This window comes from Antennarius striatus, chromosome 4 (genome assembly GCF_040054535.1).
Source record: "Antennarius striatus isolate MH-2024 chromosome 4, ASM4005453v1, whole genome shotgun sequence".
Lineage (NCBI taxonomy): Eukaryota > Metazoa > Chordata > Actinopteri > Lophiiformes > Antennariidae > Antennarius > Antennarius striatus.
In genome coordinates, this window is record NC_090779.1 from 2,597,076 (window position 1) to 2,669,164 (window position 72,089).

The 72,089-nt window shown below is 40.9% G+C and overlaps 1 protein-coding gene across 1 annotated transcript; it reads right to left on the bottom strand.

The window, feature by feature from the left end:
* Positions 1–10,026: 10,026 nt before the first annotated feature.
* cbln1 (cerebellin 1 precursor) lies at positions 10,027–35,283 on the bottom strand. Its single transcript, XM_068313643.1, has 3 exons — positions 34,684–35,283; positions 33,549–33,668; positions 10,027–11,125 (listed from the first exon to the last, which is right to left on the bottom strand). The coding sequence occupies exons 1-3, from the start codon at positions 34,939–34,941 to the stop codon at positions 10,928–10,930; spliced, it is 576 nt and encodes a 191-aa protein (XP_068169744.1). The 5' UTR covers positions 34,942–35,283; the 3' UTR covers positions 10,027–10,927.
* Positions 35,284–72,089: the final 36,806 nt, after the last annotated feature.

Sequence of the window (72,089 nt, forward strand, 5' to 3'; positions counted from 1 at the left end):
ATGTCAGTAGGGTGAACAGGAGGGGGCTGAGCACACAAACCTGTGGGGAGCCGCTGCTGAGGGCGATGGGGGAGGAAACCGTGTTGTTGACCCTGACAGTCTGTGATCTGTCTGCCAGGAAGTCCAGGACCCAGTTCCCTGTGGTGGCAGACAGTCCCAGCTCTAACAGTTTCTGCACCAGGTCTGGGGGATGATGGTGTTGAATGCGGAGGTGAAATACCTCTGAAGTACCTCTGCTAGCTGGTGGTAACATGACCATGACCATGACCAAGTCTAAACAATCTGTCTGTCTGGCGCTAGTTTATAGAAAACATAAACAGTAGGAGATCACATAGAAATCTATTATTTCAATCAGGCAGTGGTGGTGTTTGTGTTCGTAGGAAGAGAGAGAAGAGGAACGCCAAGAGTGTAGGACTAAGAGTAGGGATGTTGAATGTTGGAACTATGACAGGAAAAGGTAGAGAGTTGGTTGACATGATGCAGAGGAGGAAGGTAGACATACTGTGTGTCCAGGAGACCAGGTGGAAAGGTAGCAAGGCTAGAAGTTTAGGAGCATGGTTCAAGTTGTTCTATCATGGTGTAGATGGGAAGAGAAATGGAGTAGGAGTTATCTTGAAGGAAGAGTTTGTTAGGAATGTCCTGGAGGAAAAAAGAGTGTCGGATAGAGTGATGAGTCTGAAGCTAGAAATAGAAGGTGTGATGTTCAATGTTGTTAGCGGGTATGCTCCACAGGTAGGATGTGAGCTGGAGGAGAAGGAGAAATTCTGGTTGGACTTTGATGAAGTGATGCAGAGCATACCTAGAAGTGAGAGAGTTGTCATTGGAGCAGACTTCAATGGACATGTTGGTGCAGGAAACAGAGGTGATGAGGAGTGTGCAAATGTGAGACCAAATGACACACAGGTGCACTCGGTTTGTCATTGTTGTCATTTTGGTCAACATTGGATCATTCAGAAGTCATCAGGGACTTCTGGAGTTGGTTAGCTGAGCTGAGAGAACAGGGGGCCAGTATTTTTGTACATCCTACTTTTCAGATTTTTATTTGTAAACACAATATAAAATGTTGAATAAATTTGGTTCCACTTCACGATTGTGTGTCACATGTTGTTGATTCATGAAAAAGTTTTCAGTCTGTTATTTATTTATTTTTATTTATTTATTCAGTTCATCTGTCTTCTTTCCAGACATGTTATTACAACATATTTCACTTTCATCAGTGTTGAAACATCATCAGCAACATCCGATAAGAAAAAAAAAAGGTTAACGGGTTGAAGCCATTGGCTTGTAAAATTCCCGTCCCCTAAATTATCAACAAAACATCTCTCTCCTTAGAATATGTAATCAACAAACTCTGAGATTAAAAGTCTTCAACCAGCTCATACATTGAATTTTGACAGATGTGCATACCCTTATCCACTTCTAGATATTAGCCTGTTATCCTGGGGTATAACCATGGTTACATTCTTCCTAGGAACACAAGGTTTGTTAACATCATGGATAGTCACAACAAGAAGTTGGCCTTGCCAATGTTCTCCACAAGAGTCTAATGATCATATTAACCTCTTTCAGCAGACAGTGTTTATACAATAATTAACCAGTTTGTTGCAGACACTTTAACAGTTTCACGTGGTATTATATTGTCAAAAGTTATCAACATGCTGTTTAAAGTCTCAAGTTAATGATATCCCATGTTATCAAAAATACATGTTTTTTTGTTTTGTTTTGTTTTGTTTTTTGTTATCTTTAAGTTTGAAGCCTGAAATGTGGCAAAATTCCAAAAAGTTCTTGTGGGGGGCCAATACTTTTGCAAGGCACTGTACCTGCAGAGGTTTGGAAGTGTCTAGGAGAGGTGGCAGTAGAGTTTCTGACTGGGTTGTTCAACAGGATCTTAGATAGTGAGAAGATGCCTGAGGAATGGAGGAGAAGGGTGCTGGTGCCCATTTTTAAGAACAAGGGAGATGTGCAGAGTTGTGGCAACTACAGAGGAATAAAGCTGATGAGCCATACAATGAAGTTATGGGAGAGAGTAGTGGAAGCTAGACTAAGGGCAGAAGTGAACATTTGTGAGCAGCAGTATGGTTTCCAACCAAAAAAGAGTACTACAGATGCAGTATTTGCTTTGAGGATGTTGATAGAGAAGTACAGAGAAGGCCAGAGGGAGCTGCATTGTGTTTTTGTAGATCTGGAGAAAGCTGATGACAGGGTGTCCAGAGAGGAACTGTGGTATTGTATGAGGAAGTCTGGAGTGGCAGAGAAGTATGTTAGAGCGGTGCAGGACATGTATGAGGACTGTAAGACAGTGGTGAGGTGTGTGTAGGTGTGACAGAGGAGTTCAAGGTGGAGGTGGGACTGCATCAGGGATCAGCTCTGAGCCCCTTCTTGTTGCCATGGTGATGGACAGGCTGGCAGACAAGGTTAGACAGGAATTTCCATGGACTATGATGTTTGTAGATGACATTGTGATCTGTAGTGAGAGCAGGGAACAGGTGGAGGAGAAGCTAGAGAGGTGGAGGTTTGTCCTGGAAAGGAGATGAATGAAGGTTAGCCGCAGTAAGACAGAGTACATGTGTGTGAATGAGAGGGACCCAAGTGGAAGAGTGAGGTTACAGGGAGAAGAGATCAAGAAGGTGGAGGATTTGAAGTACTTAGGGTCAACAGTCCAGAGCAATGGAGAGTGTGGAAAAGAGGTGTGATGTGTGATAGAAGAGTTTCAGCTAAAATGAAAGGAAAGGTGTACAAAACTGTGGTGAGACCAGCGATGTTGTTTGGTCTAGAGACAGTGTCACTGAAGAAAAGACAGGAGACAGAGCTGGAGGTAGCAGAGATGAAGATGCTGAGGTTCTCTCTGGGAGTGACCAGGAAGGATAGGATCAGGAATGAGTACATCAGAGGGACAGCACATGTTAGAGGTTCTGGAGATAAAGTCAGAGAGGCCAGACTGAGATGGTTTGGACATGTCCAGAGGAGAGATAGTGAATATATTGGTAGAAGGATGCTGAGTTTTGAACTGCCAGGCAGGAGGCCTAGAGGAAGACCAAAGAGGAGGTTTATGGATGTAGTGAAAGAGGACATGAAGGTAGTTGGTGTGAGAGAAGAGGATGCAGAAGACAGGGTTAGATGGAGACGACTGATTCGCTGTGGCGACCCCTGAAGGGAAAAGCCGAAAGGAAAAGAAGAAGTGGTGGGGTTGGTGTTCTGTTTTTACCTAACTGGTCAACTGGACACAAATGGACACCCACCTTGAATCAAGATCAGCTGAAGGTGGTTTTTCTCACTACCATCACCAAATGTTTAGTCATGGGAGAATTGAAGGACTGCTGCAGCCTACATAACTTTTGCTGTCATTTGTTATCATACAGCAGCTACATAAAGAACATCTGGACTCATATCTATTATCATCTATAAGATATGGATTCTTATATTATTATTATTATACTTACTGCATCAGACCAGACATGACTTCAAATATGTGGGATTTTTATATGACAGTTGCACTTCCTGTGAAAGTAGACAAAATGTCAAAAAAACACAAGTATAAGTACAAGTATCTTCAGGTGTTATTCTTGAGTGACGGAAAAATTGAACGGGAAATAGAAAGGCAGGTCTGTGCAGCATCCCCAGCGATGTGGTTGCTCTTTTGGTCTGTGGTGATGAAGAGAAAAGTGAGCCACAAGGCAAATGAGCCACAAGGCAAAGCTCTTGATTTACCTTACTCATGGTCATGAGCTCTGGACACTGACTAAGGATAAGATCATGAGTACAGGTAGTCGTCGACTTACGACCGCGATTGGGCCCGACAGATCGGTCGTAATTCGACTTGGTCGTAAATCGACTCTTAAGTAAAAATTCAATCCAGCATCGCTGGTCCTTGGCTGGGGGTCGTCCGGATCGTCAGCTGGGGCAGCGCGTGGGTTGGTGGGAGCGGGAGACGATCTTTTCATAATCTTTGTGAGCTTTGTCTGAATTGTTCGTTTCTTTTTCTCCTCATAAATTTCACGATATGGACGGAAAGCATTGTTTGCCATCCGTTCAATCCTTGCAAATGTTTCTATGTTCTATGTCCATTTCTTCAAAGTGTGCACGGAGTTTATTTAACAGGGAAAAGCCTTCTGACAAGCCTTTGGTGGTGAACATTTTTCCTGTTTCCTCCTCTTCTTTCTCTGCTTCTCTTCTCTCTTCTTCTTCCACTCTTTCTTCTTCCAGCGCGATCAGTTCTTCATACAGCGCGATCATTCGTGAGTTCTCCAAGGAGAGGTTTTTTGCCAGTTTCACTATTTTCTCCCGAATCTGATCAAGTTCTTCGTCACTTTCAAATCCAGCAGAAGAGTTCACGTAACTCTTGACAGTTTTTCCATACGCCATTCATACATTTCTCCGTCACAGCCTCCTAAGCAGCCCAGCCCATCAGTAGTGGGCTGGGCTGTTGATCTCAGTGTGACTGAACAGCGTGTGTGCGGCGTGGGGACTGGAGAGAGCGCGGGAGCCTCAGAGCGTGAGTACTGTGGCTGGAGGGAATGCCCGCGTTACCAAGACATTGTGGTCGTAAAGTCGGTCGGTCGTAAGTTGCATAGGTCGTAAGTCGACGACTACCTGTACAAGTAGCTGAAATTTGTTTTCTCCGCAGGGTGTCTGGGCTGAGCTTTAGAAACAGGGTGAGGATCTCAGACATTTGGGAGAGGCTCAACATAGAGTTGCTGCTCCTCCGTATCAAGCTGAGCCAGCTGCGGTGGTTTGAGCATCTGCTCAGAATGGCTCCTGGACGCCTTCCTAAGGAGGTGTTCCAGGTATATTCACCTTGGAGGAGACAGAGAGGCTGACCCAGAGATTGCATCTCTCGGATTTCCTTGGAATCCCCCCACCGGAGTTGTTGGAAGTGGCTGGAGTAAGGAGTGCCTGAGCTTGCCTGGTCAAACTGCTATCCCCCCAACCTGGATCTGGATAAGCAGTTGAGAATGAACCTTTGCTATGTCAGATAAGCCTCAAAATATAACCCCTTGCTCTCCTCTCCAGCGTCAACCTTTCCACAAAATACTGAAATCCATTCAACAACGTATCTTGCCAATATATAGACAAAGACGCACACCCACACACCCCCACACACACAGCACCAATCACATTACCTCCTCCAACTCTCATTGGCAGAAGTAAAAGAGAAGAAATGAAGTCAGATGGAGAGAAAGAAGGGGAACTGGAGGATGGAGGGATCTGGAGGAACTGGGGGAGATGATGTGATGATGCTTTATTAACCTAGCTCTAATTTTCCCCCTGGAACTCATTACGAGTCTGGAGAGAAATGAACCACGAAATCTTAAAAACAAACAGAGTGGCAAAAAGGAGAGAGGGGAGGATGTGTGGGGGTTGTGTCCAAGGAAAAAAAACAGATAAAACTGGAAAAACAGGAATGAAATAGACCATTTATGGGATCCAGAACACCGACAGGCATAGAGATAAAGCAGACAAGGCATCCTTAGGTGTAAGAAAAGAGAAGGAAAAAGAGAGGGGAATTCCATGATATGGTGCACGATAAACAGAAAGAAAGGAAGAAAGACACACATCAATACAAATGAGGTTGTATATCTGACTGCTTAAAGAGGATTAGTAGGTTCAACACAATAAACTGCAAGACCGCACTTAAAGGAAGTTTAAGAAAAATAAAAGTACGCTTTCAACTTTATTGATTTCATCAGAGCAAATAAATAAGAAAACAGTAGATAAATCTTTTGATTGTTTGATCATAATTATTAAAATAAATAAAAGTCTTGATAGCTGTAGGTTTTTTCAAATAAGTAGTATCCTCAGCATTATAACCACATCTTGGTTTGACCCTTAACAAAAACAAGAAGCATGTTTTAAATCAGAAGAGCAGAACAGCAGCCTCAGATTTCAACACACAATCACTACTAAAATTACTTATTAATTATTTTCTTTCATATTACATTGAAATACAGAAATACAGATCTCATGGTCACCAACCAGATTCAGTTTTTGGTATTTGTATTCTAATTATTATCATAATCATACAAGTAGAATAGAAATAGTGACTTAGATTCCAATATATGTGTATGTATATATGTATTGTATATCTGTGATATAATCTTGCAAACACAAACTGCTTTGTTATGTAATCCACTTTGTGTCTGGGTTTGTTGGCTTCAGTGTCCAAAGTCCAAGAAAAGCAAGAAAGGACATGTGGTGGGAGGCAAACAAGTGCTGCAGCAGATAACAGATATTGATTAAGAATAGAGAGGAAGATGGACCAGAGGACAGACCACGGGGAGAACAGGAAGATTAGGAAGAGAGAGTATTTGCACTTGTGCGTAAATGGCACAGTTGAAAGGGAGAATGGAAAAAGACAAAAAAGATGAGGAGATGGTGCATGGAGTTGATGGGATGATACTGGATGATGTTAATGTGGCACTAGAGAGCAGATACCAAAACAAACAAACAAACAAAATCGATCTTTAATTTCTTCATGACATATTCCATTGTAATTGGTTATATAGTATATAGACAGTTACAAGGCAGTCACTTGTAGTACGTATTTGTTCATATTGGGTACATGACCATGGAGTGAAAAAAGTTTTCATTACATCAACATTAAAATCCTATTTTTAAGTTCACTTGTTGCCTTTGATATTTCCAGTTCAGTGAAATTTCCATTTAACAGCTGGTTGACAGGAGTGTCTGTACCTCCTCACTACATTCTACCTGAGGTATGACTGCTAAAGTAGCTCTGCTGTTTAAATGTGAGTGCAATAGTTTTGGTTAATGCTCTGTGTATTACTGGGATCTGTTAAATTCCATGTGACCTTCTAATACCTGCTCAGCTCACTTAATAGAACAGGTACTAAAATAGAAATGACAGGTACCCGACAGGAGATACTTTTTTTGCAAATGGAAACAAAATAGCTGATTAGAGCTATGAAGTGGAAATGGGGTTAAGAGAATGCTGGTAAATACTTATTTGTTTTTCAAATTGCATTTTAGACAGAAACAAAATTGCTGCATGTTAAGTGTGTCATTCACGTAATAATAGTGTAGTAGGGGTAACAAAACATTTCCATGCTGGCAAAGCATGAGGAAGTATCGCCCGTGAAGAATCTGCATGTATTTATCCCTTAAAGGTGAAGTTGTTAACTGATCATTCAACTGTTAAGGACATAAATTATTTTGTTTTTAAATAAGATAAATAACCCATTTTACACCACTTGCTAAACACCAAACAAAAACTTGAAAACGATTAGCTTGTGAACCCAGAAGTGGCATGTAACAGGCAATCCGAGCTCACACCAGTGGAAATACACAATACACTAGAGTTGGGCTTCATCTGGATGTTACTACATATTGTTTCAGAGTGGATTCTGCCTTACAGTCCTCAGTTGAATTTATTTTTGTTTTGTGAGCACTTCTTCAAAATATTCAAAAAGAACTTCGTAACAACAAATTATCTGCATAAAGAATCAGTCATTCATTGTGTGTTTAGATTGGTATTGTATGTTTGTGTCCAAAAAAAATCATAATTATCATCATGATTGTACATAGATGAGTACATAAATAAAGAAAAGTTTATGAATTTTATGAAGTGTTACAATTACGAATACAATTTTATGTACAGATGAACATTAATTCATTTGTGATGGTTAAAATGTAATAAAGAGCACATTTATCTCTTTTGTTAGATGGACACAAGTCTTCTGGTCAAAGCCTTACTATAAGATATTTAAGTTGTTAATGTCAATGTCTCAGGCTGAAGAAGACCAAGAAAATGAACATTTTCAAAAGATTTTCAAGTATTTTTGATTATCTTATTTTAGATTTTATACTTTTATACTTGTTACCTTTTTTTATACCATTACCATTTATCTCAAGCATACCTACCAGATTTTTTTTTCTATTTGTTTTCATGTCATTTATTGATTTATATGTACTATATTTGTTCAGAAATTAGTTTTTATAGCATTACTCAGTTGCCAATGCATACAAGAAGTTATTGTTCAAGCAAAAAATGCCAGTTGTCAAGGTTGACCTGTGTCTATTTTGTGTGGAGCGATAAATTCAGTCATTCATTGGAGTCTCATTGTGGGTCACTGCTAGCTTGGTGGTAGTAAACTGGTTATTAGTTTAAACAATCTGTGGAATTTCATCCAATGAAAAAGCATATTTTGGTGTTACATTTGACACAGCTTGCAGTTTCAACCAGCGACAACTTGTTTGCTGTCTTGCTGTTGGCTCAGAGTTGAGGAGGAGGTTGACGCAGGCGAAGGAGATCGACGCAGCACATCAGACCACGGTGCACTTGCTGATTTGCACACTGTAGGCGAAGGTGTTAAGTTGTGCATCTTTCCTTGCAAGAAATATGTTTGATACATTTTGCATTGTGCTGACTGCAATAATCAGAAGATAATAGAGTCACACTATTTGTGCGAGGTGGACACCAGGAATGACCCATGCTAGTACCACAGAAACTGAATTTAACTAGGATTTAAGAACTGGTAAAGATGGAATTGCTGTTGAAGAACGAGTTCTAATTTAGAACTGGTTCTCAATGCCAAACCCTAAAATATAGAAAATCAATAATTAGCTGTGGGGTAATAATGAAAATCACCCTAACCCTAACCACAAAATCAGATTATTTGCTCTGATAAAACTGATGGCAATCACCTATTTTTGAATTTTACTCTATTGTTAAGCCAGATCCCCACCGGGGGATGAATGATCAATTATTATAATAATCTGCAATGGGAAAATCATAACAATAAATATGAATTCAATTATGTAATTTATATTTTCATCCATCTACTTTGCAATGAACCACATACTTCTGTTATTTATGTTATGCCGAAAAATTGTAAAGAACCAAGTTGCAAAGGGTTCATATTTAGATTTCTGAGAAATTAAACAAATTAATACCATAATTGGGGTAAATACATCATTTACCCCAATTAGTTGGGGTAAATTACGAGGTTGCTAGAGTTTAGAATACAGCAAGCAGTATTTGCAAGCATGAAATTCTCCAATTACAGAAGTCTATCAGTTGCATTGGCCGTGTTATTTATCTTTCAAACACTGGCACAAAGTCTATAAATGGAGACACAACACACTGCTCACGCCAGCTGAAATGTCACCCAGGCTGGGTAACAGGAGCTCTGCCTTACTCACCTTCACATCAGCGAGAGCGCCAAGAAGCTGTAAGGACAATAGGTCACCATCAGCTGACTGGCTTCTGCACTGTTTCCCTGCCAGTGTGGACTCAGGTTATTGCAAGCATTTTTTTTTTTTTCGTTAGAGGTTAAACTGTCACATAGGTGGGTTGCTCAGCTGTAGCTGTAAGCTTCAAGCTTAAGATAAGCTTTTGAGATGAACATGACTGGGGGGCGAGGGGGGGGTCCCACAAGGGTTCATTTTGTTACCCTCAACCATTAAAATGACTTACTAAAGAGTGGTCAACTTCTCCAAACCATGCCTATCTTAAACAAACCATTACATATCAGTCATTTTATAAAATTGCATCTGGTGATAATTTGAAGTTTTGAAAGGTTTTATTGATTTTATTTTATTTTTTTGTGTTGTTTCCGTTGAAATATGTTGGTTTAAGTGACTCCAAATTTTTCCAAAGTAAAGGTTTAAAACTGTTGTTTGTTGTTTCACCAATATTCACAAATAAATTAAGCTAAGAAGCTGCGCCTTTTGGTATTTTGTTGTCTGCAAATTTCATTTTGAAGACAAATGGTAATAATTGTTCTGTTATGTGTGTCAGCAGCACAAAACTGTTCAAAAAAGGTGACGGTGTCTCCTGTTCTCAAGAAAACCCCAAAAGTATTATAGCTGGTTTAGCCATGCTCTTATACCAGGTGTGTGGCTGCTTAAAACTAACCACAAAAAGGTGGAATAATCCTACAGTTACTCGGGTGACCTAAATAATCTACATTTGGTGTTTTGTTGTGCTGCTCTGTTTATAACTTGTTTTGCATAGCATTCTTTTTTAAAAATGTTGTCGTTGCACATTGGTAGGAGACATGTTGCATCCAAATACCTTGTTTTACATTTTGTACCTCATGATTTATTTGTTGTGCCTATATGAGCTAACCATTTGTCATGTGATGGTTATGTACCGTTATTGGAAAACCAGAAATAGTTACAGGAAGCAGATGAGTCTTTCATGAACAAAGTTTAAAATCCAAAATTTGCAATGAGACCTATAGCACACAGTTGACACGAAATGTAAAAGTGGGTGGAGCACCTGATTTTGTGAACATAGTTTAGTATCTTTCTCAATAAAAATTGTAGAATGTGTTTACCGGAGAGACTAATCCAAAACCAATACCATTTATCTCAAGCATTAAAGAAAAATAAAAAAAAATTGCCACAGTAAATGGAAGATGTGTTGAACAGTTGTTGGTAAAACATTCTTTAAAGCTTATGTTGATAGAAATGGATGGATTAATGACTGAATGAATGTTCGGGGGGGGGGGGGTTACAGTGACGATTTAGAATACTCTATAACATATAAATGATCAATTGCGTCTTTCAGCAGAGAATAAAAAAATGTTTTGGCTGTCCAAAGCTGCATCAAGCAACAGAGAAAACAGAGAGGAGAGAATGGTGAAAGGAGGGCATTAATACTGTGAACTGCCATCATACTACTCATTTACCCCCATATCATCTGGGGTCATGATCTTTCATCTCTAACGTCTCTCATCTTCCTTCTTCTTTCTTCTCACTTCAGTGTCCCAAACATAGTTGGTTGTCCTCTTCTCTCTTTTTCATATTATTCACACCGTGTTCTCTTCCCACGCCGTTCTTCCTTCTCCAAACGCTTTTCCACCATCAACTTCATTCTCATCACACTTTCATACTTTCTGTCTTCCACCAGCTCCCCCTTCTTCCATTTCCGCTCCCAGCTCCTCCTCCTTCTCTGCCTCTTCTCCTACATAGGGAACACCAGGAAGCCGGAGAAGGTGGAGTATTTCCATCCTCCCATTAGGTTTCCTCTCTCCAGTTTGAGGTAGGCCCGGTCACCCTTCTCCATCTGGATCAAAACACCATTACTGGCCGCCTCACGTGTTACGTCCTGGTCTCCGGCAAAAGCTGAAATCACTGGCCAGCCGTTGTGCATCAGGCTCACCTTGATGGAAGAGAAGAGGAGAAAATGTTGACAAACCAGGAAGAAAAAGCAGGAGAATACTCTCATATGCCTGAAGCACACTGCTGGTTTACCAGAAGTAGTAATTGCTAGAATGAGTAGAACTGGCCTACTACTACAGTGGTGCATGAATTAGTTGGATGCACCAACACATGTCAATCAATCAATCAATCAATCAATCAATCAATCAATCAATCAATCAATCAATCAACTTTTATTTATATAGTGCTTAATCACATCGGAAGACATTTCAAAGTGCTTTACAGATAGAAAGCCAACAATGTCCTCCAGAGCAAGCATAAGCGACGGTGGCGGGGAAGAACTCCCTCATTGAGGAAGAAACTCCGGTCAGGACCCAGACTCTGGAGGGCGGTCATCCGCCTTGACCTGTTGAAATCACTGCAACAACATGTGCATGTTGTTGCTTGTTAAACTCTTTTTTACATGTATAGCATCATATCACAGTAAGTTATCTCAAGGCACTTTCCAAAAAGACCGAGGGCTTCATGTACAAAGAGTGTGTGTGCATCACAACGTTGTGCTCAGTCTCTCTAAGGGAAAGTTCAGTTGTATCAAGAGAGAAGTGATCGTGTACATGTACAGGCCTCATGTCAACTTCATGGCCAGCTTACACACATTTCTGTTGATCCTTTGGTGACTGTTAGAGGTGATGCTTAGAAACTGCTATAATAAATAAATATAATAAATAAATTAGACAACAATTAGTCCTCAGACTGACCAAAAGCGGAGGTATGATGACCTCCATTCCCGTAACCAGACGCTGAGAGGACAGTCGGTTTGCTGGAGAGACAGTGGTGACAGGACCGGGGATAAGCCATTCTGGCCTGGCAACATTTGATTTCAACCATATAAAAGAGGCATGAATGTAGAATTAATGTGTTCACCAACGCACCTATTGATTCAACGATATATGTGAGGACACCTATCAGGTGATCTAGGTGATCAGTTGTACCGCCTATAATTCCAATGGTTTCTTCTTGGGACTCCAGCACAGGTAAGGAGGACGATAGTCATTGTGTTTTAAAATAATAAATTATATAATAATCGTACCATAAAAACAGTATTTACGCATTAGCGTGTGTCTTACCAGGCTGTGAGCAAACTGCTGTATGGACACATTTGTCGTGAGTTACACAAATACATACATGTAATGTAATGTGACGAAAATCACCCACATGTACTCAATCTCACACGTTCTCTCACTCGGTCCTTTTCTGTTTGTTGCTTAAGCTGGAGGACAGCGTGACAAAAAGCATATTTTTGCGTGGTTTTTTTGCGTGGTTTTTTTTTTTCTGGATTTAAGTTTATGCCACTTTCAGTAGGAAATCCACACAAGTCTTTGTCCATTTAAATAAAAAAATCATATTCAAATGAGTCCTGCAGCTGAGATTCATCACTCTGCGCAATCAGAAAATTAACTTAACAGAGAATGAGTAAGAATTTCATGGAAAGCAGTTTGGAGGTTAATCTTTGGCAAACTGCCCAGTAGCATAAACAACAGCACAGAGTGTGTGTGAGTGTCAGAGTGTGTGTGAGGGTATCAGTGCTGTGGGGTCAGAGAAGTGCACACATCTTTTTCACATTGGGGACACAGAAACAGTCGGTCTTCACTGGGTGTTGGTTGGTTAGCTGCTCTAAAGTATAAAACAGGAGTGGAGAACAGTAACTCTGCCTTCATATGCACACTGCAAAAGTGTCTAAACTGTGATGTAAAAAGTTAAGACTCCATCTGATCCACACTGTTCTGAAATCAACCAATAACCCAGGATTCACAAAGAATCGAAACAATCAGATTTGAGCCACCTTTGCCTGCTGTGTGAACATTTTCCTTAATAAGACTGACTTATTAAGTCAGTCTTATTTCTTCATATGAGAGCTGCTTCAACCAAAATAGAATAAATGTCATCTCTCCTGATCAGACTAGGTCTTTCCCAGAAAGTTTTCCAATCATCCACAAAACTCCAATGGTTCACTGGGTCTTCTATTTAACACACAAGAATGTGCAGTGGCCCTCCTCACCAGTGTTCCCTCTAAGCTCACATTCTCAGCGCACAAGAAAATAAAATTTGATTAAAACATATTAAATAATATCTAATGTTAGACCTGATCTAAATAATTAGACCAATAATATTGTTTTCTGTACCATTTGGCACTGTAACTCAGTGAGTGACAGCACATATTGTAATTTTATGGACGTAATTTAATATGATTACATGTTTTTTTCCTTATTGTGTAATAACATATTTATGCCTTTACCCGTTTTCTAGTAATTTTTAAGAGTCCAGTATTTGTGGCTATTGGTTTTCCGTGTTTTTTAAACCGACGTATAATCGAGAACGACTTAACTCGATATAAAATGCACCTGTATTTTTTTTTTTTTCATGTTTACCCATTTTTATGTTGTGAGGTTCTGCCATGACAGGTGAACCACAATATAGCAAGAAAACACTCTATACTGTAAGCTGTACAAACTACCTGTATATATGAGGAGTTGTCAAACTTCTTTTAGGGTGATACATTTGTTTAAGCAGGCAGTATTGTGACTAGCATTTTAAATAAAGCAAATTTAGAAAATGTAGGCTTAGAATACTTTCTTATCACATTTTTACATACATTTTTCACACAATTCCAATTAATTTGCAGATTTTTTTTAGTGTAATTTTGCATGCATTCACTTTGTGAATCAGTGACTGCAGGAAAAAGAACATTTAGCAGGATATGAAGATTATCCACCCATAATAATACTAGACTTAATTTTTTCATTTAAAATTTTTAAAAATTACAATTTTAAACTTAAAATTTCAAACTTAATTTTAAATTTTAAACTTAAAATTTTAAAATTTTTACACATTCTACACATTTCTGCACATTCATATTTTTAACAATTTCTAACTCCATGCTTTTTCTGTCACCTTGAAAATAGTTACTTAAATCTCCAATTATGGACAAGGACAAATTAGCTTTGTTAATCTGTAGATCATAATATATAAAAAGTCTAACACTTTTAACTCACTGTTGTCCCACAAAGGTCTGATTTTATTGTACTGTACTGTAAACTTATTTCTATTCAAAACATCCCTTGAGCCTCTAAATGAAACCTTGATATCTAATGGATTTGTAACAGCACAAGGGGGTGAAGATAAGGAAAGCTGCTGGTCCCAATCCCAGAGTTTGTACCAGACTTTTCCAGATGTGTGCCATTACTAACAAGATAGTAACAACCTAGAAAATAATGACCATAGACTGGTTCCTTACTTTAAAAAAGAAAATTATGAAAGATAACAATTAAATGAGTTTAGACCTCTTCGATATGCGATTTAAAAAAAAAAGTTATGAGATTTTATAACATATTCTTGTTTCTTATACTGATGGGAAATTTTATCCCTTGTAATATACGTATTAGCCACATAAAAGTGTGCAGGATGCAAAACTCTTTAAACTTGTTCCATAGTTTTATTTGCTGACTTTTCATCATCTTTTAATAAGATACCAGCTAATTCTAACTGAGACATTTGTTTGTCATTCTGATACTACCACTGCTCTCTGGCAGTTTGGGTGTATGGAGAAATTTCCAACACAATTATGTCAAGCACAGGTTCATCTCAGGGCTGTGTGTTGAAATACACACTCACACCTACAGACAATTTGTCACCGGCCAATTCACCTGAAGTGCATGTTTTTGGACCTAAATCATAACCAAAATATCATGACCTCCAAGATCTGCTAAGCTCCAAATATTGTGAAAAATTAACACAAATATGTTCATTCATTTTTGAAGAACCCTGTTAAGGGGTTCAAACCTCATCATTCCCAACGTGGCCTTTCTGTGAAGAGTTTGCATGTTCTCTCCGTGTCTGAATGGGTTTTCTCCGGGTTCTCCGGTTTCCCCCCCATCATCAGGAAAAACATGCATTTAAGGAATATTAAGTCATGTTGGCCCGTAGTGGCGGCGCACCCAGGGTGCAGCGGCTCTAGACCGACTTTCCATCTAGCCTTTCAATCCTTTCAGGATTGTACCATCCCTGTGTATAATGACAAATAAAGCTCTTTGTCTTTTGTAACACATATCATATGCTAAAATAATCCATGATAATTAATTAAAAGGGAAAAAGCAGCTGGTTTTAATGATTGCAGATGTAGATTGGATAACATATATAAGTTTAAAAAAAAAGAAGTTTAGAAATGCATTTTAAAAAGAGAACATTCCTTTAGTCAAACGTATCTACCTTTCATAGTGCAGTAGGTTAAATGTGGTACAAGTGACATCAAAGAATGGGGCGTGGATGATTTATAAATGGCCTAATTTAGACTTACAAAAAGCCATAACATTAATTCGAGAATTCATTTTGGAGCCTCTCATTGAGAATATTCAGAGAAGCTTGTGGATTCCACAGCTCCGTACTGGTAGACTCATTGAAACATTCAGACTGAAATTCTCTGGGTCCAATGGACCAAAGTTGGTTTTGATCCATCGTGATCCTCAACCCAGGGGCGACGTAGTTGTGACAAGTGTCAACATCTCCTTAAACAGAACCTTGTTATAAAGTAATGTGTCATGTCTGCTGCTTTATAATACTTATGATTTTAAAAATCCATCATCATTGATTTTGCTGTTTGCGAATGTGCAATAATAGCAAAAAAAAAAAAAAAGAAGAAGATATGTCCTGTTAAATAAAGCAAAATAAGTCAAACTTGTCAACCAAAAACTTAGTTTTTGCTGGATACAAAATTTCATTGTCAGTGACTACAAGGGAGTGTGACAGAACCCAGTGTGTCGTGTTCCTAGACTGACATACAGAGAGTACGCTGGTGTTATATGCTCACTGGGGTAAAAGGCAAACACCAGATACGTACTATAGGCTTTGTCTTACTGTAACATCTGTGACTTTGTAAATTGACTACATGTTAAAAGGAGAAATAATTACAACAATATCTGTACGGGTGCTGGAGTTTGTCCAGAGGAGCTGCTCTCGGTGCAGCTGTGATGGAGGATCAGTAGTAAAACATGGAGCTGACATCTGTGTTGTTTTTCCTCTTGTGCTGTACTGCAGTGAGAGTACAGCACACACACACACACACACACACACACACACACACACACACACACACACACACACACACACACACACACACACACACACACACACAGACACACACACACACACACACACACACACACACACACACACACTGAGCCAGCATGTGGTCTGTCTCAGTGATGTATGGCTCCAATAAAACTGTGACAGTTGCTTTAGAAGGATGAGACTGTAGTCACCACACACACACTCACTCACACTGTCACACACACACACACACACACACACACACACACACACACACACACACACACACACACACACACACACACACACACACACACACACACACACACACACACACACACAGACACACACACACACACCTGTAATGAATGAGGACCATGTGCTGGTTTTGCCTGAGACCGATCACACACTCCCACCTAAACTGTCAGCTACACCCTAACAGTTTTACAGTTTGTGGCCATAAATTTAAAGGCAGGATAATAGAACTGTAGATTGTGTCATACCTCAATGACCTGCATTCATTTATGTATAAAAGCACCAAATATCTGGCTGACTAATAGGAAAAAAAATGGCTCCAAGAGAGAGACAGATACCAGAGAATAAAACAGATATGAGGAAGAATACGCGAAAGAACAAACTCTGGGAAATGGAAGAAATGGAGCGTTATGTAAAAGCCAAAAAGTGTGTGTTGTGTTTAGCACAGTGCTTAACACAACAACATGACATCCTGCTATGGACCATCAATCCCTGTCCTGTTGACTGTCTAACTTCACAGCGAGACACCCATTTTTATTTGTTGATTGTTTTTTGCTAACACCCCCCCCCCCCAGTTGTGTCCTTTCTGTACATGTATGAGTTGTCTTAATGGTGTTTTCCCCATATATAATTTCTGATATTTCAGTTATCTTATTCTGGAGGCTTTTTTTCCAAATGATATTGCATGTAAGTCTATTAATACATCTAATGTTAATGTGTTTATCATCTTATTTCAGATAGCTCTCTGGTTTTTAGATCCTTTCTTTGCAACAATAAGCAATACAGTTAAAACAAATGTGATTATATTTCAAATAACTCCCATTGCAGAATTTTTGTGTGAAATTAGACTTTTCTAACTGCCAACCAAGCAAAGTTGCATGGTATACCAAAAATCAGTCAGACATGCCTTCAAAACAATTTTCCATGGAAATAAAAAAAACAATTGATTCCAGTATTCCAACTGTCAAAACGACTTCTATTTTGTGATCAGTTATGGTTGAATATGAAATGCACCTTAAAATTAAGCAATGGAAACAAAAATACTATTTGTTGAAAAGTCAACATATCAAATAATCTATTGAGTATAAGTGCAAAGGTTGATGAAGATTGAATTTATATACGGACATGTGGACAGATGGGCAGATGAATGCACAGACTATTATATCATCCCATCAATGTTTTCTTTGGATGACATTTAATTTTTCCAAGGTACAGTATGTCACTGCTGCTAGTCATATGTATCCCAGGAGTATTGGATTGAAATGTCCATGGTAAAATAGAGTAAACCACAGCCCGAAATTAACGCAGTGAAAAGTAACAGAAACACGAATCCATTTTGTTTGCATTTTTAAAATACCCTTAAACTCAGTAAAATGTCAACATGGAAAAGATCGTTCAGAGTTACACCTGTCTTTGTTCATCCCACCCACACCTATTTCATTTTAGGTACAAAATGAAGTGTGATTTTAATTTTTTTTAGTTCCTCTTGTGATTTTAATGAAATAAGATCATGAATTGAACACACACTGCTATTTGACAGGTAAATGATGTTTAAACACGTAAACAAACTGTGAATCCCCATTTCTACACACTGGATATCACTGAATCCATCTTGTTGCTTTGAGTCACTCAGCAATACTAATTTCACTATCTTTTGGGGAGATGGTGACCATTGATCATTGATGCCTACCGTGCTTTTCTGCCAATTTCTTCCTGTTGCGCTTTTGGGCAGGCATTTGAGGGGTAACGGATATAATCTCTGCTTTGTTTGTTTTTGTTTGTTTGTTTTTATAAAACAAAATATAAGTAGGTATTATAGAGCGATTATAGAGCTATGCTACCATAACCATCACATCTTATGGTGGTGCACCGCATCGGTTGGGAGGATGTAATGTATTAGTAGACTGAATGTACCCACTAGGTGTCAGTACTGTCCTTTCTGCCAGGTCAAGACCTTTTACAGTATCTTTACAAGTGGACAAGCAGATGTTCACAGATTTGAGAGAGAGAGAGAGAGAGAGAGAGAGTTACTCTTTACATTAAGATTGCCATTGAGCAGTAATATGGAATTTCATACAACACACTACCTGAGCAGTATACAAGTAACTGCAGTAATGTGGTTTTAAATTCTGTGAGTACACAGTATAGAGAAGCAGTCAAATGTCAGGACACTGTTCCCCATTTAAATTATTAGAAAGATCTGGACCAACGTTTGACTGGTTCACTCTATGAAGTTGTAATATGTGTGTGTGTGTGTGTGTGTGTGTGTGTGTGTGTGTGTGTGTGTGTGTGTGTGTGTGTGTGTGTGTGTGTGTTCTGACAGCAAACTATTTGGAATCAAACCAGCACCTTGTAGGATGCACCAGAGCTACAACTGAGTGACTGCTGCCAAAACTAATGCTACTGCTCCTCGTGTCCTCTGGCGTAGCTATATAACTATATAACTATATTACTATATAACTATAGTCTGACTTCTTTACATAACCTGCTAAGACAGATTCATTTCTCAGATCAACATTCTGTGCTTCAGCTTTTGTAAATGACAGACTAAGGCTTTTATTGCATTTAACCTGACAAATGCAGTAGAGTCCACATTCATGCTTGTCAGGTTGTTAGGTCCATTGCTTAGATACCATACACCCGTTCACAGAAGAGGTCATTTTCACCAACTGGCATATTGAAATGAATTTATTTGTAAAAATAAAACCAACAGATCTCTCAGTTTATGAGTTTCACTAATGGCTTTGTTAATTATCTGTTGACTCTTGCGGGTGTATGATGAATAAGAAAAAACACAAATGTCACTTCATACCATTGATAGAGGGGTGATTTTTACACTTAAATGCATCCATTGCAGAATGTGTCTCTCAAAACTTGCACCACTTCACCGTGACGTTTTCCCGTAAATCAAGTAGTTTGAGAAAGAATACATACTTCCTGTTTCCAGGAGGGGGCACTACATTTATGATTGAATATCTATGCAGATATCATCAAACATCTACAATGTAAGACAGATTATAACATGGGTTATGTTAGCTCACATTTTTAAGGGAGTATTAGGTTTGTAAGCAATACCTTAGAATACCTCACGGTGCTTTGCCAGTAATGCTTTGCCACAGTTTGTAAAAAACACAATTAACCAGACAGGATGGGATGGTTGGATGTGTGAGAAATTCGTCAACCATGATCTGTTGTCTTTCAACAACTTCGCAAAGACGGTGATACATGTCATTTTTTGATAAATGTCAATTACAGCTGAAGAATAGTCGAACTGCAATGCTGCAAACGTACAGATGTAGCTACGTTCTTTTTCACATCCTGCTGATGCAGTACCCCATTGGTGCCACCAGGGTAAGCCTTTTGATAACCAATAAAACATTATGTCCTTGTGATTACTTTCAATAGGTTATCAATGTTGTGAGACTGTGCAAACATGACTTCAAATACCATTTTCTACATGAGCTACAGAGCCAGCTCATTCTAGTGAGCTTCTGGTTTTGTTTACTCCCATGAAGGTGTTTAAAATGACCTTTATGCAGGTCTCTTAAATTAATAGATTTAGATGCTGCATGGTGACAAAAATGTGTTCAATTGGTGCAGATTTTTAAAGTTAAAACTCTTCAAAAGCTCGTAAAACATGCATCAAAGACTTTCATTTGTAGAAAACTGAACTTTGTTTTCTTCTGCTCAGAGAAGTCACCCAGGACTGTGTTCGTCTTTGCGGTGGGATGCAGATGTCTGCTTCAGATTCCACTGCCACGGTCAAGGTTTGTCTTTAAAAGAACACAGAACTTGAGCTCTGTGTGGGGGTGACACGGGAGGATGTGGGAGTGTGGAAGTTGTGTTGCTGTGATGTGTGTCTGGAAGATGCTGCATGAAAGAACTTGCTGAGAGCAAAACTCGTGTTTGGGTTGCTTTTTAGTCATGACTATACCACTGCGATGTAAGGTTGTGCTTTCTGTGCTAATAACTGACTGTTAGAGAGCGATAAAAGCTGTACAGTGTGATCAATCATGAAATACAGAATGTACAATACACAAAACAATGAAATTGTTCAGACACAGAAAGGCGACGACAGAAAGGTGACAAGAACAAATTCTGTCACTGCAGGAAAATAGCTTTCACTGATCCATCACCGCTAAATCTCCATTCAGCACAAGGGCCAATGACATTATGTTTAATCAGAATGGTTTGTGTAATTATTCCTGGCTTTCCTGATAACCTTTTGTTTCCCAGATCATCTAAATTGCAGTGTTTAGCTCCTTGTTGTTGGTTTCACCTCCACCATACGTCCTTCAGGGTGTGTACGATACATTTAATTGGTTTCAAACTGTGCAATAAAGTGGAATTAAAATTAAAATAAACATTAAATCACAGTTTAAAGCTTAGCTGAAATAAAAACCCAAGAGAAGTGATGTCTCTTGATTTTAATATTTCTAAGGGCTATCCAGAGCTGATGAAAGCTGGACCGCAGCCTGGTCACCTGCTTTTTGGCTGGATCTTGGCAAATCCAGCATCAGTTCACTAGTATACTGTACTTCAGTGCTATTGTGCATAAAAGTGTAGTAATTCTGATTTAAATTAAAAAAAGAGCATCCCAAAAGAGCGTAATGATTCCAGTGATTTATTATTTTTTTGTATGTTTAAGGACGCTTTATGGGAAGAAACTCAGACGGGTTTGAGTTCTGCTCAGGAGGGAAAGCTTTTATCAAGCATGATGTCACTTTGACAAGTATCACTCACTGGAGTTGCTGCAGACAATGAACCCGTTCATAGACTCGATATTTCCTGATGGCCTCATTCAGCATCTACCATCCATTTCCAGAAACATACAGCTTGAACAAATTGGTAAAACCAAATTGTCCCAAGGTCTGAGTGTGTTGGAGCTAGTTGGGATAGGCTCCGGCAAACCTGCGACCTGCAAGACAGAAAAGCGGCCGAAACGAGGCAAATATGTTCATCCTATCTTCAAGAGGAAATGACTAATATGGAGTCCTCAATGGAATCCAAGATATCAATACAAGTGGAGATAAAAAGCTGTCATCTGTCATTTGCAGGATGCACATACGCAGACGACAGCGTCCTTCCAAGGAGCCTTTATGCAGCGTGCATGAGTTGTGAGCTTACAACATGGGAGTGAATAACAGCCTGTGTCACAACTTTCACTTATAAACCAACGCATCAAGGGCTCTTGTCATGTGTTCACTTCCCAATCAAGACTCAAACAGATTTGCAGAGCAAGGGAGGAGAATCATTCATCTCCTGTAACTGCAGCTCAAAGTGTCAGCAGTCCAAAGAGGATTTGAACACAGACGCTGTCCATCCACCCCCACCAGTGGCATGAGAAGACCTGAAAAATCTACACTTTGGAGGAAAAGATTCAAGAGATCAATTACTTTTGTGGAGCCAGATTTCAGTCATAAACTTAAAATCCAGTCTATGAGAAATGAATACATAATTTAGCATGAATAAGTCATTGGCTTCCTGTAAGATCTATGCAAACAAACAATCCATGTGAAGCCTAACTCAACACGTGACGGTTCCCGTGGTCTAAACACCTCCTGCAGATCCACACACGGCGGGGTAGAGAGCAGGTTGTAGACCAAAACAGGGAACGGCACAACAGGTCATATCAAGCGATCTCTGATTTTCAACACCGAGGAAGCAAAGCATGGCAATGTCAATCACAGACGTGTGAGTCAGCTAAGACCACGGGTAGGGGGGTGTAACTGACAAGAAGGTGAGGAGGGGACTTGTAAAATGGTTTTGAAGATCATGTTCTGACCACAAAACGTGTCAGAGAGTTGGGTTTTTAGTTCTGTGTTTGGTAACCGTAGGTGAACAGTGAGGATATCATGAAAACATAAAGCGTGAGGAATCAAGTCATCATCACTGTCAATGACACGTCACTGTGTGGTTTATAACCTGTATTCACTGACATCAAACAGCTTATTGTTGCCCTACCTCGGAAAAAGAGTCTCTCCAGAAAGAGTCTCATAAATATGGCCCAATTTATTTAATGATTTCTTCCTCATAAAAGTTATGTGTGATTATTCTTGCTGCTCAAATAAAATATGGTAGCTCAAGTGGAAATTGTAGAGTAATGTCTAGTCTTTTTTTCCCCTTACACACTGATGCTCTCAGGTAAAAATCAGCAGCGGTCCTCACAGAGCTCAGACCTGAGGCTTGGACTGGCCAGAAGAGCCATGAGTGTGTAAACCAGCACAACAACTCACTAATACAATACTGTATAACGTGTCAAGACATAAAGATTACAGTCTTGCTTAACAGAATCAAAGCAAAAATGATTTATATTTTAACAGACTTATTTACATTACAGAAATGAAAAAAGTATGAAATAAAATAGAGCCGATAAAGAATCTTTTGTCACTATTGAGACATGGTGTGCACAATTAAACAGCAAATTACTCACTAATTCTAATGTGTTTTACTCATATTTGAAATTCAACATTTGCATTAGTTACTCATTGTTTTGATAAAGTAACCGCCAGTTGTCGCACTTTGATGGAATTGGATGCTAAAACACACACACACACACACACACACACACACACACACACACACACACACACACACACACACAATCACATCGTTCAAGGCTAGTCATAGTAATTACCTCATTAATTGCCCGTTAGTTAGTGCCTGCCCCGCCCGTACGCCCCCCAAATCCACCATCAAATCACCATTGATGGCTATCTGTAGTGATTCACTGAAACGTATGTATGCTCCACACCAGTCCCTTCTAACACTGACGTCTTTTGGATTTTTTGAAATCTTTATCTCAGAAATGGGATGCTACTCATTACATCATCAGTTGATCGTTAAAATATGGTTAGTATGATTATTTGCAAAATAAATTAACATTTATGCACTTTTAAGCTATTATACAGAAACTATGTGTTTGATGTGTTAAGATTCTCAATATTTCTGGAATTCTTATTGACAAAGAAAAAATAATCAAACAAAACAAGCAAAGGAATGCATTTGGAATGAACATTGTGGGTTTGTGCAGTTACAGGTTAAAAAACCTTGACGGTTTCACATGAATTTTAATTTATAACAAGTTATGATTTAAGAAAAAAACCTTGAATAAGTGTTGTTTTTGAAGTTTATTTCTGAAGGTTCTATATTGAAGAGGCCTTATGAAGCCAATGCCAGCCGCGGTGGTGAATCCGTTTGTCCTGGGGTGATTTGTTGAACTGAGCGCGACAGCAGGAGGGTCGTCCACCTTGAACCCTGAAAAGCTGCTTGAGTTTTCCATCAATTAAAAGTGAGAATTTTCTCACCACTTCTGATAAGTCTTTGCTCAGGTGGAAATTGTTGGATCTCGTAAATGACTTTTCACTCTTGTTATTTGGAAAGAGAAGAAAGTTGACTTGACCTTCTTCGGAAGACGTTATATGGTGCAACTTACCAACAGTTCCTTCTTTTCCATCCATCCATCCATGACTTATCGTCTCGTCATCAGTCACTTAACCCTGATCAAAGGTCCTTTCTTCTATATCCAGGTTCTGAATTTTATAATTATTTTATTTTATATAAGTGCTTTAGTTATCGTACCAAATGTATCTAAATGCTTTTATCGTTTCAACCATATACTGTTCATGTTTTTATGAACAGTCTATGGTCTCACTTTTCCATCAATGGGAAACATCAGAGGAGACATTTCTTGCATTATCAAATAGTTTTCAGTCGCAGAAAAATTCTAACTTTCACAGGCAGTAAAATATTAACATTTTTGAAATTATTGATCTGAGGATGCAGAGAAATGTTTAATTGATTTAGTTGAGTATTTCTTTAAGCCTGAAGAGCTATAAATGTCATACATTAAATATAAATGTTCTTTTTTTTTGGGACGGTATCTGCCATCCAAACAACTCTTCTTCAGGAGCCTTTTTGGAGGGGGGGGGGGGGGGGGGCTTATGAATTTTTAAAAATACTTACTTTCACTTTTCCCCTGTTTCACACATGAGCCCAAACCAGCAGATTTTTTTCTGTAAACTGCCAAACTAAAGGAGACGGAGCACAGGTTGACTGGACAAAATGAAACCATACATCTTGTAGACTGTAAGGTTATAAACTGTGTGTGTGTGTGTGTGTGTGTGTGTGTGTGTGTGTGTGTGTGTGTGTGTGTGTGTGTGTGTGTGTGTGTGTGTGTGTGTGTGTGTGTGTGTGTGCGCGTGGTGAACAATAAAAAAACAGAAAAACGGGGTGCTTCATTTCAGTGAACTATGCAGACATGCATCCTGTTGTGTTTTTCTCCCACTCTCTCCCACTCCCTGAGAGCGATGGAGGTCTCAGATGCTGACCGTGCATCCGTAGTGTTCTTCATGTCCCCATCCACAGAGGAATTCACCAGATGGAAAGACAACAAAATCCGTCGCAGCTACAGATTTCAACAGATCCAGACCATAGATTCAACGATCATCAGACAACGTGGGTCCCTGGGACACAAGTTTTAAATATTTCTTATAAGAAAATTGATGCAATTTTTTTCCATGATATAATATTGGGATAAAATGCACTTCACTTTAACAAAAATATTCACAATTTATCCATTTCTCCACTTAAATTTCAATCACTATTATGTTTTGATCTCAAGCGAGTTTGGGTCTTATTAAAATCAACCAAACGGCGACACAGCTTCTGCTCCGTTTACACGCAGTGTCCACACGAGAATATATGAATTAAAGGCAAAGAAAAGTAGTGAGTGAAAAAAACAAAGTGAAAAAATTTGTATTACATATTTTTTTTATTTCTAAAACTGTTTTTTTTTTAAAGAATGACTAGTAGGCTTTAAAATTTTGATCAAAAAATATGTAATTTTACTTTTCTTTCTTTTCTGAAACAGTTATGACGTTATTATTGACAAAAGCATTGAAATTAACAGTTTGTTTAATTTTACATTTTACTACTACCTACTCCCACTACCTTCTTCTAGGTAGTGGGAGTTGGTGACTGTGTGAGACTTTTCAAGTGAGCTTATTCAAATATATAGGTGAGGATATTGGCAAAACTCAGTCCTTGCATATGCTTCTACCTTATATTCTGTTATTACTTCTGGGATGCGTAAACGTCATGTTGGGATGCACACATTTTTTTGAAGCATATCCCAGGGATGCGCTACTTTCTGGAGGTTAAATGAACTCTGTAACCCCAACGCAAATGAATGTTTTCATTGATTGACAGTGGTAGCATATAAAATACAATATTTAATATAACGTAATAGTATAGAATAGAGTATTATAATGTTGCACATTATCTGAATTAATTTCTTTTTGACAGTCTTGGTTTGGAATTCTGGTTTTAAGTTTCTTTCCAGCATTTCATTTATACACTTTTGACTAATACAACAGATTTCTTTTGAGTAATTTCAGAAGATCCAGCTGTTCCTGTCATATTGTTTTTAACACATCAACCAACCTTGTAACCCTGCGACTGGTACGCAAATGTGCAGCTGTTTAATTTTGTTTTTAATCTGATTTATTTATTTATTTTATTTTAGAAAATCTAAATATTCACATTGTAGATAACAGGATAGGCAAGAATAATCTGCCTATTTGGTCCTTCCAAGTCCTTCTATAGATCCTATAGTAATCCTATCAGCATTTTTTGAAAGCCTAAACTGTTTGGAACATATAGGTTTGTAAATAAGATTATTTGCAAAATGATGAATAAAGTAGGTAATTAACAGGTAAAAACTATCCAGTCCACACATCCACCATCTGCATGGTCTGATGCATCAATTCTATATTGGCCAAAATGCATCACCTGATTTTCTGTTCATTGTCTAGGATGAGATTTAATTTGAACTCATGCTAAAATTGTAGAGGAATTAATTTCATTAATATAATCTGCACCATCATAATGTTTTTTGCATCAAGTGACCAGCTTGCATACCAATGTCCAAATTAAACAGCATGTGCAAATTTTTCTCTCTTTCACTTCACTGATGGAGGTTGTGCAAATTTGTGTTACCTTGAGGCTACCAGAGGGCCAAACTCCAGAGATGACACATACACACACACACACACACACACACACACACACACACACACACACACACACACACACACACACACACACACACACACACACTTCATACACTCCATCCCCACAGTCTGCAGGCGTTCAGACTGTGGGGATGTACTCCTCTAAAGATAGTTGTTGATCGCTGTTGTTGACTGTGTCACAGCACAATAACCTAATAACGCATGTGTGTAAAGATGCATGTGGTTAAAAAGAAAATTACATCCTTGTCATAACAGCAGATACAGAAAACAGAACAGTTTTCATTTAACTCCAATGACAATTTAAAAGTAAAAAAAATGGAAAAAGTCTGAATTATTTTGATAAGTCGTTTCGCACTGAGAAGTGATTGTTGCTAAAGTTAGCTTAGCACTGCTGATGGTTCATTGTCAGGGCGTGACAACAAACAAATGCAATTACTATACTTATTGGACCATCACCATGGATTCAGAGACGACCTTTGACCTCCGACTGGACCACAACTGTCTTATGGGTGGGAACTGGATTAGGACATGTAAGAGATGCATAGAATCAATTCAGGTTTGTTTTTGTTGCTTTTTCTGTCCTGTCTTAAGATATCCTCATTTTCTTCAGTTAGGAGAATAATCAAACAGGTTTGCTGCGAAAATCCACAAATGCTTTGTGGGCTTTAAAGAAATATCGGAGTAAGGAAGATGATTAGTGGTGCGCCACTCAGTCGTCCTGCTGATTTATGTGTGCTGGGAATTTTATTTTGTTATGACTGTTGACCGACCGACCAGCATGGAATACTTTAATGTACAAATAAAAAAGCTTCCAATTAGTAATAAGAGTAAATCTATGAGATATACAATGTGCAGCAAAAGAACAACCTCCAAATCTTTTGGATTCACAGGCCCAATCAGGTGTTTCATAAATAATAACCAGAGAAATATATTATACATTTCTTAGTGAAGGATCTAAATCTAGAAAAAGGATATAGCCAAACAAATGATTTTATGAGCACAAGTATTTATATAATAGTCCTGTAGCACTTGATGTCGACTGTGAAAACAACATTTTATATTAGGTCATATTTTATTATAATTATTACACAAAAACTTGTGTTTGTAGTTTAGTGAAGGTAGCATCCTTTCATTGTTTCCATGGAAACAATAAAATGAATGTATTCAAACAGAAAAACTCCTTACAGACAGAGGGATGGACAAACTGACATCACTATATGATATATATTATATTCCCGCTATATTCCCCCAGCCCTGTGAGTTTAGTGCAGTGACTTGTTTTTAATGTGTGATTCGCCTCTGGGGAAGTTTCCCTCAGCATTTGTGGTGGACAAACTTCACTAAAACAGGATAGTGTATTACCGACCATCCTTTTATAACCTTACATGTAAAATTTTACAAATTTAAATTTTTATGTAGCCCAGTAGTTGGAAAGGAAGGAAAACAAACTTAACTTGGATTTGAATTCAAATTTATTCAAGAAATACGCAATAATGCACTCAATATTGAGAGTGACTCACAATCACACTCCAGCAACGCACAACTGTGTGGTGAAGAAAATAATTTTTCTACTATTCAGTTTGGCACAGCAGTAAAAAGGTGGAGGGAGCAGCATGACGTCCTGAGAAAGAAGCACTCTTTTTTTCTTAAGTGTTAAAATAAGTTGAAGCGTTTGTATGTAAAAACTAATGCTAAGTAATTTTATATATATATATATATATATATATATATATATATATATATATATATATATAATTTTTATTTTTCAGAATAGTTGAACATTCATATTTATTCCAAATCTAAAAAGACATGAAAAATTTAAGTGTCCTTGTCTGCCATGATGCGAAAAATGAAGATGACAAAGATGGTCAGATCACACCGACACGTCAAGAGGATTTAGCCTAATGCTAACGGTCAATAAAATATAACATTAAGACCCCATAGGTTCAGATTTCACATCATGTTAACGTGACTCAGCAAACATCACACTCTGTTTGCTCTGATGTCACTTCCTGTGGTCTTTTTGTCTTTCCTGTTGGAGTCATCAGCAAAATATCCTCCTTTTTTCTCCACATCTCTGTGAACTTCACAGAGAAATGAACCCACAATGCATTTCTGTACATGAAGACGTTCACCAACATGCACTGTTGTCTTCAAGAAAAGTCGCAGGGAGGAACGCAGCGCACACACGGATGCTGTCAGCCAATAGCACGCGCATACGGCATCACATGACTGCCAACTAAAAATCTGCGATGTAGTGAAGCCGTGCATCTTGAGGCGCGAATACGTGAGGGATTACTGTATGTGTTATATAATCAACATTGTCATTAACCTGAAGCATGAAAAACCAGCGCTAGTCACATAAGTTTCTTCTAAATGTTGATCAGCGACGTCGTCATCATCATCTGTGACTTTAGAGAACAATTGTCCTACGTTTAAACATTCATTACATAGAGTGAAAGCACCCATAAAAAAACGCAGGTGCTCATTTGAAAGAACAGCCCTTACATATTTAAAAGTATAAACACGTGTGGATGTAGATGCTTATTCTATTTAAAGAAGAACATTTGTTTCCATGGACACAGTTGCTGCCACCACAACTGTAATAAGACCATGATCTCTGTCACGATAATTTTCCAAAGAGAAAATATGAGAATGAGAACAGAATGACGTGAAAACGTGAACATGCATGATATTTTCTTGAGTACGCATTAAAACTGCTACTGTCACTGTCAAAGTGGTGCCAAATGAAGCTCCAGATGAGCTGAACAAAACCCAACCGTTACACACTGCTCTGTTTTCAATTCTGAGTGAGGAAATGACCGCACACCAACACGTCATCAGCGTATATAGACACAAAGTGCTGCCCAGTAGCGTTCACGTGGGAAAGGTTGTGATGCTTTCTAAAAACAACTCGGAACGTTCCCGATCAGAGGAGAATCTGCACACAAATAAGTCACGCTTAGAGGTGTGTGAAATGTGTTTGATGGTATTTTAAGGCATCTCAATGAACTGAACATCAAAATGCAAAGACGATGGCTGATAAATAATATAATATTATATATATATATATATATATATATATATATATATATATATATATATATAAGCAAACCGTTTGGCTTCAGATATAAACTCATACACCAACATTCATTTGTGGAACTGTTCGGTGTTGACAAGCTTCCCTTGAGCAGTAAATATTCAAACTACAGCAAAATTGCTGACCTCGACTTAGTGTGTGGTCCATGAGTTTGGAGCTCATCTGCTCCAGAAAGAATTACCACTTTCACAAGGGCAGAGAGCAGTTAGAACTGGACATTAAAAAGATTTCAAAGCGCGGTTTTGGGATTCTTTTTTAATGTTTCTACTGGATTCAGTTCAGTAACGCCGCTAAAATTCTGCTAACTGACTGACCATCAAAACCCCAACTCTCCCAAAAACAGTGTGTGTGAGTGTGTGTGTGTGTGTGTGTGTGTGTGTGTGTGTGTGTGTGTGTGTGTGTGTGTGTGTGTGTGTGTGTGTGTGTGCGTGTTTGCGCGCAAGTGTGTGTGCATGAGGATGTGGAGTGTGCAATTGGCTGAAAACTGCTAGCGAAGCAACTTCAACTAATTTTAGCTTAGCTTTAGCTGTCTTACCAGTTGGACTTTAATATCTAATATTATTAAATCATTAACACAGAGAGAGATTTGATTCCAGTTCAAGATTTATTTTACTATTTTATTTTATTATTTCATCCACACTGGAAAGGATGAAAGTTTAGTTTAGAATTTGTACATTTTAGTATTTTTTTTTGTTGCCTTTAGACATCTATACAGATCATTTAAACACTGACACGACCTCTGTATGGTGATGAAACCAGGCTGAATGAATGGGTTTTTGTAACAGAATATATCCATCCATCCATCCAGCTTATTGAGACAATGTCAGCATTGTATGATCCTTCTTTAATCGTTTGATGATATGGTCGACATCAGTTTCCTTATCTACTTTACTGTAATGTGATATTTTTAATTAGGAAAATAACTGCAACCATGTGTGAGTTTTTTCTCATCTAGTTTCAAACTGGAGGTCTTCTCTAAAACAGGTGTATTATATTGAATTCTCTGCCTGTTCTCTCGGATCCACCGTTATTATAAACCACAAATATGCAGCCAAACTGATTTGGCAGCATATGTCCAACGTCTGCTCCTGAACATAAACCTGGAGTAAGTGGCTTTTACTGGGAATCAATTTGTGGCACTTTTTCAACTGTAAAAATATGCAAATGTGCAGAAACGCAGAAATAAATCACAAAAAGAATCACTAAATACGTTGTAATAAGAGCATTGCTTCAATGGAGGAAAGCTGTTGCAAGCAAATTTGAGAAAATCATTTCATGCACATTTTACTCAATGTCGATAACTGGATGAAGATAAAGAAATGGAATAGGAGCACAGTTATTAACACATTTATAGAAATAGGATTAAGTGTCTAACCTGCTTCACGCCTGTAACAGTTACTGCAGTCTTTCCACATAAACTGCGTTCACCTCACATATATTGTGTTCACACTAAACGTTTAAATGTACTACAAGCTTCAGTGGACAAATATCCATGAACAGGCGCTGCGGGGGCTGCGGGGGCTGCAGACACGCAGCTTCTGCGCTCAGGTTCATCACACGTCTCCGTTGTGATGGCCAGGTATTTCCTCAGGTGACATCTGTGGTAACACTGACCCCAGCCCGAACCCGACCCCCCGCTGCAGCGAATACGTACGAGGGATTAAATCTCTCTCCTTGCTCCTCTTCAGTCACTCTCTCACTCAGATGCATCTCCAGGTACAGAAACGTGTCACAAATTAATTCCACGTGGATCAATAATCAGAAGTGCTGACAGGATTCAGTCTCTGTCGGATTTCCTCACATTGTTCAGTATTTGTAACCCATCAGCACGTTCACCTGTTTGTCTTTCAAATCTCTGAACTCTTTGTTCACAACTACAAGCACAAGATGTTCACAAACAGAGATGGAATTTCATTTGTTCCCATTTCATTCCAAATACTGAACAAGTTGCTTGTGTCGGTAAAAAAGGATTCAAACCAAATAGAATCCTGTTACAACAGAGAGTGCAGGTAATGTAAGGGTTGTTTTTTCTTTTTTTCCAGAAATATTGCAAGTAGCTTTTTTCCATTCAAGCATGGTTAAGAGGACGGTATGTTGGATGGTGAAGTGGAAATCTCTTTAGATGAGATGATATAAGTGCATTTAATTTGCAAAACTTGTATTTAATTGCTGGGAAAAAAACCACAAAGGTTAATAGGCTTTTTCAGACACCCACAACATTTCTCTCCCTCTGACACGCACATAAACACATCCTTTAACTATGAAAGGCCTGATGCGCATAAACCCTCCATCCTCTGATCAACAGTTCCTCATCACGTCTGGATTCCTCGCCTCCCTCTTTTCATCCTCCTTGTTCTTCGTCTGCTTTTCTTTTCCCGTTTTTCTCTTCGCTTTCCTTTCACTCCTACTGAATCGTCCTCTGTGTCTCATTCCTTTGATTCTGTTTTACATTCCCTCTCATCCTGTCTTTCTCAATCTTTTCCCAACTCCATCCCTACCGCTGTCCTCTCTCCCCGCTGTCTCTCATCTCTCCCATGCACCACAGTCGCTGCCTGTGAGGCAATCAAACAGTGGGAGTTTTTCCACACAGCAGATGTGCTCCACGGATGGCATGATGAGTGGTAGAGGTTGAAGGTCGAGAAGGGGAGAGAGGACAACCCAAAACCTGTTTCATGTCTCCAATGAGACAGAACACGGCGTTTGAAATCTAATTCTAAAATGCTGTGTTTTTAAACATACGTACATTACCTACAGAGGATTTCACCCACATCTACGTCAAGATTCTGGTTTGTATACTCTGGTTGTCTTTCTTTTACAGTTATTGACATCAATATCATCATTAAATATTTATTAATATTTATAGAAAACTGAATTAACTTAGTAGCAAGAGTCAAGCGTTTGCCACCCACGGCCGATGTGTGTTCAGTCACATGAAGATGACTGGGGGGTCCACGAGGGGCTCCCGGGGGCCGTTCCTTCCTTCTTGTCCTTGTTGTTATTGTTACTGATAATTAATTCAAAACTCTGATAATAAAGCAGAAATATCAAGAACAGAGCGCCAAAGCCCTGGGCGGGAAACGGAATAATTACACAAATGTTTCTTTTGCATTGAAAAATTCATGATGTGGGGGGGCTGTGCACGTGTTGAATGCTGGGAATTGACTGAAGACAACTCACGTCCTTCCTATGACGCGACACATCAAAAGAATATAAGGACTGCGTTATAACACGACGCGGCGAACACGCTTCGTTAGTAAAGGATGAAAGGAGTCGCAATCGGGGCTGACTGCAGGCAATGTGTGTGTGTGTGTGTGTGTGTGTGTGTGTGTGTGTGTGTGTGTGTGTGTGTGTGTGTGTGTGTGTGTGTGAGAAACATATACAAAACAAATAATTTCAATCTAAAGTCCCATGTGATGGTGTGAGGAAATTAAAAATCTCTGTCCCTATCTAATAAAAAAAAATCTTTTTTGTCAGCTGTGTGTGTGTTGGTGATGTGTGTGTGTTGGTGATGTGTGTGTTGGTGATGTGTGTGTTTGTGATGTGTGTGTCGGTGATGTGTGTGTTTGTGATGTGTGTGTTGGTGATGTGTGTGTTTGTGATGTGTGTGTTTGTGATGTGTGTGTTGGTGATGTGTGTGTTGGTGATGTGTGTGTTGGTGATGTGTGTGTTGGTGATGGTTTGGAGCTTCATGCTGGTAACACACATTTATTCTCTGTGTATTGATTCATTATAATTTGGGGGGTGTTGAAGCCCACCTCTGAAGTTGCCCCCCACCCCCCCAGGTGTGACATCTTAAACAACTACAAAATGACGGCGAGTGATGGTGATATTATGGGTAAACGCAACACGGAGGCGTGTATCGTGACACACGCACACACACACACACACACACACACACACACACACACACACACACACACACACACAGATACCTGTATAGTTTGGCGGTTGTAGACTTTGACTACGTGGAAGTTAAAACTGTAAATCCCTTTCCGTGGGGCGATGAAATTACTTCTCTCTTCGTCAAAATTCCTTCCAACATTTACAAGAACCTGTAGGAAAGAAAGAAAGGAAAGACAGAAACTGATAAAACGGCTTTAACTACAAACAGGCGTGCAAAACATTGATTATAAAGCACATCAACGATCAAAAACAATACTTTCATATGTTTTGGTGAAAAAAAATAATTCTAATCCTGTATAAATGGTCAAATTTCTTGCAGAAACTGGAATGTGGGGCGTGCATTATTCTACATTTTCTGTTCGATATCATCTTTTTTGATATAGAATTCTAAAGGGCCCCTGAATGGCCCCTGAACATACGTTCAGATTCCCGACAGGAATAACTGCTTTTATCTCATTTTTTCCCTGTCAGTAATTCCAGACTTAATATGCGATGAACTTAATCAATATTTCAAATGAAATTTTCAATTATGCATTTGTGCAGCCAAATGTCTGGTTTTATGGTCGCTGCTGAACTACGGGCTGAAATTGAACGGCAGTTTGAGGGAGAATTAACCTTTAAGGGAGGCGGCAGGGACCTCGCCCCCCACGACCTGCCGTTACTAAATTATTTGGAGAGATGTCAGTTCCCATATTACACATAGGTAGCTCAGAAAAAGTTGAAATCTTCAAATGTCTTGCCTGTTATACTTCTATTTCTACTTGTGAAATCCATCAAGCTTTATATTCCCTCTATTTTTAGTTTTTTTTAGACCAGCGGGCAAATCTCTGCGCGTAAATCTACCCAAAGTAGTCCTGTCAATAATTTATCCGGGTTTCATCCAGTTTTCACAAAAAGTAATGATATCCTGGATTCTGAACTATTACATGATAAATTCACTTTCCACAAGGATGGAATGAAAAGACCAACCAGCCTCGGGAGTGCGGAGCGGAGATAATGTCTTTCTTTCTCTTTTTTTAATATATTTCTCTGTCATTTCACTGCTTCTCCCGCTGAGAGCTCAGATTGTCTGTTCAAGTAAAAATGAAAATAATAAATCACTTGAAACTTCATCCTTTCAAATGAAGACAGACACACAGACCCAGTCAGATCGTTTCGTCCTACCCGGTCGAAGTAGATGACCATGGTCCGGTTGCTCATCTCGGAGGGTTCGTGGTTGGTGTTCCGGACCGCGGAGAACGCCACCTTTGCGCTCCCGGAGCGCACCGAGATCCCGAGCGCCGTGCCCGTGGGGTCCGAGGTGGGGTTGGAGTCGCACACCACCAGACACTTCCCCTCCAACACGATTGGTTCCGTCTCGTTCTGAGCCCGGGTCGGGCTCGACACCAGCCACACGGCGCTCAGCAGGCACAACGCCAGCATCCTGGACCGGAACGAGCAACTTCTCCGACCGTCTTCTCACCTCGGACTGAGGGTCGACTCCCCTTTGGAAAGTGAGGTAGGAGTTTCCAGGTGTTCTTCCACGTACCTGAATGAGGATTATTTATCAGCTCTATGTCAATCCGTTGTCCCGGGTTTAGTGAGAGAAAGCACTTTTTTCCCCCACGCCAGGTAAGAAATTGGGTTTATTATAGGATTCTTTATTTTATTCCTTTTTTTTGTTATTTTTTAATCTCCGTATCTCCGGGTGGATTCTTCAGGTTTAAACTGTTCACTCTTCTCTTACTTGTCGGGGTCTTCTCTATAAGGTGGGGACGCGGTGGCTGGGAGTTGCGCGCGGTGCGGAGGGGCCCTGTCGGAGCGACGACGCAGCAGCACTCATAGCGCGCAGTGGAGGTGGGGGTGTGGGGGGGGGGCTCCGTCTGTTCTCTCTCGCCAGCGCTTGAATTATTGATATGTGAGATATGAGAGTTTCAAACACAAAAGGCTCGGGAGGAAGGGACGCAGGATGCTCCCGCCCTTTTTCTTCTTACAGACTCAAGTAACGGAGAGCATCACAGCATCAGTGAGGGCGCGCTTTTGAGATTTTCCAATCACTGCGCGCCAATCGGTCCATCCCCGCCCTATTCCTCCATCTCCCGCCTCCCTCTCTATCTCTCTGCGTCTCTCTCACATCCATCCATCCATCTATCTATCTATCTATCTATCTATCTATCTATCTATCTATCTATCTATCTATCTATCTATCTATCTATCTATCTATCTATCTATCTATCTATCTATCTATCTATCTATCTATCTATCTTCTTAGCCTTCAGCTGTCTTTCCTTTACCCCCCCCCCACCCCCTCCTTGGTGTACAGGTGAATGGAGAAGGCAGTCTTCATACACATAATGACTGCACGTTTCAAGCGCTCATCTTCACTATTATTGTCACTGAGCACGGAGGCAGGAAGTTGAGATGAAAAATGAAATGAAGGAGTCTTATTAGGTGTGTGAATGAACCATCTGGAGTGTGAATGCTTCTAAAAAAACCTGAGTATTTACAGAGGGAATTAATTAAAGCTGCAAACTAGTGCAAACAGTCATGGTCTCTGCAACAATGCAGAAAGTGTGTCAAATGAGGAGCGGCGGGATTTAAATGAGCCGGGGGGTGGGGGGATGTGGCGACATGACGAGCGTTGTTTTAAACATTCACTGATCACACATGTGGCAGAAGGAGAGAAATCCTGACTTTTTGGTCCCTCGGGTCAAGATTTTTTTTTTAAATCACTCTATGCTATGCTTGTCTGAATGTCGCGGGACAGCAGCTGTGTCACCTGGGCCTGCACAGTGGGATTCTGGGTAGGATCTGAAGATAAGATAGTCAAAACCAAGTTATGTCGACCTTGTGTGGTGGACGTGTTTTTGTTACTCGCCAATGTTTAACGGTGTGTGTGTGTGTGTCTGTGTGTGTGTGTGTGTGTGTGTGTGTGTGTGTGTGTGTGTGTGTGTGTGTGTGTGTGTGTGTGTGTGTGTGTGTGTGTGTGTGTGTGTGTGTGTGTGTGTTTGGGCGGCCCCTGAGAGCAGTTAGAGCTCAGACTTTGAGGAAACAACATGAACCATTTATTGGAACCCTGATACCTGAAATGAGCTCACAGGAATAAAGACACAAAGAGAGTGAGTTAAAGAAAAAAACTTGACACACGTCCACATTACAGTAATCCCCCGTGCATCCGCGCGTCAACAAACGCGAATTGACCTCATCGTGGATTTTTAGTAGGTAGTCACATGATACTGTACGCGCATTCTATTGGCTGACGGCATCCGGAAGTGCGCTGCGTTCCGTGAGACACAAAAGTGCTTTAAACAGTCTATCAGAGTGTTTTAAAGGTAATACTGATAGAAGGTGGTTTAATATCAGTATGGGGGGGTTCATAAATGTTTAAATTAACCTAGTTTGTCACTACATCTCGGAGTTTCCTATTTGCGGGTGGTTCCTGGAACACCGCAAGTAACAAGGGATTACTGTATCTTCATTACAGCTAAACTAGATGTTTTCCGCTAGATGTCACGACCCTTGGCCCGGGATGGGAAAGGCAACCCAACATAAAACCAGATTGAAGATGTTTTAAAGTAGTTATTTATTAATACAATGTACAATGGACCAAACTAAGAGACGGTGGAGCTAATACACTCTTAAGACTAATTAGAAACAAATAAAGTGGACAAATCCAAACTCCTAACAGTTACTCGGTCGATTTACTAAAAACAAAACAAGAATAAATACAAGGGGGAGTCAGCACCCCTAAGCCTAGTGTTCTCTAACATAAAATCACCGACTTGTGGTAGTGGCGTTGTCTGTTTTTAAAACTTATCTCTGGCCCATCTCGTCACACAAATCCTAATCATCGAAGTGCCTCAGCTAACACAAAATCAAATAAGAGTAGCACAAAATGGGGGGGGCTCGTGGCAAGCTGTGTCTCTGGAGTGGTAGCTGCCCCGACTGTCACGCTCGTGGGGCTTTTAAAGCTGAGACTCCGGCTGCATTCCAACCAATGGTGGACGGATGCTAGACGAGACCAATCAGAAGGCCGGAACTCTGCAGGAGCGAGAAGCCGAGACACACAGCACTTTACATGCGTCAAACATGTACAGAGAGTTAAACAATGAGTGCACGGCGGGGGCCGTAACACTAGATCAAATTTAGAAGTAAAAGTGAATTTTGCGATTATTGGGACGTGTGAAGAAACTATGTTAATTACTAACCCAACTAACTCGACCTCCCTGGAGTCTCTATGCTCTATACCCTCACAGGTTTTCTCAGGTTCACCCCTCATCCATCCATCGGCTGGGGTCTTGCTGCTTTTCTTCCTCCGTGACACCATACAGTCATCCCAACCAGTCAAGGCGGATGACCACCGACGAAAGTCTGGGTCCTGTCCAGGGTTTCTTCCTCAATGAGGGAGTTTTTCCTCGCCACTGTCACCTATGCTTATACTGGAGGGTTCTGTTGGGTTTTTCTGTCTGTTAAAGCGCTTTGAAATGTCTCTTGATTAAGCGCTTTATAAATAAAGTTGACTGAATATTTTGACTTTATCTTGAAGAAACATAAATAAAGCATGGCTTTCATCACTATTGATGTTTACTTCTTTGAAATCAACCAATTATTAATAGTTTTAACATATTAATTTGCTTTTCCTTCCTGTCGGCGCTCAAGTCATGGCTGTTGGTCTTTATCCGCACTTTCCCACAATTTAATTACCCGTTAGCATCACATGTAGCATAAATGTGTTCTTCTACATCTTCTTCACGGAAAATATTCCACATGCTTTGAATTCCATTTCAGAATTATGGTTCATCTCAAGCAGAGGTAACAGTAAATACAGTTTAGCAAGAAAATAAATGTTAAACCAATATGTTATACTCACATTCTAATAATAACATATTGACAGTACATAGCAGTTCAGTTTTCTCTGAAAGTGTAACACACAATCTTTCCTAAGCCTTTAACAGTGTTTGTTGTCAGTTCTCAACAATAAAGTAGAAGTACGTGTCTGCTGTGGGAGTTGTGGTATTTTTACGCAATTTTAAAATATAACATCTCATAAAATGATAATGAATTTATGATAAAAGGTCATAATCAAGCATTTTTTAAAATCATGTTAAGTCAAAATTGATAAATTATTGTTCAGTACAACAGATGGATCCATTAAGTGAAGTGTGTATTGTTCATATTGTACTTGTCAGAAAACATTAAATAAATAAACCCCCATGCAGAAGTTGGATGAAGGTGGGAGATCCTGGTTAGAAATGTAGATAAAAAAACAAAACAAATGTAAACATGAGATAAAATTGCTTTACAGCTAGAACACATAATGTTTGTCTCCAGGAACACATTGAATTTTCTTTGACCTTGCCTTGCAGCCATGTACACGTGCATTTATGCTCCATTCTCTGAGCGCAAATCTCTTCAGTTCCGGGGCAGCAGTAAAGATTCCCTCCTACAAACGGGGTATATTACAGCTTTTCAAATAGATTTATTATCTCTCTTCTGGTCTCTGGAAAGAAAGTTTTACAAAGTTACAGAAATGTTCGCATTTTACTCAAAATTACACTCGCATTTAAATGCATTGAGATATAATTTTAAACACAGTGTTTGTGTATTCTTATCAGTGTAACAGTATTTTCCGCACCTAAAAGCCGTTAATTTTCTCAAAAACCGACAGTGCGCCTTATAATCCAATGGGCCTTATATGTACATAAAAAAAGGTTTTAAAATGTTCCACTCATTGAAGGTGTGCCTTATAGTCCAGTGCATCTAATAGTGCAAATACTGTATTCAATTTGGATATATTAGGATTAAAAAAAAATACAGCAATGAATGCTTTATTATATAATAACATCTGATGTAAGTTTTATTTATTAGTAAAGTACTGAAGGTCAACATTTATTTATTTTTTGTTAACTATGCAACACAATATGTATGTATTAAATTTGATGAAGTAAACATGCATTAACTCCTGGTAGGACTGGCCTGGACATGCAGTCCTTCCTTCCTTTCCAGTCCTCTCCTCAACATTGTCCAGTTCTTGTCTGGTTTTATTTTCACCTGCCTTTATTATTCTGGTCAGCATCGTTTTTTTCTTTGCTGCGCCTTCATTTGTGGATCCTACATCTCTCTTCTTCGCTCCTTCGTCCCTCCTCTCCATTTCTCAATCATTCTGTGTCCTGCTTTTTCCTTAACATCGCCTTCCTCTTGTGGATTATTCCCTCCCCGCTCTTGTCTTCCTCCGCTTACCCCCACCTCCCCCCGTCGTTCCTGTGGTTTACCTCCCTGTCTCCATGTTGCTGCTTCTCTCCCCCCTGTGGGTTTCCCTCTGCATCCAATACACACTGACGATGAATGACAGGCCGGAAGGACTTCTCTCAGATGCAGATCTCACTCTGTCACACACTATCACACAAGAACACACACACTATCACACAAGAACACACACACTATCACACAAGAACACACACACTATCACACAAGAACACACACACTATCACACAAGAACACACACACTATCACACAAGAACACACACACTATCACACAAGAACACACACACTATCACACAAGAACGCACACTATCACACAAGAACACACACACTATCACACAAGAACACACAGTCTCTCGCACTCACAGCCACTCAGATCTTAATTTTACTCCTTTTCTATTACGTATTGGTCTTGTCTTCGTGTGTGTGTGTGTGTGTGTGTGTGTGTGTGTGTGTGTGTGTGTGTGTGTGTGTGTGTGTGTGTGTGTGTGTGTGTGTGTGTGTGTGTGTGATGCTGTTAGCTGTCTCAGACTGTCACTGGCTCACAGGACTACCAGAGCTCATTGTTTCCCAGGATGCCGCTGGCCTGACTGCAGTTAAACTGGACTGAGTGACGGGGACAAGCTGCCACCACACACACACACACACACACACACACACACACACACACACACACACACACACACACACACACACACACACACACACACACACACACACACACACACACACACACACACACACACACACACACACACACACACACACTTTGATATGTTTCTGTGTGTGTTTGGTGGCACTACACACACATCCATCCTTCATTGTGTTGTTTCCATTCAGTGGAGATTAAAGAGTAATGCTGGAGATCATATTAATTGCCTCTGGACCACAAGTCTTGTCCGCTTTCCACACTAATTACCCGTCGGTCTCTCGTGTCCGGCTGTCTGTCCGTCCGTCCGTCTGTCTGTCTGTCTGTCTGTCTGTCTGCCTGCTGGTGGATGATACTCTCTGCAGCGCTGCAGTGACATTTAGGAGGTGAGATCACCAAAGTTCATCTTTTTGGAGGGGGGAGAAGGGCATAAGGAAAAGAATCAAATCAATCCTAATGTGAGGTAAACACACATTCATCCAATCATTATTACAAAGATAGCATTAGGTAATATGGATTCATCAATACTCAGGGTAATACGAGGAATAAATGACTAGTTGAAATCTTATCTGGGCAGTCTTCCAAACCCTACAGTTTGGAAGACAATCAGGTGTAATTATTGAAGGCACCAAGTTTCACCTTCTCTATTTGATACGACGTGATGTCAGAATCAGTTCAGGTTTGTAAAACCCTGAACCCGGCTTTAAGGAAACGTTATTTTACAGAGCGAGCTGTCTCGTTTTAACACGAGCAGTGTAAAGCTTCTCTGCTCCCTTTAGTCTTAAGAAAAGAGGATTTGAGATGATGCAACTTTAAGAGGCAGTCTGTTGCAAGTCAAACAATTTATGTTCATATATTTACTCAATTTAACAACAATAATAATTAATAATAATTAGATTTTTGCAAAATTCTCACCAAGTTCTAACTATAAAAGACAATTGGGGCACACAATATCTAAGAAAATGAAAATGTTTTGCTGATGCCAGACAAAAAAGGACAGATTTCACCTTTAACAGTATATTTGGACAACTAAACAACCCTACAAATACATTAAATGTAAGGAAAATATTTATTCCATTGAGCCTGTAATCGTTAAACTGAAACAATCGGTTTTAGTTTGCATCATTATCATCTTCACTTCTTTGTTAAGTTTTTTTTTTTTTTTTTGTAATCTATCACTTTTATTTCCGAAGTGCGACATAGTCTGTCTAACTCAGCTGGAAATATTTAGTGTGTTCACACTGAAATGGACCAACATTTGCTGCTTGAAGGTATGCGGTTAATTATAGACAAGGTGTGGAGAGAATGTGTGAATAAAACTTCATGAAACACACACACAATTAAACAGTGACACTCAAAGACAGACACACACACACACACACACACACACACACACACACACACACACACACACACACACACACACTCCAACATCACAAAGAGACAGGGGGTCCAGTAAATGGTATTCATGTACAGTACGCCCTCGTGCATTCGTGCATCAACGCTTGCGACTTCACCTCATTGCGTATTTTTGGTCGACAGTCACGTGATACTGTACGCGCAATTCTATTGGCTGACAGCATCAGGAAGAGCGCTGTGTGAGTCTCGGACCCATCTCGGACAATCAGGAGCACACTTTCCTGTTTGCATGAACAGACCTATTAATGTCACCATCAAAGAGATGACTGACACGGGGTTGTAACATACCAAGGGCAGAATTATGGTATTATGGTATTATGTCTGAAAAAAATGGTTTGTGGCAACTATTCATGTTTAACTTCACAACAAGCCATATAGAAGCAGCAGCATATCCAGTAAGTTTATGGGATTGTCAGCAAGATCATGCAAAAAAGACTGGAATGGAATGGCTTTCCATGAAATATTATCTTAGTATTAGTGTTAGGGTAAAATAGGTCAAATAGGCCATGTTAAGTTCTGTGTGGATCTTGATAAGGGGTACGATCTAAGATCAGGCAGGATGTTCTTTCTGTTTATGCAAAATAGCTAAATCGGCTAACTTTAGACACAGCTCTTATCTTTTTTTGGAAATAAGGCATGGTCAATGCAGTGAAGTGCACTGTAGGGTTGTCATGTGTTATATAAAACATGCTTATACATTTTCTCAAGAGTTAGCTCAAAGGCCAAACATTTAATAGCTGTCATAAGGATATTTTTCATATACATTGCGCCCTCATTCCTCACAGTTAATGGGTTCCAGGAGCCACACACGATTAACAAATTCCACAATAGAGGGACAAACTATTTATCCTATTAATTACGATAATTTAAACATTTATGAACCCTCCCCATACTGATATTGAACCACCTTCTATCTGTATTACCTTTTCCCACACTCTGATAGACTATTTAAAACAATTTTTTGTCTCACAGAAGTCCGAAACTGATGGAACGGAGCACACTTCCGAATACCATCAGCCAAAAGAATGCGCGTACGGTATCATGTGACTGCCTACCAAAACTCTGCGATGAGGTGAAGTCGAGAGCTTTGATGGGCAAATGCGCGAGGGCGTACTGTATTCCCTAATTTTACAAAAAAATACAAACCCTTGTGAATTAGTGAGACATGGTCTGGCAGCATAAACATAATTATATATGTATATAAATTAGGGCTGTCCTTTTAACGTTTTAATTAGATTAATTAATTATGCTGCAAGTTAACGCGCTATAAAAATTAACGCAATTAATCGTGAGAGGCAAGTCAATGCGCAAGCACTTTAAATTTGTCCCGTTGAGGGACCCGTAGGCTGCAGTGACGTCACTTCCTACCTGCACCAATAGTCAAAAGCAGACTGACTGACTGACAACAGAGATGGACGCAACACAGGAGAGCGAGGCAAGACCACTGGGACCTTTGGGAGGAACATTTATATATGAAAAGAACAAAGACGGGACTATCAACAAAAACGCAGTGATTTGTACCTTTTGTAAAAGAGAATTTTCATATCACTGAAGCAGCTCCAGCCTAACGTATCATTTAAATGTAAAACATGTCAAGGACACAGAGTTGAACGTTATCTTACCCTTTTAAAGGAAAAGCCTTTTGGCATCTTGCTATTTAATTGCCTTTTTAGAGACATGTTATACTATTCATTTTGAATTGCTGTATTGAGTCAGCTCATTTTGATTGAGAATCTGCTATTTGAGACTCAGGCTTATTTTATTTCTGAATTTTATTTATTTTATTTAACTGTATTCGTATTACATTTTTGAGAAATGCACCTGGCCTAATTGGTTTGCTGATGTTTGGCCTTTTTTCTTTTGAATTTCAGTTATAAAGCAAACTTAGCCAATAAAAATGCAGATTTCAAGTCTTCTCTTCTTGGTGTATTCTCCTGATTAGTCATGTACTACAATTATGTAATGTCCTAGAATTCAAATTCTTTATTTGGGGGCCTTTAGCAGGTAGCTCATAGACCCCCTAATGATGAACAAAAACAATGGACCACGTTTTCCCTTGCCTGGATGCGGGTCACCGGGGCCCCCCTCTGGAGCCAGGCTTGGCTCGCTCGAAGGCGAGCGCCTGGTGGCCGGGCCTGCACCCATGGGGCCCGGTCGGGCACGGCCCGAAAAGACAGCGTGGGTCCCCTTTCCCATGGGCTCACCACCTGTGGGAGAGGCCATAGGGGTCGGGTGCATTGTGGCCGAAGGCGTGGACCTTGGCGATCCGATCCCCGGCTACAGAAGCTGGCTCTTGCGACGTGAAATGTCACCTCTCTGGCAGGGAAGGAGCCTGAGCTGGTGTGTGAGGTTGAGAAGTTCCGACCAAATATAGTTGGGCTCATCTCCACACACAGCTTGGGCTCTGGTACCAGTCCTTTCCAGAGGGGTTGGACTCTCTTCCACTCTGGAGTTGCCCATGGTGAGAGACGCCGAGCAGGTGTGGGTATACTTATGGCCCCCCGGCTTGGCGCCTGTATATTGGGGTTCACCCCAGTGGACGAGAGGGTAGCTTCCCTCCGCTACCCTCGGACCGGCATTTTCCCTCTGGGGGAAGATGCCGGTCCGACCTGGCAGACCCAAAGTTATTGTGAGGGTCTGCTGGGAACGCCTGGCGGAATCCCCTGTCAGCAGGAGTTTCAACTCCAACCTCCGGCAGAGCTTCACCCACGTCCTGGGGGAGGCGGGGGACATTGAATCTGAGTGGACCATGTTCCGCGCCTCCATTGTCGAGGCAGCTGACCGTATCTGTGGCCATAAGGTGGTCGGTGCCTGTCGTGGCGGCAACCCCAGAACCCGTTGGTGGACATCGGCGGTAAGGGATGCCGTCAAGCTGAAGAAGGAGTCCTATCGGGCCTTTTTGGCCTGTGGGACTCCTGAGGCAGCTGATAGGTACCGGCTGGCCAGCTTTTGTGGTTGCTGAGGCAAAAACTCGAGCGTGGGAGGAGTTCGGTGAGGCCTTGGAGGACGACTTCCAGACGGCTTCGAAGAAATTCTGGTCCACCATCAGGCGTCTCATGAGGGGGAAGCAGTGCAGCATCAACACTGTGTATAGTGGGGATGGGGCGCTGCAGACCTAAACTCGGGACGTTGTGACTCGGTGGGGAGAATACTTCGAATACCTCCTAAATTCCACCGACACGCCTTCCCATGAGGAAGCAGAGTCTGGGTTCTATGAGATGAGCTCTCCTATCTCTGGGGTTGAGGTCACCGAGGTAGTTAAAAAGCTCCTCGGTGGCAGGGCTCCTCAGCCTATCTGGCAAGGTCTATTCAGGGGTTCTGGAGAGGAGGGTCCGTCGGGAAGTCAAATCTCAGATTCAGGAGGAGCAGTGTGGTTTTTGTCCTAGCCGTGGAACAGTGGACCAGCTCTACACCCTCCGCAGAGTTTGGTCCGCCTTGCCGGCAGTAAGTCGGATTCGTTTCCAGTGAGGGTTGGACTCCGCCAAGGCTGCCCTTTGTCACCAATTCTGTTCATAACTTTTATGGACAGAATTTCTAGGCGCAGTCAAGGCGTTAAGGGTGTGCCCTCTCCAGGTTGGAGATGAGATCCTGCCCCAAGTGGAGGAGTTCAAGTATCTCTGGGTCTCATTCACGAGTGAGGATACGATGAAGCAGGAGATCGACAGGCGGATCGGTGCAGCGTCTGCAGTGATGCGGACTCTGTATCGGTCCGTCGTGGTGAAGAAGGAGCTGAGCCGAAAGGCAAAGCTCTCGATTTACCCGTCGATCTACGTTCCTACTTTCACCTATGGTCACGAGCTGTGGGTCGTGACTAAAAAAATGAGATCCCGGATACAAGCGACTGAAATGGTTTTCCCCCGCAGGGTGTTCGGGCTCTCCCTTAGAGATAGGGTAAGTTCGGTCATCCGGGAGGGACTCAGAGTCGAGCCGCTGCTCCCCCGCATTGAGAGGAGCCAGATGAGGTGGCTCGGCATCTGGTTAGGATGCCTCCTTGACGCCTCCCTGGTGAGGTGTTCCGGGCACGTCCTACCAGGAGGAGGCCCCGGGGACGACCCAGGACACGCTGGAGAGACTATGTCTCCCATCTGGCCTGGGAACGCCTTGGGATTCTCCCGGAGGAGCTGGACGAAGTGCTAGGGAGAGGGAAGTCTGAGCTTCCCTGCTTAAGCTGCTGCCCCAACGACCCGACCCCAGATAAGCGGAAGGAAAATGGATGGATGGATAGCAGGTATGAGATTAAAATGCGATTAATTAGATTAATTTTATTACAAATCCTGTAATTAATTATATTAATTTTTTTAATCGCTTGATAGCACTAATATTTATTTATTTATTTATTCATTCATTCATTCACATTCTTTGCCAAAGACGTCGACGCCGGTATGTGCTGCTCCTGGTGGAGAACTCTGTGATGGGTGCACTTGGCTTATAATACTAATAGATGTATTTTCATATGTTTGGTATGACGTCTAATAATTATTGTTTTATCGTGGAATTCCCATGGGTTCCTGCTAGTATAAATGTATATAACAGAATAAGTGTCACTACTCTTGTATGATTGCTACATCATCTAGAACTAGTTCACACCACGTGAGGATGTGAAGGTAAAAATGTATGTTTTTCTCTCTTTTTCAGTCCAGCGGTGAATTTGTAACCTATCCAGGGTGTAACAGACCTCTCACCCAATGTTGAATAGGGGTTGGAGTAGGATTTCAGAGTAAGCACAGCTTGTTTGGCTGTTGATGTGAGTATTGTAGGCTATATAAACCAGAGGAATGAAAAGTTCTTCAGCGCATCAACATGGCTAAATGTCAACGACAATAAAAAAAAAATTCTCCAGTAAAATCCTTCTGCTAAGAAATTATTCATCATCTAAACTCAATGTTTTCGCTGTGTCCAACACCTGACCGTATTGTAAATCACTGGTGAAGCCTTGTTGTCCTCTTTTTATTGATGCATCAATGTTCTGATGCAGCAGGATGCCACACACCTAATCTAATATCTATTTATTTTATAGTGAGTTGTCCTGGCATAAGAATAATTAACATAAACTCCAGCTATTTATAGACATATTTTTAAAGGAGGGATGCCATTAAATGAATTATATTCTGTCAGTACATCTAGCACCTCTGTTTAAATAATCAAATCAGATATGTAGAGTGCAGCCTATAATTGAATTTAACAAAATTGATTACATTTTCTTGACAGGACATTGGTGGTTCTGATGGTTGCTGAATGTGACAGTCAAGTACGCTGCAAGGTTGTCATGTCCTATATAAAATGTGCTTGATAATGTTCACAACCATTAGGTCAATGGAAAAACATTTACCAGCTGATGCGGGATATTTTCTAAATAAAATATTTCAAATAAGTATTTAATGGTGACCTAAATTATAAAATAATTCTGAGAGCTGACAGAGCAGTCAGGTTTTTTTAAAACCTGTATTTAAAAAAAAAAAATTGTGTCATTGTGATTATCTTGTCATTTGACTTTTATGAATAAACCTGTTTTTAAAATTCAAAATCTCTCTCTTTTTCTCTTCTCTCTCATGTACAGGTTGTATAAATAGCTGATTGCAAAAGCAGCATGGCCATCACCTGTAATGTTATATCATTCCTACCTCCAAAGAACAGAAGGCTGTGGTACAAAGGGTGATAAATGAATAAAAGATGTATGTTACATTTTCATTGTCATCTAGGTGTCTCTTTTATCCACATTAGTTCACCAGTGTAACTACCGCTGCACACTAAACCCTGTCCAGGAAGGGTTAGGTTTGAGTTCAAGATTAAATTGTAAACAAAAAGTGCTGTTCTTTCACTATTCTATCGCTGATATTTTTTATGCATTTGTAACGTCAAAACCTACATTCCTCTATGCCTCATGAAATATATAGCATGCACTTTTATAGAGCATATCATTCATTAAATAGAAAAAATGGATTATATATTAATTTTTGGCCCTATTTTGTTGCCAATGTCCAGTTAATACGAATAGATTTCAGATGAAAGATCAATTTTGAAAACTGGCATATTCATGTATTTGAATTTAATATAATACCTTTGTCTTTGTTTTACCCAAAACTAAAAGGATTTACACATCTTCTTTTGAAAAAATAGTACAAGACCTAAATGTAATTAGCATGAACATATTTAAATCTGCTATTTCGAGTAGAGGGTTGTACAGCTGTTGTCATAAATAAACAGGAGGCAATGAAAGTGTATACAATGCGATAATGAACAATGTGTCTGTAGCATCAATCTTGATTTTAATATTTTCCATATTATAGGGTATAAGTGTGAGTTAACTAAAACGTTAAAATTTTCCCTGGGATTATCTTTGACTGACAGGTTTTGTCGAACCAAAATTGAGAAAGTTCGACTATGTTGAACAGCCTTGATATTCTGCCTCTTTGTTTGATGCAATATGTGTATTAAATAAGGCTGAAGGAAGTGTAAATTTTCACATTTTTGTATACTTCCTAGTCTGTAGCCTTTAAATGCCTTTTTAGTCTCCCACAACATTGTGCATTTACTGGAATATCTATAGTGTTATATCTATTTCATATTTAATGTGATAATCAGTCTTTCCAATCACTCATTGTTATATAAATTACAGCATTCTTAATTACAGAGAAATAGTTGAGGACAAAAAAGGTATTTGTGTCAGGTTGCTCTGCTTTGCTTGAGAGTGCCAGGAGGCGGGGCTAAACTTGTGGGCGGAGTCTCATCTCCATACTTGTACCTCGTCTACATGTTTATTGTTTGAAATCAAAAGTTTGTAGAGGTGTTGAGGGTAGAAATTACTCTTCAACAGCAAATTTGATCTATGGTTTATTGCTGTTTTGTGTTTTTGGAAGGGATGCAGTTAATGCATGATGTTAGATTTTTGGGAAATGCCTTTGTCATCTCTGCTCTGTTCTCCTTTTTGTCATGGAGCAAGCACTCAGCAGACACAAGGAACAAACTCTCTGGGAAGTCTGTCATCAATATTACATGACATCCATTTACTATCAACGACAAAGTGAAACCACTCAGAGTAGACATGCGTAATATCAGAAACTGTACTTTGAGTGGGTATATTTTTCTGAAAGGTCTAGCTTGACTCATAAATCTGATTGGACCCGGGAAAGAAGAACAAGGCAAGACAAGTATAGTTATATAACACATTTCAACAACAAGGCAATTCAAATCTTTTGTATGAGAAAAATGAGAAAAAACAAAATGCCATGAAAGGGATAAATATATAGAAATAAAAGATACTGAAATAATAAAAAGAAATATGAAATATTACTTTAAATGTTAGTGATGTGAAAGAACTAAGAATATGACATAAAAGTAATTGTGTAATTCAAAAGAACTCCAAGTAGCAGCTGAACTGATGTTCTCTGACACTAGATATGCTGAGCATAAACACCTAACTTGGCTTCTTCTTGGTCAATTTTCAGTTAAAGGAATGAAAGCAGTTTTGTCTCAGATGTCCAGGGCAGGTTTGGTATCCAGGAGAGGAATGCAGAATAGATGGTGGTTGACTTTGAAACTCTTCCAGAAGAAGCAGGAACATCGGGTGACCTATAAGAGTAGAGGTAGGAGCACACAGGTAGACTACATCTTGTGTAGATGGTGTAATCTAAAGGAGATCAGTGACTGCAAAGTAGTGGTAGGTGAGAGTGTAGCCAAACAGCATAGGATGGTGGTGTGTAGGATGACTCTGGTGGTGAGGAAGATGAAGAGGGCAAAGGCAGAACAGAGGACGAAATGGTGAAAGCTGAGAAAGGAAGTGTTGCGCGACTTTTAGGAAGGAGTTAAGACAGGCTCTGGGTGGTCTGGAGGTGCTTTCAGATGACTGTACAACTACAGCTAATGTCAGGGAGACAGGTTCATGCCAAAAAAGAGGACTGCAGATGCAGTATCCGCTTTGAGGATGTTGATTGAGAAGTACAGAGAAGGCCAGAGGGAGCTGCATTGTGTTTTTGTAGATCTGGAGAAAGCTGATGACAGGGTGCCCAGAGAGGAACTGTGGTATTGTATGAGGAAGTCTGGAGTGGCAGAGAAGTATGTTAGAGCGGTGCAGGACATGTATGAAGACTGTAAGACAGTGGTGAGGTGTGTGTAGGTGCGACAGAGGAGTTCAAGGTGGAGGTGGGACTGCATCAGGGATCAGCTCTAAGCCCCTTCTTGTTGCTATGGTGATGGACAGGCTGACAGATTAGGCCAGACAGGAATCTCCATGGACTATGATGTTTGCAGATGACATTGTGATCTGCAGTGAGAGCAGGGAACAGGTGGAGGAGAAGCTAGAGAGGTGGAGGTTTGTCCTGGAAAGGAGAGGAATGAAGGTTAGCCGCAGTAAGACAGAGTACATGTGTGTGAATGAGAGGGACCCAAGTGGAAGAGTGAGGTTAGAGGGAGAATAGATCAAGAAGGTGGAGGATTTGAAGTACTTAGGCTCAACAGTCCAGAGCAATGGAGAGTGTGGAAAAGAGGTGAAGAAGCGTGTCCGGGCAGGATGGAACGGGTGGAGGAAAGTGTCAGGTGTGATGTGTGATAGAAGAGTTTCAGCTAAAATGAAAGGAAAGGTGTACAAAACTGTGGTGAGACCAGCGATGTTGTTTGGTCTAGAGACAGTGTCCCTGAGGAAAAGACAGGAGACAGAGCTGGAGGTAGCAGAGATGAAGATGCTGAGGTTCTCTCTGGGAGTGACCAGGAAGGATAGGATGAGGAATGAGTACATCAGAGGGACAGCACATGTTAGAGGTTCTGGAGATAAAGTCAGAGAGGCCAGACTGAGATGGTTTGGACATGTCCAGAGGAGAGATAGTGAATATATTGGTAGAAGGATGCTGAGTTTTGAACTGCCAGGCAGGAGGCCTAGAGGAAGACCAAAGAGGAGGTTTGTGGATGTAGTGAAAGAGGACATGAAGGTAGTTGGTGTGAGAGGAGAGGATGCAGAAGACAGGGTTAGATGGAGGCAACTGATTCGCTGTGGCGACCCCTGAAGGGAAAAGCCGAAAGGAGAAAATTATATCCTTATGGGTCTTGATGGTTCATAATGGAACAACAGGGCAGAAATTAATTTTGGCCCAAATTGCCACAGGTAGTTGTGGGTGGAGCAATGCAGTGGTCTTCATGATGACAGCTCACTTCTGGCAGAGGCTGAGATGGCTCGCCCTTTCATTGCTTCCATATTGTTGTCTGCTCCTCCTGTTCTGATTGGTCTTGTCTCTTGTCCTTGGCCAAGGCAACAGATAGTTAATACAAGAACTAAAATAGTCTAGAGGGGCACAATGTAACCTTTGAAATATTAATGCAAAGTCCTGTTTTTTAAAAAGATTAAATTAAAGATTAAACATCATTTTATTGTCTTTTCATTCAGGTTATACCACTATACACACTGTACATATACTGTATGTGTGTTAGACATAAATACATACATGCTTTGCCGTGCACATGCCCCTGAAACAAACACACATTGTCAGAATAGGCTGAAATTAGTATCCTTGACAGAATGGACGGAACATGTATAATTGAATAGTCATATACTTACATCCTAATGAATCCCTTAATTCCTCTTCTGACCACATATAAAGAACCATTGATAAACACCACAGCATTCAGAGGGCTAATTATGTTCAACATCTTAATAAAGTCATGGTTCAGGATTGCAGATTGATGTTGCACTTGTATTTTACAGTATGATATTTTTCATAGGTCGATATCCAGTAATTATTTCACAAAATATTTGCTTCTAACTTTTTTTTTTTTACATACAAGTCACTCACAATCGAAGTTTATGGCCAGTAATTAGTTATCACAGCAGATTTTCTCTTTTTGATCACATCTGTCCTTTTCTGTGGGCAATCATCCGCATCATCAGACAAAGATCCAGCTTCCCAAAGAGGTGGAGCCTGTCAGTTCTTTAGTTTAACTAAACAAGTTAAGTTTTAGTGGAACCGGTCATTTTGCAAGATGCTTGTGGCCATGTCCTCCATATTGGAGTTGAAGAGGATGGGATGGAGGCAGCAAGCCACATCAAAATCTCATGTTACTTGGATTCTCCATTTTACAAATCTTCCCATTTCCCAGAGAAATTATTTAGTTTTAGGCTGTGCTCTAAAAGAACTCCAGGGAGGACTGCCGTTTGTAGATTTATTATCCAGCATAAAGCTGTCCTGTATCTTGGCAGTCTTGTTGGTGCTAATTAGTTGTACAATACATTGGCATGCTCCTGTCCACTGTTGTGAGTTAAAAGTAAAGTACTTTAATTTATACGCAGTCCATTTACCTCAATTTTCACTTCTAACAGGTGCATTTGGGTTTTCAATATAAAATGAATTGTAGAAATAACATAATAATGTTATTAGCTGTCGAGAGGGGAAGCCTCTTACTACTAATTAACTTTGGCTATATTCTATGGTCATAGCAATACAGGTGTGGAAGACCATAGTCACACAGTACTGGGTTAAACAAAATGCTGAAAAAGGGTAATGGAATGCTAAATCTGCAAAAAACAGAGCCAGCAATTTATCAGTACTAAGAAGCCGTTTCCTTTTCCTCACAGTACAAACAAAAGAATATCAGCAGATATATGAAAGCATACATGACAGTCACCAGGAAAAAAATTAATGCATGCATAAATACATAAATAAAGAACTGAAAATCTGGACAAAGAAATTGATTTTTGTGGATAAATGTGCACTTCCTCAAACCAGTCTCCTTAACAGTTTTTGAAGAGGAAGCTCTTATCATCCAAAACCAAAATCCAGTTTATTTTATGGAACAAATGTTTGATGTACCGCAATGAAGAAAAGATGCAGTAATGTGTGGAATGAGCCACAAGACTCATGTACAGAGGTTGTACACCTCCTCCACCTCCACCTCCTATTGAGACACCAGGATTCAATTTGCAGCCCCTAAACGTTGAAGTGTCCTAAAGTGAGTGAATGAGATAGTGTGTGTGTGTGTGTGTGTGTGTGTGTGTGTGTGTGTGTGTGTGTGTGTGTGTGTGTGTGTGTGTGTGTGTGTGTGTGTGTGTGTGTGTGTGTGTGTGTGTGTGTGTGTAGCTGGCCACCCCTTCTGTCAGTAGAATGAATGATTGTGTGAAAGGCTGAATGCTGTCTTGTGTTGCAACATACCTTTAACAGTCCATCAATCAATCAATCCAGTTTTATTAATAAAGCGCTTCATCAATCAGACCACAAAACTGCTATATGCAGTAAGGCTGCGTTCAGACTACAGGAATATCAGATTTCCTTCCAAATCCGATTTTTAGGGCTGACTGTTCACACTGTTTTTAGCAAGTGTCCAAATGCGATCTGGCTCTGTTCAGACTGGGCCACATTATCAGCCAATCTGACAGGTTGCTGTAACAATAACATTGGGGCAGAGGCATCGCTCAGTGTGTGTAATGTGTGAGGTCAAATAATTGGCAACAACAACAGCAACGACGAAAATAAGTTTTATTACCTTAGCGTATTTGCGTTTTTGCATAAAATGTATGACACACCAGACATTGTCAATTCCTTCTTCCACAACGCTCTTCCTTCTGGCGCCTTCTCTCGCGTCGCAGATATGACATCACGGTCCGCTATATCTGATCAGAGTGTTTGGAGCTGTTCACACTGCAGACGCATCTGTCCATACCCGACACGAAACTACCTCCCAAATGTGGTTTCAATCCTTCCCACATAAATCGGATATCATGTGATATGGGACTGTTCAGACTAAAAACGAGACATCCGATGGATGAGCTATAAATCGGATATAGGCGGCCAGTCTGGACAAGGCGTAAGTGCAGTGCAGTGTTTCAGTGTACTTGTTCACAGGAGAACACATTTTCATATTTTGGGGTAAGAACATGACTCAAGCTGAAGTGTTTGTCTATGTACCATAAGACATGCCAACATTGTTCAAACTTTCTATCAAATTATTATCATGGCAAAAAAAAGTATAAGCCATTTCAAGCAGTGAGTGAGTGAGTGACTTGGGTTGTCTGAGGAATAGGGACAATTTTTAAAAAAAGAAAAAGGCCCAGCTGTGTAAGACAGGGCAAGAGCGATTAGATAATAGTCATTGCTATTTTTGCTTGTGTAACTTCTCAGTCATCCAGATCGAGGTAAACCAAGAAGAGCAAAAAGAATCCACTGGACTTGCTTAATGTTCAATGAAGACATTTCACTTCTCATCCAACAGGCTTCTTCAGTTCTGACTGGCTGGTAGAGTCCAGTTACTTATATTCCTGTTGGAGCAGAAAACAAAGGACAAAACCCACCAAGACACTCAGAGTCATTAAGAGTTGACACTATTCATAATGGGGTTGTTATCCTGCCAACCCTCACTTGAGGTGTTATGGTGACCTTCAGCCAGGTTTGAACGGTTATCATGGTTTCCTGGGAATGGTGGTCAATAGAGTACTTTAGGTTGTTGATAGATGATGCCTTAATCCTCCTTCTATGTTCTGAGATAGTTGCTCCACGGTGGAGTTTTACTCTGAGCAAAAATCCTCTTCAGTTCTTTTATCAAAGTTGAGTGATTTATCTTCAATGTTGAGGAAATTTAAGGTACGAACAAAGTTTACTTAAGAAGTTCAACAGTTTATAAAGTTTAACAGACACAGCAACAAACCTCTGATGAAGAGTCCAAAATATTCATTGGCCATGATCTTTAGTGTTAGGGTTAGACCCTCCTTAAAGAATGAGCTAAACATGAGCCTGACTGTGTCCTTTTGTGTTTAGAATATTATGTGGTAGACAAGGAAGAAAGTTACGTGCTATCTACAGTGCCTTGCGAAAGTATTAGCCCCCCAAAAACTTGTTGATATTGTGCCACATTTCAGGCTTCAAACTTGAGTCAACATCATGTGAGACACAATCGTGAAGTGGAACCAAATGTATTCAACATTTTATATTGTGTTTACAAATAAAAAACTGAAAAGTAGGATGTGCAAATGTGAGACCAAATGACACACAGGTGCACTTACGTCATTGTTAGTCATTTAGGTCAACATTGGATCATTCAGAAGTCATCAGGGAACTTCTGGAGTCGTTTGGCTGAGATGAGAGAACAGGGGGCCAGTATTTTTGCACAACCTACTTTTCAGTTTTTTATTTGTAAACACAATATAAAATGTTGAATACATTTGGTTCCACTTCACGATTGTCTCACATGTTGATTCATGAAAGATATTTTCAGTCTGTTATCTTAAGTTTGAAGCCTGAAATGTGGCAAAATGTCTCTGCTCTAATGGAAAGCATAAAAAGTGGTATTGAGTCTGCCTACAGTGATTGGGAGTAACTACATATGACCTTCAGTTTGGCAAAGGACCATCTTGCTATTCACTAGGAGAAAGAGGGTCAGGAAAGAGAGGGTCATGCAGACACCGACACCAGTCTATCCAGTGCCAGTGCCAAACACAAAAACCCTCTTAGCATCCTCAGATCAAGCTATTTTCCCCAACACTTCCCTGCACCAATCTCCAATCGCTTTTTTCTTCATAGGATCCCAAGGGTGGAGGCTCTATTCCCAAACTACATGAGGATCACACGAGGCCAGGAGAGTTGGGTGTGCATAAATTAAAAATGGTGGCGCAGATGGTTCCTTTATGACGATCACTATATGCTTTACTACAAAATATTGGTGAGATGAACTATCCACAGATTGATGGCATATCATCTTCTGATATCTGCATCTGTTCGGGTTTGTGGCGTCCCAATCAATTTTTTTGTTTGTTTCCTATGTTGCATTTACAAGCTGCATATGCCACCACAGCTGAGGTCATTGGGACAAGCTGGGATCATTTTCAACATGGGGAAGACTGTTGCTGGGCCATCGAGATCCCAATGTCACAGACCTGGTCTACCTTTATTATGCTTAATTATTAATTATGCTTAATTTTGCATTTTTTTTACTATGTTTCTGTGTGTAGTAATATAGTAATATGCTAGTGTTGATGTCCATAAGGAGTGCAATTTCCTCCGGGATTATTAAAGTATCTATCTATCTATCTACAGTATCTATCTATCTATCTATCTATCTATCTATCTATCTATCTATCTATCTATCTATCTATCTATCTATCTATCTATCTAACCTCCTGTCCAGCATGATCTGAAAGGGCGTGTCCAATCCAGTCAAATGGATGAGGTGGTATTAGTTGTGATGTCTTGCTTTACTGTTCTATTCACAGTGATCAATGGGTCAGGTAGAGGGGTAGGCTATGTCTTCTTATTTGTGTAGTGGGGTTATGTGGTATTGTGGATTTGAACTTGAGACTGGAGAAAAGGACAAAAGGCAAAAGTGTAAGAGAGAGCTGGGGTGTCAAGAGTCCAGTCAGTCAAGAGGTAGGAGAGAGAGAAAATTATTTCAAATGTCTTCACGTTTTCAACCAAAACAGTTCTGACCCATCAAAACACCTACTGCAAAAGACCTTTCAAGATATGATATGAAATCTGTCACCAAGATACTAACAGAAGATCCCTGATTTCCTGTCCAATGCAGTGCAGGCCTGTACAATGGGGAGACCAAACACCTGCTCAACAGAGGACAAACAACTCCTTTGTTGGGTAGTAACATCCAGGGTTTAGCCAGGGAAGACAGATGATTTGAGAAAGGAGTTGAAGATGCCTTTTTTTTTTTTTCAAACTTGATGGTGGGAATTTCCATTCCAACAATGGAAATGACCACAAACTGCATCTGCTTGTACAAACATGAATAGCACAATGCTTAGTTCCTTGCCTACTACATAATGTTCTAAACACAAAGGGACACAGCACAAAGATCAGACTGATGGTCAGCTCATCCCTTAAGAAGAGTCTGAACAATGCGATGACATCCATCAGTTTTACCTGATCAGAAATCATTGGTGTTGGTGCTATCTAACACATTACAATCCCTACTACTACTTCTTCTCTGACACCAATGGTGAAAACATGTCTACCAGTTTCCTACTGTGATCACAGTTCATCAGTGAGGCCATGAAGTAAAAAGAGGCCGCAAATACCTTGGTCCTCAGGAGTTTTCAGTTCACTCTTCAAAATTAATAACCAAGTCAAGGAGTTCCACTGCAGAAAGTTTTCACCTGGCAAATCTTTATCTGCCTCATCTTGGAATTATACTACAGTCTTTTAAAGCAGACCTCTGTCCTTCGCTGGTTTTCCTCTGGATACCTGAAGTCTATTGCTTGGGTAATCGGGTCAGAAAAACAGGAAATGAGCTGCATCCAGGTGTGAATTGTTGTGGTTTCTGGGGATAGAGGTCAATACTGTGCATTCTGGTACCATCTCTATTCCAGTGAAGCAACACTAGGATGTGCAAATGAGACATATAAAAACATGATTCATCAAAATGGCTCACACTCTTCCACTGCGTCATGATCTAGTTCTGCTGATCGTGGGCCCAAGGTAGATGTTTTCAGCACTTAACTGGGTCAGTCTGACTGACCAGTTTGCAGCTGCACAATCCCATAGACTCCAAGACTCCCAAGATTTCTTCCAACACCGAAAACATGTAACAAAGGAGAATTGGTCACTTCAGATTGTTTGTAGGTAGGAGTTTGAGAGTGAGTGGGCATCTGTCTTTTATATGGCCCTGTGATGTACTGACGACTTGTCCAAGGTGTCCCCGATCTTTCACTCATAGTCATTTGGGTTAGGCTGTGGCCTAACCCATGACCTGGATAATCGGCTGAAGATAAAATTGTCTCAGTTTCAAGAAGATGAATGAATATTCTTAAACATGTATGAATTATGTGGAGAATGACAGTGTGCAAATAGCACTGCAAAACAGCGCCATTGGATCTAATTTGCAGCAATGTCTCATTTTGACCTTTCCCTTTTACTCACATTCACACCTCTGCCCCTAGTGCATACAAAAACTCAATTTCACACTATTCCCTGGGTGTGACCCCTCTCTCTGTCACGATAATAGACTGAAGTAACTTGATAGTAGTGAAGGTGTAATAAGAGAAACATTGACCTTGACTCTCCACTCTCGCACCTATTTGATTAGTTGTCATCACTTCTGCCTGTCCATCTCTTTCTCAGTGTCTATCTCTTTCAGTTTTGCTGAGTTTTTCCATTTCTCTCATCATGGCCTCTCAATGAAGAGGTGGCCTCTACTCTTAATGTGTGAACTCGTAATTTAACGCTCACAGATTATTAGGATTTTGGTCCTACCTGTCAGGGCCAGACTTTCGAGACTTTTGTAGCACATTCATTTGCTCTGGTGAATGTGCTACAAAGAAGGAACAAGGAGGAGCTTCATAAGCAGTAGGTGCAGTTAGAGATGGTGCAGTTCAGCCTGAAGACTTAAAAAGTACTGGGGCTTTCACAGGGGGCATTTCTGCAGAAATTATTATGGGTTCAACTACCGGTGAAATAGTGGAAGTAGCAGTAAGCTAGTTAGTCCCAGTGAATAATCATGGATGTATTGTAGGTGCTCCTTTGAAAGTAATTTGGCTTCACCAAAAATTGTTCCTGTCAATATAACCTCTCTCTATTTCCAAACTGTGACCTCATACACATTGGCTTCCTCCAATATGATCCAGATACCAATTGACATTGATATTGAGAAAAAAAACCCTACCTTGCAATGTTGCTGAAAGTGAAAAAGTGAACCAGAATCTATAACCGGAGCAAAATCCACCTCAAAAATCATTTTACTGCTTCTTGGCCAAAGACTTATTCTTACTGAACACTCCAAATTATGCTCCAAAAAGACAGTCAGTTAGACAAATATTGGTTACACCTACTTGTGGAGGTAAGGGGTAATGGACTTACTACAAACCCACTGTATCTTACTTTGTGCCCAGATTATGAATTATTGATCAAGCAAAATAGAGTTAAGTCTACATAATTCTCTAAATGAACTTGCACCATGAATTTAAGACCTTGCACTTTGCATTATATAAATAGAGCTCTTAATCTCCCAATCTCTTTGGAAGCCTCCTCCTGTGTGTGAAACTCCAAAGATATGTGGGAGGTTATGGAGCGAAGAAGGAAGAAGTAAACGGACACAACCTAGGTGGAGAGGGAGGTAGGAAGAGGTAGACTAATAAATTACCAGTACTCACAGAAGAGATCTTCTGTGGTTTTTATTTTTATGACCTGACACACACATGGCCAGTGTTGTGCGTGTCTGTTTGTGTGGATCTACTGTATGTGTCTCCTGTGTACCCACTCAGCATTGTGAACAATAATAAACCTCTTTATACTAACACTCAAAGAATTAAACCTTCATCTCATGACCTTCACTATTAACAAAAGCACACTAAATTTAAATGCTGATTCAGGAAGGAACGGGTACATAGAAAATAGAAAGATGTAGCTGAGAACAACGAACATGAATACATTTGCGTGGGTGGCTGTTTGGGTTCTGTCAGATTTATATATTGCATATTAAATATACAGATGTGTGTGTGTTTGTGTGTGTGTGTGTGTGTGTGTGTGTGAGAGAGAGAGAAAGAATCCATGTGTGAATGTTTGCATGTGTGTCTGTGTAAAGGACATACCCGATACACCCAACGTTGGCTTGTGGGTACATGTAACAATGTCTCCTTTTGAATGTAGATATGAAGATATGTATGGTACATTTTGTGTAGTTTTATGAGTGTGTGTGTGTGTGTGTGTGTGTGTGTGTGTGTGTGTGTGTGTGTGTGTGTGTGTGTGTGTGCGTGCATGCGTGTGTGTGTGTGTCTGTGTGTGCGTCGTGTTCTGTGTAAGGTGTATGTAATAAAGGTTTTCATTTGGTTACGAGGCTTCAGAAGGGCCGTCCAGAGAAGCCTTAGATTGGATCTGCTGTGTGTCCGAGGAGAATGGAAAATAACATCAGCAGTCAGGAGAGGAAAGGTGAAAAATAACCTGTCATCACTTCTCCCTCTTTCTCTCTCTCTCATTCTCTTCTTCATGACTGTCCTCTTGCTCACCTTTGGAACATTTCCTCTCTTGCTTTTACTCGCACATGGAAAAAAAAAGGGCTTTGGAAATTTTCCAGGTAATATATAAATTTTCTTTCCCTATTTGTAACATACCAATTTATCTTTAAATTATTTCCTTAAAGAAGGAAATGTACCTTATACTAGCATGGCTCTTACATGGGCTTGACCTTCGGACAGTAGTTTGCCAACTCAGCAAAATCAATTCCAAGAAACCAGGAGGACACTCAGAGATCACATGCTTTCACTAACTGCTGAAAATTTCCCATTCCACCGCATTACAATTTAATATTGGAATCTATTAACCTCTTGAAATGAATTAATGAAATTCATTGGTTTTCTCACCTTTGTTCACCACCAAAATCCATTTTGTTTCCCTTAATTTTTATTTTTTTTTTATAATTTCATATTTTGTTTGTTTGGTTTTTTTACGTGTATGAAAAGTCTGTCCATAGATGCATTTGTTTGGCCAAGCTACCAGAAAAGAAAACATTCTCACACGGGATGAATGATAATAATTTTATGTGAAGGGGTCAAAGCAATGCCAGTCATGTGACTGTCAAAACAGTGGGAAGACAGAGGAAAAGTGGGACTTCCTAGATGAGTGTGAGAGCAGGAATGAAGGTGGTAAATTATAGGAAAAAAAATGTAGGAGAGGTGAGAACAGATATTTATAGCTGTAAGGCAGGTAGAGCTTTGATAATCATGGTACAGGAATTACATTCTAATAACTAAATGGCAATTCCAGTTGGATCTGTGAAGGCTATGAAGCTACATATAAAATATAAAATAAACGATGTCCAGTGATGTGTTAATTTTCAGTAGTTAATGGATGGCATTGTAATGTGAACCATCCAGATGGACACCTCAAACCCCCTCACGTTGTTGATATTATAGTCATTTGCTCGAGAAAATCAATTATGCCATAACTTTACCTGATACCTCCAATCTAGTGGATACCACTATTCACAGACACAAACATAAAAAAATTAAATAATCTAACTCTTAATATACCTTGGACGATAATAGACATTTCATCCCATTCATAGGTTAGCTTTGAGCCACAATAATTTCACGCTAAGATTCTCACTATCGAGCCGTGTCATGTCATCCTCACCAAAATTATCAGGATGTTCTCCAAGAAAAAAATTGCCAAACACCCTGTCAGGCACAGCCTGAAGTAGTGAATTGAAAAGTCAATTAGATAATGACATGCCATTACACATATAATAAAAGCTTCAGAAGGCCATCTATTTGACAGAAAACATTACGCAATTGCGCATCACCACTCGCAAATTCACCTCATCGCAGATTTTTTGGTAGATAGTCACATGATACTGTACGCGCATTCTATTGGCTGACAGCATCCGGAAGTGTTTTCTGTGAGTCTCGAAACACAACGCACTTCTATGAGACACAAAAGGGCTTTAAACAGTCTATCAGAGTGTAGGAAAAGGTGATACAGATAGAAGGTGGTTTAATATCTGTGTGGGGAGGGTTCATAAACGTTTAAATTATCGTAAAAAATAAGATAAATAGTTCATCGCTATATCGCGGAATCAGTTATTTGCATATGGACCCTGGAACACATTAACCTCGAGTAACGAGGGATCACTGTATCTGAAAAGAGCAAATTTTAAAAGGTAATACCTTAGTGGGTACATTTTGGGAAACACGTTATAGCAATTTTTAGTGGTTTCTAGATTAACATACAGATACGAGATTCTTTTTGAGGTTTGGCTAAGATATTTGTGAATGCTGAGGAGGTCATGAATGGTGCAGTAGTTAACAAAGACATTACTCAGGTTGATATGGAGAGCACAAAACTTCGCCTTAACATGCATCTTTCATCACCCATTAAAGACTCGTTTGGTGTTTCAGACAGGTTTGTTCTAGGACAGTTTTATTTGTCTTAGGAGACATGTGAAGGGGGCCGGGACTGAGAAAATGGCTAGAACAAAAGTTCTTCATCACAAATTGCTGAAAAGAGTGATTTAAATAGTTTTGAAAGGGAGGTGAAAAGTGGGCAGTCAGTGAAATCACTGTTGTATTCACCAGAGGAAGCCACGCATGCTGTAGAACATTTGGTATGCAACACAACAAGAAGAAAAACATGCCGCTTTGCCCAACAGCAGGTAGCGATGCTCAGTTCTTCAGATGGTGTAAATATGTACCATAGATGTTTACAGTGTCTACAAAGTGAGGAGGAGACAAGGCTAGTTTGCATCTTGGATTATCTAAATGAAGGACCTGTCATAATATCATTTGTACATTTCTCAATGTCTGCATGTGGAAAGGATATTGGTAGTGTTTCGAAAATTCCTTTTTTTTTATTATTAGTGTGCCCGTCTTATATTTGTGGCACCTGTGTGTGAATATCAGAGGAGCGTGAGGTCTTCTGTTGACTCTGAAGATCGATGGTTGATCTCTGTGGAAGAAGAAAAGGCCAATCTTCTCCCGCAATAACACTGCTACACTTCAACTTCATTTGTGTGCGTGTGTGTGTGTGTGTGTGTGTGTGTGTGTGTGTGTGTGTGTGTGTGTGCGTGCGTGCGTGCGTGCGTGCATGCGTGCGTGCGTCTGTGTGTGTTAAAGAAAAAAAAAAGCAATATAAAGCATTGTCTACACCTACAAAGGCATGGAATCAAGGCTTTCATCTCTGAAGGACAACATACATGACAACCAGTCGTGGTTTCTTGCTGCATATTTTTTTGTATTTTATTTCCTTGTATTTTCACCTGTGTGTCCTCACTGCATTATGCAAGTTTCAAGGACAATTTATTTTAATTATTCACAACTGTTTAGCAGATGTCATGGACACAGGGGTGACAAATATCCCTGAGATTATTGAAGAGATGCTATTCAGTTAAAGTCATACAAGTAACGACAGTATCTTCATGCACTATTAGTTGCATTACAAGAGTAGTGGTTTTCAGGAACCTTGTATTCAGAATATAGCATATATATATATATTTATCTGTCTGTCCGTCTGTCTGTCTACTATCATCTATAAGTTGCTCATTACTGTACACAGGAAGTAGTTTCCAGCAGCTCTTCTTTTCCTTTCAGCTTTTCCCTTCAAGGGTCGCCACAGCGAATCAATTGCCTCCATCTAGCCCTGTTCTTTGCATCATCTTCTCTCACACCAACTACCTTCATGTCCTCTTTCACTACATCCATAAACCTCCTCTTTGGTCTTCCTCTAGGCCTCCTGCCTGGCAGGTCAAAACTCAGCATCCTTCTACCAATATATTCACTATCTCTCCTCTGGACATGTCCAAACCATCTCAGTCTGGCCTCTCTGACTTTATCTCCAAAACCTCTAACACATGCTGTCCCTCTGATGTACTCATTCCTGATTCTATCCTTCCTGGTCACTCCCAGAGAGAACCTCAGCATCTTCATCTCTGCTACCTCCAGCTCTGTCTCCTGTCTTTTCCTCAGTGACACTGTCTCTAGACCAAACAACATCGCTGGTCTCACCACAGTTTTGTACACCTTTCCTTTCATTTTGGCTGAAACTCTTCCGTCACACATCACACCTGAAACTTTTCTCCACCCGTTCCATCCTGCCTGGACACTCTTCTTCACCTCTTCTCCACACTCTCCATTGCTCTGGACTGTTGACACTAAGTACTTAAAATCCTCCACCTTCTTGATCTATTCTCCCTGTAACCTCACTCTTCCACTTGGGTCCCTCTCATTCACACACATGTACTCTGTCTTACTGCGGCTAACCTTCATTCCTCTCCTTTCCAGGACAAACCTCCACCTCTCTAGCTTCTCCTCCACCTGTTCCCTGCTCTCACTACAGATCACAATGTCATCTGTAAACATCATAGTCCATGGAGATTCCTGTCTAACCTCGTCTGTCAGCCTGTCCATCACCATAGCAACAAGAAGGGGCTCAGAGCTGATCCCTGATGCCGTCCCACCTCGACCTTGAACTCCTCTGTCGCACCTACAGCACACCTCACCACTGTCTTACAGTCTTCATGCATGTCCTGCACCGCTCTAACATACTTCTCTGCCACTCCAGCCTTCCTCATACAATACCACAGTTCATCTCTGGGCACCCTGTCATCAGCTTTCTCCAGATCTACAAAAACACAATGCAGCTCTGTTTGGCCTTCTCTGTACTTCTCAATCAACATCCTCAAAGCGTATACTGCATCTGTAGTACTCTTTTTTGGCATGAACCCGTCTCTCTGACATTAGCTGTAGTTGTACAGTCATCTGGAAGCAACTCCTGACCACCCAGAGCTGGGGACGAGGTGGGTCTAAGGACAGCATCCGAGTGGCCAAGAGACAGTACTCCAGGAGGATCGCCACCCACTTCAGTGACAGCAGAGACACCAGGAACCTGTGGCGGGGGATTCAGTCCATTACGGACTACAAGCCCCTTCCGCAGTCCTGCGACAGCTCCATCACTCTGCTGAATCAGCTGAATGAGTTATTTACGCACTTTGAGGCAGACAACGGCATCCCGGCACAGAAGGCTCCACCCCCTCCTGGCGACCAGGTGTTGACGCTTTCTCCGGACAGCGTGAGGCAAGTCATCTGAAGGACCAACGCATGGAAAGCCCCAGGTCCTGACAACATCCTGGTCGTATCCTGAGAGACTATGCTGATGAGCTCACAGATGTCTTCACAGACATCTTCAATATCTCTCTGAGCCAGGCTGTTGTCCCCACCTGCCTCAAAGCCACCACCATCATCCCAGTCCCGAAGAAGTCGCCCCCATCCGGCTTCAACGACTACCGCCCAGTTGCACTCACTCCCATCATCATGAAGTGCTTCGAGCGGCTAGCCATGCAGCACATCAAGTCTGCCTTCGCTTCAACCCCGGATCCCTTTCAGTTTGCTTACCGGTCCAACCGCTCGACTGATGACGCCATCTCCACTGCCTTACACTCAACCCTCACCCACCTGGAGACCAAAGACTCGTACGTCAGAATGCTGTTCATCGACTTCAGCTCAGGATTCAATACAATCATCCCCCAGCAGCTTATCTATAAACTGGACCAGCTTGGACTCAACACCTCCATATGCAACTGGCTGCTGGACTTCCTGACAGGGAGACCACAGGCAGTTTGAGTTTGTAACAACACTTTCAGCACCATCACGCTGAACACGGGAGCCCCCTCCTCTTCACTCTGTTGACCCAGGACTGCACACCAGCTTTCAGCTCCAACCTCTTCGTCAAGTTTGCAGATGACACGGCTGTGGTGGGTCTCATCAACAACAATGATGAGACAGCCTACAGGAATGAGGTGGGCCTCCTGGCTATGTGGTGCAAGAACAACAAACTCCATCTGAATGTGGAGAAGACAAAGGAGATGTGGACTTCAGGAGAACACGCACCCAGCATGCTCCACTAACCATCAACGGTGCTGCAGTGGAAAGGGTCAGCAGCACCAAGTTCCTGGGTGTGCACATCTCCGAGGACCTGTCCTGGGACCGCAATACTGCATCGCTGGACAAAAAAGCCCAACAACGCCTCTACTTCCTCCGCAAACTGAGGAGAGCAAGAGCCCCACCCCCCATCATGCTGACTTTCTACAGAGGTACCATCGAGAGCATCTTAACCAGCTGCATCACAGGGTGGTATGGCACCTGCACCGTTGCCTGCCGCAAGACCCTGCAGCGCATCGTGAGAGCAGCTGAAAATATCACTGGTGTCTCTCTCCCTTCCCTTAGTGACATTTATAACACCCGCCTCACCCGCAAAGCCATCAGCATTGCAGGTGATCCCCCCCTGCCCCCCCTCACAGCCTTTTCAGCCTGCTGCCATCAGGTAGGAGACTGCAGAGTCTGCGGGCCAGAACCAGCAGGATCAAGGACAGTTTCTTTCACCAGGTGGTCAGGAGGCTCATCTCCCTCCCTGCTCTGCCCCCTGCCATAGCCTTGAACTCTACCCTCACACTGCCCTGCCCTCCCCCCAGCACCTGACTACCTATCTCTCCCTCCCCCCGTCAACTCAGGGACTGCGCACATGTCACTTCCCCTATGAGATTAGAGTGTATAGAGATGTTAACCATCCCTTGTGTTTTGTCTTATACTTCGTGCTGTACTGTCTGATGTACTGTCTGTGTTGTACTGCTTCTTGCACTGCCTGTGTTGTCCCATGTTGTACTACCTGTGTTGTTCTGCCTGTATTGTACTGCCTGTGTTGTCCCGTGTTGTACTACCTGTGTTGTACTGCCTGTTGTACTGTCTACCGTGGGTCAGAGAGGACTGCAATTTCATCTGTGCTGTATGTCATGCATATATGGTACATTTGACAATAAAGCTGACTTTGACTTTGACTTGACTGATCACATTAGCTGTAGTTGTCCAGTCATCTGGAAGCCCCTCCTGACCACCCGGAGCCTGTCTTAACTCCTTCCTAAAAGTCATGCAACACTCGTCCTTTTTAGCTTCCACCATTTCGTCCTCTGCTCTGCCTTTGTCCTCTTCATCTTCCTCACCACCAGAGTCATCCTACACACCACCATCCTATGCTGTTTGGCTACACTCTCACCTACCACTACTTTGCAGTCACTGATCTCCTTCAGGATACACCGTCTACACAAGATGTAGTCTACTTGTGTGCTCCTACCTCCACTCTTATAGGTCACCCTATGTTCCTGCCTCTTCTGGAAGAAAGTACTCACTATAGCCATTTACATCCTTTTTGCAAAGTCAACTACTATCTGTCCTTCTGTGTTCCTCTCCTGGATATCAAACCTGCCCATCACCTCCTCATCACCTCTGTTTCCTGCACCAACATGTCCATTGAAGTCTCTCACTTCTAGGTATGCTGTGCATCACTTCATCAAAGTCCAACCAGAATTTCTCCTTCTCCTCCAGCTCACATCCTACCTGTGGAGCATATCCACTAACAATGTTGAACATCACTCCTGCTCCTCCTGAATCCGAGATTCGACTTCCCGACGGACCCTCCTCTCCAGAACCCCTGAATAGACCTTACCAGGGAGGCTGAGGAGTGTGATGCCCCTGTAGTTGGAGCACACCCTCCTGTCCCCCTTCTTAAAAAGGGGGACCACCACCCCAGTCTGCCAATCCAGAGCCACTGTACCCGAAGTCCACGCGATGTTGCAGAGGCGTGTCAACCAGGACAGCCCCACAACATCCAGAGCCTTTAGGAACTCCGGGCAGATCTCATCCACCCCCGGGGCCCTGCCACCGAGGAGCTTTTTAACTACCTCGGTGACCTCAACCCCAGAGATAGGAGAGCCCGCCTCAGAGAACCCAGACTCTGCTTCCTAATGGGAAGGCGTGTCTGCGGGATTGAGGAGGTCTTCGAAGTATTCTCCCCACCGAGTCACAACGTCCCGAGTTGAGGTCAGCAGTTCCCCATCCCCACTATATACAGTGTGGATGCTGCACTGCTTCCCCCTCCCGAGACGCCTGATGGTGGACCAGAATTTCTTCGAAGCCGTCTTGAAGTCGTCCTCCAAGGCCTCACCGAACTCCTCCCACGCCCGGGTTTTTGCCTCAGCAACCACCAAAGCCGCATTCCGCTTAGCCAGCCGGTACCTATCAGCTGCTTCAGGAGTCCCTGAGTTCCTGGCCGTGGAACAGTGGACCAGCTCTACACCCTCCGCAGGGTCCTTGAGGGGGCATGGGAGTTCGCCCAACCAGTCTACATGTGTTTTGTGGACTTGGAGAAGGCGTTCGACCATGTTCCTCGGGGAGTTATGTGGGGGGTGCTTCGGGAGTATGGGGTACCGGACCCCTTGATAAGGGCTGTTCGGTCCCTGTACGACCAATGTCAGAGTTTGGTCCGCATTGCCGGCAGTAAGTCGGATTCGTTTCCAGTGAGGGTTGGACTCCGCCAAGGCTGCCCTTTGTCACCAATTCTGTTCATAACTTTAATGGACAGAATTTCTAGGCGCAGCCAAGGCGTTAAGGGTGTCTGGTTTGGTGGCCTCAGTATTGCTTCTGCTTTTTGCAGACGACGTGGTGCTGTTGGCTTCATCAAGCCGTGATCTCCAACTCTCACTGGAACGGTTCGCAGCCGAGTGTGAAGTGGTTGGGATGAGAATCAGCACCTCCAAATCTGAGACATGGTCCTCAGTCGGAAAAGGGTGGAGTGCCCTCTCCAGGTTGGGGATGAGATCCTGCCCCAAGTGGAGGAGTTCAAGTATCTTGGGGTCTCGTTCACGAGTGAGGGTACAATGGAACGGGAGATCGACAGGCGGATCGGTGCAGCGTCTGCAGTGATGCGGACTCTGTATCGGTCCGTCGTGGTGAAGAAGGAGCTGAGCCGAAAGGCAAAGCTCTCGATTTACCGGTCGATCTACATTCCTGCCCTCACCTATGGTACGAGCTATGGGTCGTGACCGAAAGAACGAGATCCCGGATACAAGCGGCCGAAATGAGTTTCCTCCGCAGGGTGTCCGGGCTCTCCCTTAGAGATAGGGTGAGAAGTTCGGTCATCCGGGAGAGGACCCAGATGAGGTGGCTCGGGCATCTGGTCAGGATGCCTCCTGGACGCCTAACCTGGTGAGGTGTTCCGGGCACGTCCTACCGGGAGGAGGCCCCGGGGACGAACCAGGACACGCTGGAGAGACTATGTCTCCCGGCTGGCCTGGGAATGCCTTGGGATTCTCCCGGAGGAGCTGGACAAAGTGGCTAGGGAGAGGGAAGTCTGGGCTTCCCTGCTTAAGCTGCTGCCCCCGCGACCCGACCCCGGTTAAGCGGAAGAGAATGGATGGATGGATGGATGGATGGATGGATGGATGAACATCACTCCTTCTATTTCTAGCTTCAGACTCATCACTCTATCCGACACTTTTTACCTCCAGGACATTCCAAACAAACTCCTCCTTCAAGAAAACTCCCACTCCATTTCTCTTCCTATCCCCACCATGATAGAACAACTTGAACCATGCTCCTAAACATCTAGCCTTGCTACCTTTCCTTGCTCCTGGACACACAGTATGTCTACCTTCCTCCTCTGCGTCATGTCAACCAACTCTCTACCTTTTCCTGTCATAGTTCCAACATTCAACGTCCCTACTCTAAGTCCTACACTCTTGGCGCTCCTCTTCTTTCTTCATGCGAACACACTTTCCTCCTCTCCTTCTTTGACAACAGTAATCCAGTTTCCACCGGCGCTCTATAGGTCAACAGCGCCAATGGCGGTCGTTGTTAACCCGGGCCTTGACCGATCCGGTATGGAAGTCATAGGTTTGATTCGCATCTTCGATTTGGCAAAAGTTTTACGCCGGATTCCCTTCCTGACGCAACCCTCTGTATTTATCCGGGCTTGGGACCGGCACAATAAGACACTGGCTTGTGCCCTCTTGCAGCTACATTTTCCAGCAGCTGTTTTCCATTATAATCTCCATGCATACAGGCCCCTTGTGAAAGGCAGTGCAAACAGTGAACCAACTGGAGACTCTTCACAACAATGAAACCTGGAAATAACAAACGCGTAGATACGTTTTCACAATTTTTGGAGGAATTTGGGTGAAATTTGAAATAATCATAAGTCCAATATGCTCACACAAGTGTTTAAATCCAACATAACTGTCCAGGATTGTACTGTCATTAGATAGTGTGTTTCTGGGGTATTTAGGACCCGACACCATAACTTCAGTTTTGTCAGTTTAGATTAGATTAACTATGCTTTTATTTCTTATAAATGATGGCTGAAGTGCTTATAATATTTTATTGATAAGTATGATTGTGTGTTAGCTGCACACCAACCAGCATGTATGGACCGCTTTCTGATAACAGTAAAATAAAGTATGTATATACAGTACAGATGAGGTAATTTGTATGTGTATGGGTATGTAATTTGTAACTGTGTATGGAGGATTCATCTTTATCATTGGAACAGGATTTTGTATTGGACATTGACTTCCTTCTTGATGGGTGTCAGAGAGCGTGTTTTACCTATCTTTGTTTATACAAGGCTAGTAAAAATATAACTGACTTTAAGAGAGATTGAAAATATTAGAATATTATTATTGTTACTACTGTATTATAAATACAAGTGTTTTTGACAATGACCATGCAATACATGTGCACATTACATGTTGGGCAGAAGTAACAGTCCACGTCTTGGACTGCAGAGTGTGAACTGGCAGTAGAGAGGTGCCAGTTCACGCCCAGCACTGCTGAGGAGCCCTTGAGCAAAGCAGCACCCCCTTTTTAAATTGCTCGTTGGGACACTCCATGACAGGCCCCTTGTGTGTGTGTGTGTGTGTGTGTGTGTGTGTGTGTGTGTGTGTGTGTGTGTGTGTGTGTGTGTGTGTGTGTGTGTGTGTGTCACGGGCCTGTACCCATATACAAATGCATGTTACTAACAACAGAATGACGCTAGAGTGGACTAATAATTTCCCTTATGAGGGATCAATAAAGTTGATTTAATTTTTCATTCATTCCATTTCAGTAAGAGGAAGATGACTATGTGCCATTTTAAGATAATCCCTGTATAAAGAAAATTCTGACTATAGTCTGAATTTTCCCTCAACATCTTAAAAGAGTTCTTTGACTGTTTGACGTGTACGTCCCATAGCCAATAATTACAAAAATTCAAGGTTTTCTTATGAAAACTGAAAACAAACTCAACTAAACTGAACTAAATGTGTTTGAGGCCATGAGTCCTGTGTTTAGATGTTCATCATGATTACCTGTTGGTTGCAGTTTCAGATTATTTTTTGCTGAAGAACAGCATACAGAACTATAATAATCCACCAGTTCATAATGGATAGTACAAACAGGATTTGTCTGCTGCCCACCCAATCAGAAGTCAGGATGATACTGGTAGATTCTGTACATTTTATACATTGGCTGAACAAAAACAAAAACAAATTTCTCCTCTTTCAATTAGGTGGGCAAGACTCAAATCTGTCTAGAATTATATTTTATTCTACTAAGGACATTTTTTTTTTACCATCAATGATGTCAGATCATCCTTTTTTAAGTAAAGTTAAACTGATAGCATATGTTGAATCAGACTTTTAATGAAATTCTTGGCGTTATTTCAAGAGTTGTAAAGTTCCTAATAGAAACAAATAATTGCTTTTGTTGATTTATTAACTTGATAATCCTTTTTTAAATGTACAACAAGGGCATCTCAGTTTGTGGAGAAGCCGGAGCAATAGACATGTTAGCAAGAAAGATGTGATGTTTGCTTCAGCTGCAGCGTGGGGGGATTAGGGTTCAAAATAACGAGTTAACGACTTGCAAAATTAAACCATTTTGTCTTTTAATGTCCTTTGAGGATTTAGGATGAGCAGACAGATAGCAGACAAATATCCACCAAGTTCCTTCCTCTGTAAATTCCAGACTCGTACGTCTATTTAGCTCCTTAACTTCACAAATGACTCGAGATCTTTGACTTTGATGTTGGATCGACCAAAGATAGAAATTAATGTTGGATAATCAATTGTTTTTGCATAAAATGTGACCTTTACACATTTATTTCATACCTTCACTGCATCAGTGCTTGCGACTTCACTTCATCGCAGATTTTTGGGTAGGTCTCGTGATACCGTACGCGCATTTTATTGGCTGAAAGCATCCAGGAGTGTGCTACGTTCCGCGAGTCTCGGGTCTTACGTAAGACACAAAAGTGCTTTAACAGTCTATCAGAGTGTGGAACAAGGTAATACAGATAGAAGGTGCTCTAATATCAGTGTGGGGGGGTTGGTTCATAAATGTTTAAATTACCATAAATATCGCTGTACATGTATCGCAGAATTCGTTAATTGCATGCGGTTCCTGGAATGCATTAACCGCGAGGAACGAAGTTGCACTGTATTTATCTTGTCAAATTTTGTCAAATTATCTTCCCAAATTTTATTCTCAGTTGTGTGTTTTTTTTGCATACAAATGGCTGCATCCCTTTCATACTGATAGAACTTTTTTGTCTCATAAAATGTTCTAATTTTATTTTACAAAAAATTCTCATATGTATACTCTATATATGATAGTGAACATTTTTTTGCACTAGAAAATATCTCATATTTTTATATTTAAAAGTGACTCTTTCTAAATATATATACAGTATATAGTGTATATAACCCATAAAAATTCTACAATAAAACAATAATATCAGATTTCGTACCACGCATAGGAAAAGAATAAATAGATACCTTATTCTATGGAGCAAATGCTACCCTGCTAACGTGGAGAGCTCCAGCTAAACAACAGCAAACTGATGCTTCAACACAACGTGATGTCATGTATGCTAGCGCATATTCTTTCTAGATTACTTTACTACCTGAACAGTGATTTCTATATTTTGCTTGAATGAATGAATAAATGAATGAATGAATGAATAAATGTATAAACTTTATGACTCATAAAGAAACA

What these genes read in the sequence shown, in the direction of transcription:
- cbln1 (XM_068313643.1), bottom strand. Translation starts at nt 34,941, where the DNA reads ATGCTGGCGTTGTGCCTGCTGAGCGCCGTGTGGCTGGTGTCGAGCCCG. An exon ending in TGGTCATCTACTTCGACCGG is followed by an intron (nt 33,669 to 34,683) that starts GTAGGACGAAAC and finishes TCTTTCCTACAG; the next exon opens with GTTCTTGTAAATGTTGGAAG. An exon ending in ACAACCGCCAAACTATACAG is followed by an intron (nt 11,126 to 33,548) that starts GTATCTGTGTGT and finishes TCTTCCATCAAG; the next exon opens with GTGAGCCTGATGCACAACGG.